General features: G+C 37.7%; 3 protein-coding genes and 1 pseudogene across 6 annotated transcripts in view; all 4 read right to left on the bottom strand.

The window, feature by feature from the left end:
- Window positions 1-965, bottom strand: part of LOC308503141 (caspase-12-like) — a 16,068-nt gene extending 15,103 nt beyond the window's left edge. For all 3 annotated transcript variants that reach the window (XR_013994153.1, XR_013994154.1, XM_081062183.1), the window contains exon 1: window positions 540-965. Coding sequence is in view for 1 of the 3 variants with exons in the window: in XM_081062183.1 (XP_080918309.1) it covers window positions 540-546 (7 nt within the window). In the remaining 2 variants the exon portion in view is untranslated. The remainder of the gene's footprint in view (window positions 1-539) is intronic.
- A 6,572-nt stretch (window positions 966-7,537) lies between these two features.
- On the bottom strand, window positions 7,538-10,976 carry LOC308503458 (heat shock cognate 71 kDa protein-like; annotated as a pseudogene). The gene is made up of 2 exons: window positions 10,913-10,976; window positions 7,538-8,936 (listed from the first exon to the last, which is right to left on the bottom strand). The product of its transcript is annotated as a heat shock cognate 71 kDa protein-like (transcript).
- A 9,189-nt stretch (window positions 10,977-20,165) lies between these two features.
- On the bottom strand, window positions 20,166-39,284 carry LOC308503710 (caspase-13-like; the record flags this gene model as incomplete). Its single annotated transcript, XM_081063320.1, has 9 exons — window positions 20,166-20,306; window positions 21,970-22,093; window positions 25,130-25,239; window positions 26,465-26,608; window positions 27,456-27,690; window positions 28,885-29,058; window positions 29,851-29,960; window positions 33,797-34,051; window positions 39,209-39,284. The coding sequence occupies 8 exons, from the start codon at window positions 39,282-39,284 to the stop codon at window positions 21,995-21,997; spliced, it is 1,203 nt and encodes a 400-aa protein (XP_080919446.1). The 3' UTR covers window positions 20,166-20,306; window positions 21,970-21,994.
- A 1,322-nt stretch (window positions 39,285-40,606) lies between these two features.
- CASP1 (caspase 1) lies at window positions 40,607-52,787 on the bottom strand. Its single transcript, XM_081063319.1, has 10 exons — window positions 52,735-52,787; window positions 51,834-52,100; window positions 49,325-49,378; window positions 46,064-46,179; window positions 45,237-45,410; window positions 44,605-44,839; window positions 44,035-44,181; window positions 41,627-41,736; window positions 41,062-41,165; window positions 40,607-40,691 (listed from the first exon to the last, which is right to left on the bottom strand). The coding sequence occupies exons 1-9, from the start codon at window positions 52,739-52,741 to the stop codon at window positions 41,067-41,069; spliced, it is 1,209 nt and encodes a 402-aa protein (XP_080919445.1). The 5' UTR covers window positions 52,742-52,787; the 3' UTR covers window positions 40,607-40,691; window positions 41,062-41,066.
- Between the last annotated feature and the right edge of the window lie 19,302 nt (window positions 52,788-72,089).

Consider the following 72,089-nt stretch of genomic DNA (forward strand, 5'->3'; position numbering starts at 1 on the left):
TAAAACATAAACATATTACACCTGTAAATTAATGCATTTTGTTTCCATGGGCAGGGCTGGCAGGCAGCTGTCTGTATGCAGAGACTGAAAGCCCAAACTACAGCTGGTTTGCTTGCTGTTGCAAATGAAAGGTCATACAGAGAGCAGAAATAGGGAGGAAACGAAAGTTACTCTGTTCAACAGCATGGCGTCTCAGCCAAACAAAAGAACACTTATAAAATGAGTGAGAATTCTGGGTCAGTATGAGTCCAAAGAAAAGCCTAAAATCACAGGAAAGTTTTAAGACCATAGGTCCAGATTTTTACATTTTCCTTTTTTTTTCCAAGAAGCTGTAACACATTAACTAAAATACCTTGTGTATTAGCATGCACATTACTGTGCCCTGAGCTCCCATCTCCAGAGAAAAATAGTTTTGTCTGATTTTTAGAAGCCCCTTTCTCGGCTTCTTCTTCTTTCTTATCCCCTCCTCCTGTGCTATAAATTCCACCCCCCACCCCCAAATACACTCATAAACAAGGGAAAAACTGGGGGTCACTCACCAGCCATTGCTGTTCTGGCTCCTTGGGCAGGAAATGCAGTGATAATGAAAGTAGACTTCGTTCTTTGCTCTCAGTGGACGGGTGTGTTGATACTGCCTAAATTGGAAACTGCAGATTCTCAAACTTGTTCTTTGCCAGGATAGATTTTGACTAATCTGATACGTAACTTCTTTCCTTTGGAAATCAGAGAGTAAAACTTATCTTTTCTTTTAGATACAACAATCAGCAGAATAGCAGAATGAAATACACACACACACACACACACACACACACACACACACACACACACACACACACAGGAAATGTCTGCTGTTTTTCAGTCTATTTTTAACACAGTTAAATCAAGTAGACACCTATTTGTCCTTATGAAACTGTTAGCCACTAAATGGCAGGGAGGCCTCACTTAACTAACACCTGCTCAACCCTGGCTGGAAGTGAAGTGTTAATGTATTATAGAATGCTAGAGGGGAGTGAGAAACTGACTCAGAACTGCTTAAGTGATAGTAGTACCACTGTTTTAATAACCCAAATGAGCAATCTCTTTTCATTACCTGCTTACTTGTCAATTCTGAGTATTGTTTATTTATGAATGCATGTGTTTATTTTTTATATGCTGAATGCAAAAGGGACTTCTTTATTTAATTTAAAAATAATAGATTTCCATTAAAATTAACTAATAGAAAATGTTTTTAAATGGAGTAATTTCAAACTACAAAGTAGCCACAATTATATGTTTAATTTGCATATTTGTGAATTTTTTCCTATGCTTTTTTTTTAAAAACAACACAAAATATGAAGGTTGCTCATTGCCCTCAATTCTATAATTCAGATCTGGGCTACCACCAAATCTGAAGTTTTGAAATAGGCTTCTAAGTGCTCTTTCTGCTTCTCCATTGGCCCTGTCATTGTCGTTCTCATCTTAACCCCGTGGCCAGAGTAATCCTGATAAAGTATAACTCTGATAATTTAATTCATTCTTCTGCTCAAAATCTTCTAGTAACTTTCTACCATAGAGTAAAAGACCTTACTATAAGGTCTTTCATAGTAATCATACCTTGTATGACCTGCACATTGGTTAGCTCTCTGATCTCATGTCCTAAATTTCCCCTATGCCTTTTGGTCCAGATTATAGCCAAACTTATTTCCTTGCTACTCCTCAAACACACAAAGAACATTCCCATCTCAGGCAATTTCTACTTGCTTTTCCTCTGCCTGGAATGTTCTTCCTTAACATATCTTATGGCTGACTCTCTCTTTTTCTTCAGGCTCCTTCTGCTGATAAATTTGTGTTTAATTTGTTTGTTATCTTTCTGTTCCCATTTGACTTCACATTTTTCTTAGGGCAAGGACTTTGTTTTCTACTTGATGGCCAATGCCTGACGTAGAGTCAGTTTTTATTATTTAAGGTCGCATCAATGAGTGGATCTTTTGTTGATTATGTGCATTGTAAAAAATATTTTCCCTGGTTTCTGCAGCTTGTATTTTTCCCCCACTACCTATAAATTCACTTTTATTTTTATATATTTTTTAAAGTTTTATTGAGGTAAAAGTCATATAGAAAACATTGTATTTATTTAATGTATACCTTTTGATGAGTTTGGACATATGTATACACTCATGATCTCTGTCATGCAGGCTGTTCTGTGGGGTCTCAGCTCCCGCTCCACACATAACAATGCAGGACATGGTGAGGCCAAAAAGGAACACCCATAGAGCCACATATAGGGAAGTCATACCACTAAATTCTCTCTGGTAGCCAGGTGAAACACACAAAGTAGGATCCACACCATCTGCAATCCCCGTTCACTTTTCCTGTCTGCCAACCAGCCAACCAATCAACACAGTCACAGCAGTTACATCAGCAGCCAATTGGCCAATTGGTTATAGCCAATGGCCAACCACCACCTGAGCCAGCACCCCCCAACGCAAGGCTGAGAGCCTAGAAACTGCTCTCTGGGACTCTCTCCCCACACTCCACCCCTCCAGGGTCTCGCCTCACAATCTACTCGACAAGCATCTTCCGTGAGGGGCCCTGTGTCAGGAACCCAGCTCACAAGAAAAAGTTTCAGCCCAGTTCAAGTAATGTCCCAGGGGGGTGTCTCTTGATGTCTACCTCCTTTTTGAGCACAGCCAGACTTCTTGGACACAGCCAGGGTTCCCATAGTCAGACCATCCATCAAATTGTGAATTGAAGTCACCGCAGCGTGCAAAGGTGATGTCACCTTATTTAACTCCCTATAGTCCACAGTCATTCGCCAGGTCCCATCTGGTTTCTTGACAGGCCATACTGGGGAGTTAAAGGGACTGTGCGTCAGCCTCACAATATGTGCCTTCTCCAATTCCAAAACTATGACCAATCTCCTCCTGTCCTCCAGGCAGGTGGTACTGTCGCGCTGTAACCACACGCCGGGGCTGGTGCAGCAACACTTGAGGAGGATGGTGAGCATGCCCACGTGTCACCGCTTTTACCTCCCAGATCCAGAGATGGAACTCTCCAACCAACGTCTGTAAACTGAGACCATGTAGCACGTCTACTCCTAGAATATATTCCGAAACGGGGGAGACATAGACCTTGTAGGTACGGGGGGAAGCCTTCCTACACCCAGTGGTAAGGAAACAGCCTTTACAGTCACAGTCTTTCCCTCAGAGCCATCAATGCAGATTGCTGGTCCAGGGAACAGTTCTGGGTTCCTATAAACAAGACTGCAGTCTGCGCCAGTGTCAACTAGGGCCAAAACCCTCTGCACATTAGAAGGGGACCAATGTATGGACAGTTCCATGTGGGGCCTCCTGTCCCTGCTTGTCCCTTCTGACCAGGTACCTTGGCCCCACCCCTAATCAAGCTGAAAGGAGTTGGCCTCAAGTGGCTGCATGAAGTCCTGAAAGTACACGAGTCACGTTTTTTCGGACTTCTCCTTTAGGTTTCGCCGGAATTGCTATTCCGGATACAACTGTTTCCAGAGTTCCAACAACAGTGCATTGGGTTGTCAGTCTATTTTTTCCCGATCAACCCCTGCTGCTACAAGATCATGCCACATCTGTGTGCATGTTACTCTCTGAGGCCCACGACCTCACCCCCTTACTTTTGACTTGGGCTTCCAGGTCTTAACTTCTCAGACCTCCTGTCTTCCTTTCCCGCCAGCTTTCAACATCACCTAGGGTAGTCATGGCAATGGTAACTTCATGGATCCGCCAGCCCACATAAGCTGTAAGAATGACAACCAAGGATCCAAAAGCACTTGCAGGGGAAGTATTCAAAACCAGATCTCTCATGCTGATTGTAAAATGCTCGTCATCTGGGCCCCACATATTAGGGTTGAACATAGCATGTTTCATATCCATTTCATGGATGATTTGAGTAAGTTCAGTATACGATTGCCATTTACTCAAAGTGTCAACCTCTCCCCATGCTGTGCATACCGCAGCAGTGAGCCACTCCATTAGAGTGTGGTAGCCCTGGTCTTGGGCCAACCTATGGCAATTCTGTAACCTTTGTCTCAGGGACTGATGCATTGTCATGAGGGCTAGCTTTTCCATCTCGCCTGGGGAGCAGAGAATGCTGTATGCCCCCTCATCCCATAAATGTAGTCGCCAAGCCAGACTGATTCTCCAGGGTGCTGTCAGTACCGCCTCCCCAGCTCCTGCAACTCAGTGGGAGTGTAAGGGGTTTACATCGTGAACTCAGTCACAGCTGGGTTACCGGTAGCAATGCCCCTGGGGCCCAACGGTTGCTCAGGCTTTACCTTTTGCTTCAAGATGGGCCAAGCTTGAGGGTTGGGAGCTACATTGTCTCCACTTGCATTGTCCACCTCTGCCTCAGAGTCTCCACTGTGGGGCTCCTCCTTTAACAGGTGAACCCAAGCTTCCAACGACTCCCACTGGGACACCAGGTACCCCACCTGGGTTATTCCAGCAAACGCTTCCTCCAAGTTATGATGCACCACGGTGAGAACCTCCTCCAACTGATGGTCCCGAGTTTCCAGTGCTTTTCCCTGGGGCTGCTGGTCCTGCACCTGAGCAATTTCATTAAGCGCATCTTCCATATTATGACACAACACGGTGAGGAACATCCATCCCACACGGCCGGCTGTACCTTTTGTCTCCTCCAGCAACCACTCAGCTGGAACCTGCCAGTCCTCTCCATGCTGGCCGGAGAGCCATCCATGTCCTCCCACCCCTCCTTCTGAGAACAGTGACTACCAGGTACCACACACTGTGTGGGGGCCACATTTCCTCCTGCCCAGAGTCAGATGCCATTTCTACCTGGCTGGAATCCTGCTCACCGTGCCAGGCATCTGATTGGGTAGACGCCTCGGTGCAAGATGTCCCCAACCCTCGGAGCCTACTATGGAGCCTACTTGGCCTTCTATGGCCAAGAGGGTGTTGTGCCATCTGGAGCCTGAGTTTCCCAGGCAAACCACCCTTCCTGTTCCCGGTGCAGCTCCTCACAGGCCTTCTGAAACTGAGCTTTCATACTTATAAACTGCTCCATTACCTTACGGAGATTATCGGCCGACAAAAAACCCTGCTTACTGTGCCATGTGTTATGCAGAGTGTCATGTGGGGAGTCAGCTCCCACTCCCCACATAAGAACACAGGACATGGTGAGGCCAAAAAGGAAAACCAATGGAGCCATAGATAGGGGGGTCATACCACTATATTCTCTCTGGCAGACTGGCGAGACACATGAAGTAGGATCCACATGATCTGCAATCCAACGTTCACTTTTCCTGCCTGTCAACCAGCCAACCAACAAGTGCAGTCAAGGCAGTTACATCAGCAGCCAATTGGCCAACTGGCTACAGCCAACGGCCTACCACCACCTGAGCCAGCACCCCACCACGCAAGGCTGAGAGCCTGGAAACTTCTCTCTGGGAGTCTGTACCCACAATCTCATAACCACAATCAAGGTCTACATGGTATACAGCACTCTTAAATTCTGTTAAATTTATTAATATTTCTCTCTATGAATAGTATTTCTGAATAGTATTGAAAAATCCCCCAATCTGAATCTCATAAAGATATTTTCCTATGTTTTTTCCTCCTAATAACTTCACTACATCTGGTATATTCTTTTGTATATGGCTTAAGGTAGAAAAGTGTGTGTGTGTGTGTGTGTGTGTGTGTGTGTGTGTTAGAAAAAGTGTGTGTGTTTTTTAAAATAATTTATTGAATCACTTATTATTTTACCTCTGCAACTTGCCACATTCTATATTGTTCATTTCTAGCTTTTGTATGCTTTTCTGTGTGTCTTATTTGTCTACCTATGTATCAACTGATAGAGTTTTATTTTATGTCAGGGTTTCATGATTTGTATTTAGGGAATCTCCCAATCCCTTTTATTTTTTTTTTTCTTAGCCATTTTTACTACTATACCTTCCAAACAAAGAGTATAAACAACCTGTCAAGTTCAAGAAAATACCCTGTTAGGTTTTCTTTGGTATTCTGCTGTGTTTATAGATTAATTTGCATAGAAATTTAAAATCTTTACATTTATTTGTCTTCTCATCAATGATGGTGGCATAGCCCTCATGCTAATTAAATATACTATGTCACTCATTAATTACTACAAAAAAGTTTTCCATGTATATTCTGTAAATATTTGTTTAGAATTTTATTTAAATATCTTATAATATTTTTTGCTATTGCAAAGAGAGGATTAATAAAACAAAAACATTTCCTACTCAGTTGTCTTTTGAATAGAAAATTCTATTAAATTTCGTATATTTATCTGAATTCTTGCAAATGTGGGAATTTTATTATTAATTCTAAGAGATTTTCAATGAATAAAATAATATTTTCTAGAATAAGTGATAATTTTGTTTCTCGTGCTTCAAACTTTTTTACTTTTTGTTTCATTTTGATAGAAATATTTTGACTTGTATTTTATTTGAAGATAACACTTTAATATTTCTGCACAAAAAAGCTATAGATTTTCTCATATTAAGTGTTTTTACTCTGTTTCTATTTTGCTGGTAGACTTTTATTAGATACACGTTGTTGGATTTAGTAATTGCTTTTCTTTCTGTTTTTTCTAATCACGAATGAATTCTTATAATTATTAAATGCCTTTCTAAACCTCTTTAAAATATCACAGTTTCTTCTTTAATCTCTTATTTTGAGAAATGTTACCATAAATATTTCTATTATTAAAACTCTGACTGGCTTCCCAGAGTAAATATCAGCTGGCTGAAAAATATTAATATCATATGTGGTTGGATTTGCTTTGCTAACATCTTATTTAGAATGCTTATATCAATGTTCCCAAGAAATCAGTCTGTATTTTTCTAACTTTGCCTCTAATCTAGTTTTGTATCAGTTTTGTTTAGCCTCATGAAACAATTTTAGGAGTTTGTTTCTCTTATTATCTGAAAGAGTTTAAAGAAAATTGAACTCATCAATTTCGTAAAAGTTTTGTAAGACATCTGTTTACAACCATTTGTGTCTGTTGACTTTTTTGCAGGTAGGTATGATAAAGAAAATTAACCTGTTTAATGCTTATTAATACATTTAGCTTTTTATTTCTTCATGTATTAATTTTGTTATTTTACTTTTCTAGTCTATTTCACGTCTGATAGTCTATCTTTCTTTTTTCTGTATTTACGTTTATTTGTATTTATGGTACCTTTTTATCTTCAGTATTGTCTTTGTGCTTATCCTAATTTTTCATACTCATTTTATTAAACATCTGCCATTTGATTAGTCCTTTTTTTTTGGTGCCAATTTTAAATAATTTCATTTAAGACATTGTACTGTGCACTTAACAATATAGTGCTTATAAAGTGAATTGTTATTTCGTTTCCCTGTGCACATATTCCATATAGCAGCTCAACTTTAAAACTGCCATAGAATTGCTACAGATTTGGGTTCTTCCACATTTTGTGTGGAAGAAGGCTAAATCTTTACTCAAGTTTGGTTCAATCCACCTCTTTGATGATGGGTGCAGAAGAGGCACCAAAAGAAGGAGGGTCTCTACAACCAGCGAAGCCTCCAGCCGTTCATCCTGGCATGCCTCCTGCACTCTGGTACAGCTTGGTAATGATGGGATTGCAGACTTTTTTCCAGCTCTTTCTGCTAATGTCCAAATTCTTCCTTCTCTGCAGTCTGATTCTTATCAAGCCAGATGATGATTTCATTGCATTATCAAGAATCTTCTGTTTGTCCTCATCATTGATCTTGCCTTGGAGTTTTTCATCTTCAACAGTTGCTTTCATGTTGAATGCATAGGTTTCAAGAGAATTCTTGGGAGACACCTTGTCTCTCTTCTTCTCATCTTCAGCTTTGTACCTCTCAGCTTCCTGGACCTCAATGTCTTCCTGCTGGGACCACTCTTGTCATTAGTGATGGTAATCTTTTACTCTTTTCCAGTAGAAACATTAAGGATGCCATTGGCATCAATATTAGGAGTGAATTTAATCTGAGGAATACCACGAGGTGCCTGTGACTTCAAACTTGCCAAGCAAATTGTTATCCTTGGTCATGTCCTGCTCACCTGATTGAGCACACCAGACTGGTGGTCAGAGTAGGGAGTGAAGGTCTGTGTCTGCTTGGTAAGAATGGTAGTATTGAGCTTGATGAGGATGCCAGTGCTCCACCAACAGTTTCATTGTCAAGGGAAAGAAGACTGACATCCAACAGCAACAAATCTTGAACATTTTCAAATTTGTCTCCAGATAGGATGTCTACCTGGACAGCAGCACCATAAGCAACAGCATCATCAGGGTGGATGCTCTTATTCAACTCTTTTCCACTGAAGAAGTCCTGTAGAAGTTTCTAAATCTTGAGGATATGGGTGGGACCACTCACCAGGACAATATCATGGATCTGGGACTTAGCATCCTGAAGGGTTTTCTCTACAGCGTCTAGGGTGCCACGGAAAAGGTCATCATTCAGTTCTTTGAATCAGGCTTGGGTGATAGAACTATAGAAGTTGATTCCTTCATAGAGTGAATCAATCTCAATACTGGCCTGGGTGCTGGAAGAGAGAGTATGCTTAGCATGTTCACAAGCAATACAGAGGCCATAGACAGCCCTCTTGTTCTCAATGATGTCTTTCTTACGCTTGCACTTGAATTCTGCAATACGGTGGTTGACCATTCGGTTGTCAAAATCTTCTCCACATAAATGGGTGTCTTTAGCTGCAGATTTGACCTCAGAGATATCATCTTCAATTGTGAGAATTGACACATCAAAAATGTCACCTCCCAAGTCAAAGATCAGCTCCAACCTTTTTTGCCTAAGCCACAAGCAGTAGCAGCAGCAGTTGGCTTATTGATGATTCTAAGCACATTGAGACAAGCAATAGTTCCAGGATCTTTGTAGTCTGATGCTGAGACTCACTGAGGTAAGCAGGTACTGTGACAATAACATTGGTAACAGTCTTGCCATGGCAGGCTTCTGCAATTTATTTTATCTTTGTCAAAACTATCGGTGACATTTCTTCTGGATACAATTTTTTTGACTCTCCTTTGTATTCTACTTGGACTTTGGGCCTGCCAGCATCATTCATCACCTGAAGGGCCAAGGCTTCATATCAGATTAAACAATAGCATCATCAAATCTATGTCAAATGAGGCATTTGACATTGAAAACTGTGTTAGTGGGGTTCACTGGAAATTGATTCTTTGTGGCATCATCCATCAATCATTTGGTATCAGTAAAGGTAACATAAATTGGCATGGTTCAATTTCCCTGATCATTGGCAATTATTTCCACTCTTCCATGCTGGAAGATACTCACACACAAATAGGTGGTGCCAAGACCAATGCCAACTGCAGTTCCCTTAGATATATTTACTTAAGTGGAGGCACACCTTGTGAAAAAGAGAGATCCTGACAGCTGCTCCTACATTCAACCGATTAGTCTTTTTAAAAAACCAGTTTTTGCTTTTAATGATCTATTTAATTTTTTATTATGATCTCACTAAGTTTTTCTTTTAATATTTATTACTTGCTTTCTTCTGTTTTCTTATTGATTTAGTAATTTTACCAACTGCTTAGAATGAATGCTTAGTTGATACTTTTATTTCTTTCTTGTTTTTACATATGAGTATGTGTATGCTTACATGTTTATGTGTGTGTGTGTGTGTGTGTGTGTGTGTGTGTGTATTTCCACCTATGTGGTGATGTGTGACAGTCTTTATATCATTACGATAATAATATCACAATAATTATATGATGGTTTCTATAGAGACCTAATGAGGTCTCTGTAGAGACCTCATTCTATTAAATGAGGTCTCTACAATATATATTTTTGGATCTTTGTGATGTGTCTCATGTTTCCATTTGGACAAGCTAAGTCCAGAAATATAAACATCACAAATTTTTGTAGTGTTAGTTAACACTTACAATTCACAATTCAGTTAAACCTAACAATTCGGAACCCTTACAGTTTCAGTCTCTTATTACTTTGAGAGGCTTACTTTGGGTTTCAGTCTCTTATTACTTTGGAGAGGCAATGCAGTACAGTGGTTAATAACTCAGATTCTAGATTAAATCAAATTGCATTCAAATCTTTGTGTGTCTACCTACTAACTGGATGATTTTGAGCAAGTTGTTTAAGCTCTATATTCTTTTGTTTATTACCTATAAAATAGGGATATTGGTAATAAGTACTTTACAGAACTCTTATGAATTTTAGTTACTTATATATAACAATTCTTTATAATAATCAAAATACTTACAATAATCCTTATATACAATTAATATACATAACTATTAACAATTATGGTTATATTTGACACTTAGAGCATCCTTTTATTTTATTTAATACAGTTCAGTTATGTACCAAAATATTTATTTGACGTTCTATATGTATGTAACAGAAGTGATACATCTTACTAAGTAGCTCAGATGGCCATGTTGCCAAAATTCCTCTACCAACATTCACCCTTCCAGAAATGTTAACATTTTTCTTCCATTGCTGACACTCCCCATTCTCTTGGCTGTCCTTGATTTGTTGACATTTCTGTTTCGATACAAATACACTAAGGTTATACTATCTTGAACCAAAAGCTTCATTTATTTTAGACAAGATCCAAGTACTTGTTAAAGAATAAAATTTTCCTGAAGTTTGGAAATATACATACATCTGGAAAGAAAATAGTCAATAAAAAAATGAAAAAGTTATAGTAGGAAAAAAGTAAAATCCATGGGAATAATTTGCTAAAACAATGGTTTACTGAAGAAAAAAATATATCTGAAACTATGATGTTGGTTAAGAAATAAATTAGAGAGAAGTAATCAAAATGGCGGCGTAAGGTGAGTGTCTGCAAATCTCCCCTGGAATTTGCAACTAATCGAACAACAACCACTCCACAAAAAACACCCTGCACAGCAGACAGGCAAAACAAAGAGGCCCACTACTAAATTCACCTAAAGGTGGGGGAATCACGTGAGCAGGGGAAGAAGGAAGACAGAAGTACGGAGAAGGAGCCATGCGGGATCAGGACGCAGACCTAGCTCAGTGCTCCGAGCTCGCTGCATCCCAGAACTACTGCAGCTGTGGGAGAGGGAAGAACTCGAACTACTAGGGCTCCACTTATGGCCCACAGGGCTGAGGGGACAGCATATAACACGGCAGAACCCAACGTTCATGGCAGAGACCTCAGAAAAAAGACTGAGGGAAGAAGGCTGAAAATGGTGATTTAAGCACTCTCTGCCGAGCAGAGAACGGCAGCCTTAGACACTGAGACTAGCTGCCCCCTCCCGACCATACCAGAGTTCACCCCGCCTCCACCTGCCCAGTGCTAGAAGCAGGACAGTAGTAGTGTCACATCAAAAGAATAGAATATTTGCTGTTCTGAGAACTGTGGGCCGCACACAATGATTCACAGCACGACTAGTTCCATCAAAGGGTAGGGAGCTGTGAAAGCAGGACTGTCTGTGGAGGTGGTCGCTGCCATTGCTCTGGGCCACCTCTCACTTACCCTGCCGCTGGTCCCACCTATCAGGGGGAATCCCTGCAGGAGTAAACAGAACTGCTGAAACATATGGGCTCTGAATCTGGTGCAGAAAGAGCTTTGGAACTTCAAAAGCTCTCCGCACACCCACACGGACACTGTGCCCTGTGACATAGGCAAACTATTAACAGAAGAGAAACCTGTCTCCCAGGGAATCCTCTTATTGTGTGAGAAGCTGGAATACTGCAGAGAAAACATAGCACTACTGTGTGAGAGAGAAAAACAAGGCTGCAGTCAGAGAGTAAATAAAACGTTCTACCAACAAGTACTGGAAAACAAAAGGAAGTCCTCTTCCTATCAACCTGTTGTAAAAGCCACTCCTGTAGCTGTCTAGGAAGAGAAATAATAATCAGTAATTGCCATGAATAACCAAGGCAACAAGACAGCTCAGAAACAAAGTGAAAAGTCTCTAGAAAAAGAACTTCAATGTGACTTAAATGACAGAGAATTGAAGATTGCAGTTCTGAAAAAACTCAACGAGATGCAAGAAAACACAGAAAGGCAGTTTAATGAACTCAGAAACACAATCAAAGAACAGCATGAGAATTTTATGAAAGACATTGAAATTTCAAAAAAGAACGAAATAGAATTTCTAGAGATTAAGAACTCAATAGAAGAAATTAATAATGAAATAACCAGCTTATGTACTAAAGTTGATGAGATGAAGGAAAGAATCAGTGACATCAAAGATAGAAACCTGGAAATTACACAGATGGAAGAAGAAAGAGACTTGAGACTTAAAAGAAATGAAAGAACTCTACAAGAACTTTCTGACTCTATCAGAAAGAGCAATATGAAAATAATGGGCATACCAGAAGGAGAAGAAAGAGAAAAGTGAACAGAGAATATATTCAAACAAACTGTTGATGAGAACTTCACAAACTTGTGGACAGAACTGGATCCTCGAATCCAAGAAGCAAATAGAACACCTAATTACCTCAATCCCAACAGGCCTTGTCCAAGGCACATTGTATTGAAGCTGTCTAAAATCAACGACAAGAAAGAATCCTCAAGGCAGCCAGGGAAAAGAAGATGGTAGCCTACAAAGAAAAGCCCATTAAAACATCATCAGATTTTTCAGCAAAAACTCTACAAGCCAAGAGGGAGTGGAACCAAATATTCAAACTATTGAAAGAGAGAAATTATGAGCCTAGAATAATATATCCAGCAAAAATGTCCTTTAGATATGAAGGAAGAATAAAGACCTTTCCAGACATACAGAAGCTGAGGGAATTTTCTAATACAAGACCTGCACTACAAGAAATACCAAAGGAGGCTATTCGACCACCTTCAACAGGGGCAATTTTTGGCAACTGAAACATAAAAAGGGGGAGAGTAAAGGACTGAACCGGAATATGGGAATGGAGAAAGTAAGCGTGCTGAAGAAAATGAAATAGTCTAAATATCAAACTTTTTTTTACATAAACTTAAGGGTAACCACTCAAAAAAATAAAAATCCAGAACTGAAATATATACTATAATAAAAGAAGAAACAGAGGGAAACATCATAGAATACCACCACACAGAAATAATAGACAACATCAAAAAGACATAGAAACAATGGAGACACAGCCTTACCAGAAAACTAAAGATAGAATGACAGGAAATCCTCATATATCAATAAACACCCTAAATGTAAATGGACTAAACTCACCAATAAAAAAGCACAGAGTATCAGATTGGATCAAAAAACTAAACCCAACCATATGTTATCTCCAAGAGACACATCTCAGCTACAAGGACAAGCATAGACTCAAAGTGAAAGGGTGGAAATTGACACTCCAAGCAAATGTTACCCAGAGAAAATCAGGTGTAGCCATAATGATATCAGATGAAGGAGACTTAGAGGTGAAAATGATAACAAGAGACAAAGATGGACATTTCATAATGGTAAAGGGAACCATACAACAAGAAGACATAATAGTCATCAATATTTATGCGCCCAGTCAAGGAGCGCCAAAATATACCAAGTAACTACTAACAGAACTAAAGGGAGAAATTGACCAAAACATAATTATACTAAGGGACTTAAATACATCATTGACAGCTATGGATAGATCATCCAAACAGAAAATAAATAACGAAATAGCAGCCCTAAATGACACATTAGATGAAATGGACATAATTGACATATATAGAGAACTTCATGCTACAAAATTAGACTATACATTTTTTTCTAGTGTACATGGAACATTCTCAAGGATAGACCATATATTGGGACATAAAATTAGCCTCAGCAAATTTAAGAATATTGAAATCATACCCAGCATATTCTCTGATCACAAGGCTTTGAGATCAGATATCAACTGCAAAAAGAACGCAGGAGAAAACATAAATACATGGAGATTAAACAACATATTTTTAAAGAACGACTAAGTCAAAGAAGAAATTAGAGGAGAGATCAAAAGATACATAGAAACAAATGACAATGAAAATACATCCTACCAAAATTTTTGGGATGCAGCAAAAGAAACTTTAGGAGAGAAATTTATATAATTTCAGGCTTATCTCAAGAAACAAGAAAAATCCTAAAAAATAACCTCACGTTATACCTTAAAGAACTAGAAAAAGAAGAACAAATGAAACCCACGGTCAGCAGAAGAAAGGAAATAATAAAAATCAGAGCAGAACTAAATAAAATAGAGAACAAAAAGACAATAGAAAACATTAATGTGACAAAGCTAGTTCTTTGAAAAGATTAACATAATTGACAAACCCTTGGCTAGACTCACTAAAATAAAAAGAGAGAAGACACTAATTAACAAAATCAGAAATGAAAAGGGGAAGTTATCATGGACACCACAAAAATACAAAGGATCATCGAAGAATACTATGAAGGACTATATGCCACCAAATTCAATGGCCTAGAAGAAATGGACCACTTCTTAGAAACATATAGCCTTCCAAGGCTGAACCATGAAAACTGCAAAATCTAAACAGACCGATCACCAGTAACAAAATTGAATCAGTCATCCAAAACCTTCCCAAAAGCAAAAGTCTGGGACCAGATGGCTTCACTGGTGAATTCTACCAAACCTTCAAAGAGGATCTAATACCAATCCTGCTCAAACTCTTCCAAAAAATTGAAGAAGAGTCAGTACTCCCTAACTCATTTTATGAGGCCAACATTACCCTGATTCCAAAACCTGGTAAGGCCAACACAAAAAAACACAGACCAATATCTCTGACGAATACAGATGCAAAAATCCTAAACAAAATTCTAGCAAATCAAATACAACAATGCATTAAAAAGATTATTCATCACGACCAAGTGGGGTTCATCCCCGGGACACAAAGATGGTTCAACATGCGCAAATCCATCAATGTGATACATCACATAAACAAAATAAAGGACAAAAATCATATGATTCTATCAATTGATGCAGAAAAAGCATTTGACAAGATACAACATCCATTTATGATTAAAACACTTAATCAAATATATATAGAAGGAAAATATCTTAACATAATAAAGGCCACATATGACAAACCCTCAGCTAATCTCATAATTAATGGTGAAACACTGAAGCCCTTTGCTCTACCTTTAGGAACACGACAGGGCTGTCCCCTATCACCTCTGCTTTTCGACATAGTGTTGGAAGTCCTTGCCAGAGCCATCAGGCAAGAGAAAGAAATAAAAGGCATCCAAATTGGGAATGAAGAAGTTAAATTGTCACTCTTTGCAGATGACATGATGCTATATATAAAAAACCCTAAAGACTCCACCAAAATCTATTAGAAACAATCAATGAATACAGTAAAGTTGCTGGCTACAAAATGAATGTACAAAAGTCCATAGCATTCCTACATACTAACAATGAAATCTCAGAGAAAGAAATACCAAAAAACAATTCCTTTTGCAATTGCAGCGAAAAGAATAAAATACCTAGGAATAAACTTAACCAAGGATGTGAGGATTTATATGCTGAAAACTATAAGACATTTTTGAAAGAAATTGAAGAAGACACAAAGAAATGGAAAGACATTTCGTGTTCATGGATAGGAAGAATCAACATAGTTAAAATGGCCGTATTACCCAAAGCAATATACAGATTTAATGCAATCCCCAACAAAATCCCAATGGCATTTTTAAAAGAAATAGAACAAAAAAATCATCAGATTTCTTTGGAATCACAAAAGACCCCAAATGGCCCAAGCAATCTTAAGAAAAAAGAACAATACTGGAAGTATCACACTTCCTGACTTTAGCTTGTACTACCGGGCTACAATAATTTAAACAGCATGGTATTGGCACAAAAACAGACACATAGATCAATGGAATAGAATTGAGAACCCAGAAATAAAACCACATAAATATGAACAGATAATTTTTGACAGATAAGCTGAAAACATACAATGGAGGAAAGACAGCCTCTTCAATAAATGGTGCTGGGAGAATTGGATAGCCACTTGCAAAAGAATGAAACTGGACTGCCACCAGTCACCATATACCAAATTAATTCAAAATGGATCAAATACTTAAGCATAAGACCTGACACAATAAACTGTATAGAAGAAAACATAGGTACTACACTTATGGAGATTGGGTTCAAAGAACATTTTATGAATTTGACTCCAAAGGCAAGGGAAGTAAAAGCTAAAATAAACGAATGGGACTATACAAAACTTAAAATCTTCTGCACAGCAAAAGAAACCATCGACAAAACCAAGAGGCAACCGACTGAATGGGAGAAGATTTTTGCAAACAGTGCCTCCCATAAGGGGCTAATATCCAAAATATACAAGGTACTCATGAAACTCAACATCAAAAATCAAGCAACCCAATTGAAAAATGGGCAGAGGACCTGAAGAGACATTTCTCCAAAGAGGACATACAAATGGCAAATAGACATATGAAAAAATGCTCAACATCACTAATCCTCAGAGAAATGCAAATAAAAGTGAGATATCACCTCACCACAATGAGATATCACCTCACCACAGTCAGAATGGCTATCATCAACAAGACAAATAATAACAAGTGTTGGAGAGGTTTTGGAGAAAAAGGAACACTCATACACTGTTGGTGGGAATGCAGACTGGTGCAGCCATTATGGAAGGCAGTGTGAAGGTTCCTCAAAAAATTAAGAATAGAATTACCATATGACCCAGCAATCCCTCTTCTGGGTATCTATCCAAAAAATCTAAAAACATTTATCCATAAAGACACGTGTGCTCCAATGTTCATTGAAGCTTTGTTTACGGTGGCCAAGACATGGAAACAACCAAAATGTCCTTCGATAGATGTAGTCACACAGCAACCTAGCAGTCTGTCCCCTCCAATCTTTCCTTAGGGAAAGGTGACCCTGTGGGATCGTCCCTCATTGGGGTTGAGTTTATGCTACTCTAAGTCTCCATGTTTGGTCCTTGTAAGCAGGGTCTGCAGTCAAAGACGGGTAAGTTTTCTCACGGGAGAAACAACCTAAGCCAGACGGGACCCCCCCTAGGACCCCCATGAGCTAATGTAAAGTTAGGAGGTAGCTGTGCCTCTCCTTCTGAGAAGCTGCTGACACATGCCTCAACTGTTGTCCTTTACCCTCAGGTGTAATAGACCCATTAGAACAATAGCATCTCGCCCCTCCTGTTTGGCTCATGGAATAATCTTATCTTGTGAGACTTGTTCCCCCAGGGATTGTATACACCACACCTTGGTCATTTGGGGGATGGTATGCATCTGTTGCTTTGGGACAATTATGGGATTTGGAATGAATGATTATTGTATGGTGTAAGAGTTTCACAGACCCTGCCCTTAATCATGTGATTTCTATCGTGAAAAATCAATAAATACCCAAGGTGACCCGATTCGGGGCTCCAGTCCCTTGAGGCTGTCAGTCCCTTGGTCCTCTGTGGTTTAACTATATTTGAGTCTCTGTCTCTTTATGATAGTTTAACCCTCGCCGCCTCCCTCGCCTTCCCACAGCTTGTGTTGTGCAGGACGCAACAGATAGATGAATGGATAAAGAAATTGTGGTATATATACACAATGGAATACTATTTGGCGGTAAGAATGGATGATATAGGAACATTTGTGACAGCATGGATGGATCTTAAGAGTATAATGCTAAGCGAAATAAGTCAGACAGAAAAAGCAGAGAACCATATGATTCCACTGATATGTGGTATATAAACCAAAAACAACAAAAGAACAAGACAAACAAATGAGAAACAAAAATTCATAGACACAGACAATAGTTTAGTGGTTACCAGAAGCTAAGGAGGGTCAGGAGAGGGAGATGAGGGTAAGGGGATCAAATATATGGTTATGGAAGGAGAGCCTACTCTGGGTGGTGAACACACAATGGGATTTATAGATGATATAGTAATACAGAATTGTACACCTAAAATCTATGTAATTTTACTAACAATTGTCACCCCAATAGATTTAAAAAAAGAAATAAAAAAGAAATTTAAAAAAAAGGAAATTATAAACGGGGCAAGCTGAATGGTCTGGCTTCAGGGCACAGACTGGAAGGGCGGATCTGCCTGAGCAGATGCCACTTTGTTCCTTTGTTAAGCCCTGCCCCCACCCAGCCTGCATACACAGGCACACGAGGGCACTAAGTCTGAGTCTCCATCAACCTGGCTAAAACTGTTTGACCCATCCGCATGATTCCCTGAGACCCCGTCGCACCTAACTTTTGGGCACGCTCTAGCCACTTCCAGCAGTTTTTCTACAGAAATGTCTTGTTTTGGCTCATGCTGCAGACTTTCCTAAAATCTCTCAAAGGTTCACAAACCTCACACAAGCAGTGGTAGGCCTCAACATGCTCCGTACCTCTTGTTAAGCAGCCCCAAGCCTGGCACTAGTGGCAGCCGGCTTCAGTTTGCAGCTTAGTATCTTCCATTTGTGTTCAAGCAAGTGGCTACCATCTGCAGATCACTTTGTAGTTCCTACCAGGTGTTCCTAAGCTAGGAACAGGCAGCAGCTGATCTTGGCCTGCACCACAGCCACTCCTAAGTGGCTCTAGTACCAACACACCAAGTGGCCAGCTACAGACTACAACAGAGTACCACCCAACCACCTCACCTCCACAAACAACATACCAAAGGGTGGATTTGGCAGGCACCAGAGCTCTGCTAAAGCAAATCCTGCACCATAGGGTCAGCCCCTGCACAACAGCTCCTCCACTGTAGTCATGGCCATTCCTCTTTGTTGGAAACAATAAAAGAATCTTAAAAGCATTAAGGAAAAGCAGTTACTTACCTATATGGGAGCCCCCATTAGACTTCCAGCTGATTTCTCAACGGAAACTTTGCAGGACAGAAAGGATTGGCAGAAAATATTCAGTGATGAAAAGAAAGGACGTATACCCAAGATTACTGTACCTACTAAAGCTGTCATTTAGAATTGAAGGACAGTAAAGAGCTTCCCAGACAAGAAGAAGCTAAAGCAGTTCATCACCACCAAACCAGTATTAAATGTTAAAGGAACATTTTTAAGAAGAATATGAGAAAAAAAATCAAAACTATAAATAATAAAATGACAATAAGTACATACCTATCAATAATTTAATGTAAATGGATGAAATGTTCCAATCAAAAGACAGGGTGGCTGAGTAGATAAGAAAACAAGATCCTTACATGTGTTGCCTACAAGAGACCCATTTCAGTTCAAAAGACACACACACACACTGAATATAAAATGATGGAAAAGGATATTTCACAAAAATGAAAATGAAGAAAGAAGCTGGAGTAACAATAATTATACCAGACAAAATTGACTTTAAAACAAAGGCTATAATGAGAGACAAAGAAGGATTCAGCATTTGCACATCTGAGTATTTATCCAAAGAAATCCAAAATGCTCATTTGCATATGCTCATTGCAGGATTATTTACAACAGCCAAGCTATGGAGGCAAGCTAAGTGTCCATAGATAGACCAATGGATAAAGAAGAGGTGGTACATATATAATATACAATAGAATATTAGTCAACCATAAAAAAGAATGAAATCTTACCACTTGTGACACTATAGATGGATCTAGAGTGTACTGTGCTAAGTGAAATAAGAAAGACAGAGCAAGACAAATACCATATGATTTCACTTATATGTGGAATTTTAAAAACGAAATAAATGAACAAACAAAACAGAAACATATTCATAGATACAGAGAACATCTTGATGGTTGCCATATGGGGGGACATTGGGGGATGGGTGAAAAGGGGAAGGGATTAAGAAGTAGAAATTGTCAGTTATAAAAACAGTCACAGGGATGTAAAGTACAGTACAGGAATACAGTCAATAATATTGTAATAACTATGTAAGGTGTCATTTGGGTACTAGTCTTATTAGGGTCATTACTTTGTAAGTTATGTAAATGTTGAATCACTATGTTGTACACTTTGAAACTAATATAATATTGTATGCCAACTAGAACTGAAATATATATATATATATTTAAATTAATTAATTAATTAATTAATTAATTAGAAAACATCTCTGGACCATTCTAGATGCTGGGTTTGATGAGTATACAACTGAGGAGCTGACCATATTACAGTTCTTGTCTTCCAGATAGGAACCATCTTCTTTCATCCTATTGCTGAGGGCAAATCATGGCCAGTTCTCATCATTTAGGGAAGTGTAGATATTATACGAGTCATAAAACAAGAACATCCAGTTAGCTGCCTCCCTTCATTTCCATTCACCCACTATTTGAATTCAAATTCTATTCTTTATTAGAGGACCCAAAAGACACTTTGTTTGTTTTTATTTTTATTCAGATACAAAAGGTTAAATATACATGCTGTACTGGTAAAGGTGGTTTTGGAAGTTGGTAAAGAAGGGCTGGATGCCTGTAATTTCCTGAAGGAGAGAAAAAGAACAGAAAGTCAAAATAGTAATTCCTAGAAGCCTTCAATCTATCCCTTGTCATGATTCTTTTTTCATTCTATTCCATGTGCTTTTGCCATGGCTTCTAGCTGTGACACTTGTAGTTTATTCATCAAAAAGTACTCAGGGCCATCTTTGTGAAATCTGAGTAGATTATGCCATTTCTCTGTTGAAAAGCACTAGAAGGATTTCCTACCTCAGTCAGGACAAAACTTTTAAAGCATTTACTATGTGATCACCGAGGCCCATGTGATGAGGCTTCTCACCACTTTTCTGAATTTGTCCCTGACATTTCCCCCACTCTCAGTCTCCAATCTACTGCCTTCCTGAAGTTCTTTAAACTCATTAAGCATATTTCTGCCTCAGGACAATTGTACTTGCTAGTCCTTGTGCTGGGGCACTTTGACTGCATAGAATCACAAGGTTCGTTGCCCCACTCTTTCCATTCTCCACTCTGATTTCATCACTTCTATGAAGACTTTCCTAAATAATCTATAACAGCTCAACAGCCATCTCTTTGAGTCTCTTTAGCCTCCTTTATTTTTCTTCTTAGCCCTCATCACTCTTGGATATATATTTTTTGTTTGTGTATTTAGTCTGTCTCCACTCACTAGAGTTTGAACTTTCGGGGAGACCAAGGGCTCCATTTATTTTGTTCACTGATATAGCCCAAGATTCTAGAACAGAACTTGGAACTTAGTAAGTGCTTGATAAATATTAGTCAAATAAATAGCTCAATCCCCAAATGTGGTTCTATTGGACCAGTAAAATAATAAAAGCTATTCTGATGAAGTATTTATGCAATTATGCAACCAGGGAGTCAGAAACCAGGGGTAGGAGATGGTGAGTGTATATTTAAAGTATGGACATAAATTTTAGTCTAAAATATAATTTTACTTATGCTTTTGAGAGGGAGATTAATGATATACTACAGTGTGCTATATAGCTGTTGTGAGTGAGTAAAGTAATTATTGGATGTAAACTCGAAGGGCCCATTCTAAAATATTTTGACCAAAAATTTGTGTAAGTGTTAACAGGGTTGCTGGAAGGTGGTTCTGAGCAGTAAATAAAGATCTGAGAGCAGACTGAGTGTTCTGTGATCTATGAGAATAGTCAGGAAACCAGAGTCTGCATCCACACAAACATTATAGTCCAGGATGTGCTTTATACTGTCTGGTAATGGGAGCTCAAGGGTCGTAATGTGATACCTACACTCAAAGGACCAATGCCCTGTTTTCCCCATAGTCAGCTCCTATGTTTTCTGTTTTATTTGAGGAGCTGAAGCACTGTTTGGTAACTCATTGTGTGTGGGGGGTAAGGAGGATAACTAACAAAGGAAGCATGAGGAGCCCATTTCTGTTTTATTAATTGTTTCCCTTCATTGTTTATTACTTCCAGTCTTGGTCAGTTTATCTCCTTGATTAACTGATTGATTGATTGATTGATTGATTGATTGTTGATTGTTGATTGATTTACTATGGAGATGGAGGGGGGGATCGAGATGCATATAAGTAGAGTGAAAAATAGCATCTAAGCACCAAACTACATCAACAAGGAACACAATCTGACCACCCAAACAATCGCTGTCATTGGTCATTGGCCTTCACCACTAATATTACTCTCCCATTTATTTCACCTGCCAACAATTCTTGGTACTATTTTCAATTTCCAGGAAAGAGGTAGAAATATCTTGTCATGGATTGTCGTTCAATGGTGGGCATCTGGGCTTTAACATCTGGTTTATCAAATGATCGTTGTACCTAAAAACAAAAAGAGGCTCTAAGTGAGACATAACTCTTATGCACTCTCAAAAACATTTTGTACAATGAGTCAGAAAATTCTGGGATTGAAAGGTTCTGCTCCCAGAGTTGATGGGACCAAGCTTACAGATATTCTAATTCGCTGCCACTGCCACCCTATCTCTTAGAAGTAACACCCCATATCAGAATATACTCTTTGTCTCAAAATAAACACCTCTTGCATAATCCAAAGCCTTTCAAACTGCATTTTCTCTATTTTCCATATCTGATCTACAGATCTGATGATCAATTTTCCCTTGGGGTCTGTTCATGAGAACTGGATCTCAAAGACCCTCCACCTTCAGCCTCCATTGAGCTGGCCCTTAAGTCAATTGAGGCCCCGAGCCAGGGTTTTGTCCTTAAGACCTGAACACTGAACAACTTTCACATCCTCACCACCAAGCTGACCTCTGAAGTTTTTTGCCATGGATTGATCAATGAAATCCTATTTCTAGACTTTTTCCTAGCAATGCCCTTAAAAGTATAGTATCTAATTCCTATTAATCCAACAAGACTTAACATTCTTTCCTTTTTCTTTCTTTCTTTCTTTTTTAACTAGGCAAATAACTTTATTAACCTTTGTTTCAGACTTTATTCCCTGGATTCTTCACCTTAATTAGCTGCAAAGAATGATTTGTGTATAAGCAAAAACTGAAAAGAGCTTCAGTGTCCAAGGGGCTTGAGCTTAAAAATATTAGAGATCGAGATTTTATCAGATCCATGAACAAAATTTAAAAAAAAAAAAGCACTCATAAAGTAAAATAGAGGCTTCCAGTAACTTTTTCAAGTTTTATCTTCTTCAGAAGCTGACTCAATTCAGTTTGCTTCATTCTTGGAAGCCTCATCAACATTCTCCACAAGATCTGAAGTTCAATATCATCATCCTCTCTGGTAGCAAGTGGTGCTTTTCTATCCCCAGCTGCTTTGGGCAGAGCTTCAGCCAGTCTCCTTGAACTACTCAGACTGTGTGCGCCACGCTGGTTTAAGATGCCATGCCGGGTCAGCTGCTTGGTCTCCACGTGGCCTGTGATGGTGAAAGTGTTCGTTGCCAGAGGCTTGAACTTCAGGGTTGTTAAAGTGGAGCACTTTAATGTTCCTTGATTTGTGAACATAGTCACCTCTTCAATACCAGGGATATTGTTTACCCCTAACTACTTTAAGGAGAACTGATTTTTTTATTATTATTGTTATTATTATTATTATCTGCTGTAGCTGTTCTGCGAACGACCTTCTTTCTGCAATCAGTTCCTTTCCTACCAATATGCACTGTGCCTGCAGTTTGGCAAGTTTCTCCTGGTTTATGATAGTTTCTTTCATCTTGTTGGAGAGGAAAAGGGGCCGCACAGGGAACTAGGGTTGGAGCTCAGGAACTCTTGGGCAGACCAGCTGAGAATAAACGCACACACATGGGGACACAAAATGACAGCTAGACGTGTCCCCATGTGTGTGCGTTTATTCTCAGCTGGTCTGCCCAAGAGTTCCTGAGCTCCAACCCTAGTTCCCTGTGCGGCCCCTTTTCCTCTCCAACAAGATGAAAGAAACTATCATAAACCAGGAGAAACTTGCCAAACTGCAGGCACAGTGCATATTGGTAGGAAAGGAACTGATTGCAGAAAGAAGGTCGTTCACAGAACAGCTACAGCAGATAATAATAATAATAATAATAATAATAATAATAATAAAAAAATCAGTTCTCTATAATGTTGTAAAGATTTTGTTGGGTATCCGATGGACATGCGTCCTATTTGGGAGACCACCTCAGGGATACTGTGGATACCTGATCATGGCATTGTACACCAGAAGCTAAACATTAATGAATGCCAACTATAATTTTATATATATAATGTAATGGCTTGGTGTGAGGTCGGAGGGATAGTGGATGGGGGGAGGGGGGTTCACAGTGTGAGGGATATAAATGATGAACGTCTAAGTATTACCTTGTTTTGTACACCTGAAACTAATAAATAAATTAATTAATTAAAAAAAAAAGTTAAAAAATAAAAAAATGACAGCTAGAGGCAGGACTTAACTTTCTAAGTTTCATTCACAGAGACCCTAATTCACCTTACAATGCAATCTTCTCCAACTTACTAAGTGTGTATCCCTCTTTCCCCACAGGAGTGCTACTATTCTCTACAGTTTTGAATTAAACACACACACACACACACACACACACACACACACTTTCCCATGTTTTTAATACCAATCCCTTTCTCCCTAAACAAGGAGACAAGAGGAGTATTTTTCATTCACTTGTGCATTTATTTATTGAATTAATATTAATTTATATGTGCCAGCATGTTGAGGTGTTGAACAAATCCCTGCCTTTATGATGTTGGCATTTGAGTGAGTAAATACAAGTAAAAAACAAACAAAATATATACTGAGTGATTAGAGTTAGGAACCATGGAGGAAAACAAATTAGGAAGGAGGGCAGAATGAGAAATAGCCTGAATTGGGGAAGGAATATCGACTCTTCTCTTCTGGACCACTCCATTCAAAGAATGTCTTCTTTCACGTGTCTTAGACCTTTTTCTTTATGGATCCTATCACTATCTGTAATCGTACATTTGTTTGTTAGCTTACTTGTTTAGTATCCATCTCTCTCACAAAAATGTAGGTCCTAGGTAGCCTATGTCACATGTGTCATCTACCCTAAGATAGAAACCATTACCAAGTAGACCACCCAATATACATTTATTTAATACATTAAGCAATGAAAATTAATTTAAAATACTTTCAACTCTTTGAATTGTAAGACCTTAAAGTCAATAACATGCAAGCTTATAGTTTATATTATTTTGTTCTATTTTAATCTCCTGCTGTGGTGCATCGACACCTTTTTCTAAAACAAATTTTAAACCACAGGATAACAGAAACTAGGTCCAGCTCTACTTTTGTTTTCCTGACAAAATCTGTCACTGTCACTTGAAAGAAGAATAATAGTAAAGTCTTCTTGAACAATTAAATGATTAAAAAAGGAAAAAAGAAGCTTACCATCCGAAATACTTCCTCTAGGTGATAGCGCCAAGAATATTTTTGGAAGCATGCGATGAGTTGTGTAATGAAAAGAGAACCCTTTGTGATATCTCTCCAGGACACATTATCTATGAAGACAGAGAGTGGTAAGTCTTGGGCTGTGGCCGTAGGTGTTTTTTTGTTTACTTTTTTGTTATTGTTATTTATGAATCACTTGGACATTAGCTTGACATGTTTGGGGGAAGCACTTATATCCCTACACTAACTCATTTTCCACAAAGAGGAAACAAACAAACAAAAAAATCTAGCAGAGGTTGAACTAAGTGGGTAGCTCACTAGAATTGACAGATTGCATAATGATTGCATTGCATTCTTGGGACTGACTTTCTACTATGTGTCTCATGTTCATCCGCTTGGCTTTGGAAAGAGGCTGAAGAGATAACTGGAATTATCCCATTTTACAGAAAAAAGAACAAAAAGTCAGAAAGATTAAAGGATTTTCCCATGTTCACACAGTAAGCAACAAAAATGGCCACCCGGTTCCAAGTTTGTTTACAGATTATATATCATACTGTCTTTCACGATGTAATAAAAGAGATGAACAGATACAAAGGAAACTTTTTGAGGGGAGGAACAGGTTTATGGCATAGATTATGGCAATCATTTCACAAGGGTGTACTTATATCCAAACTCATGTATATACATTAAATATACACAGCTTTTTGTATGTCACATATACCTCCATGAGGTGCTCAAAAAAAGGCTAAAAACAAAAATTTGCAAATTAGAAACATTCAAACTTAAGACTTATTAAGATGATTACCTAGAGGTCAAGGGCTAAACACTTCCCCTTATTAGGCCTAATAAGCCCCATAGTATCATTTTCTACCCCTTTTAAAAGGGCACACATATTCCTGCTGAGCTATGATTTGCGATGGCACTACTCGACATAGCCTCAGATGGGAATATGGAGAGTGGAGCTTGGAGCTGGTAATTTGAGAAAAGGCAGCCAGTACCAGGATCCACAAAAATCTCTATTTAAAATGTTAAATCAATTTAATAGGAAAGTGAATCATTTGTTTTTAAAGAGTGTATGGTGAAGGGGGTTCCTTGTAGTAGGTTGTTTTCATGTTTGGTATAACTTTGACTGTAAAGTGCAGCACTTATCATGTAATTACAATTTTAAAAAGTGGAAAAACTGAAGAATCTGTCTCCATAGAATAGATGAAACAAATGTAAAATATTTTGACAGCTTTCAAAATGTTTCAGATCGTTGCTGCATAAGGCCTATCTTAATTTTCTGGAATCATTCAGAGGTCCACAAATCCTTATCTGCAACTGAAAGACACATACGTGGGGTTGAGGAGCAGAAAGCAATGAAGTCCTTCTCCACGTGTGTCTTGTAAACGGCGTCCTCCTCCAGGTTCACGGATGGCTGTGAGGGGCTGTCTGCCGTGGCCTCTGGAGAGTCACTGACCCACAATTCCCCACGATTTGCTGTAGAGACATCAAATTTCTACACACTGTGTACCTCCATCAGCATGACTATCACAACTGCCCTTCTTTCTTTTTAAATGTTTATTCTCACTGGTTTCATAAGTGTGACTATGCACACCCGCACACACTCAACTCCTCCTCACCCACACACATAACACTTTGCCTTTCTTTAGTGTGTTTAAGCAATTTGCCAATTAAGTGACAGCACCTTGTTAATAAATAGTGACAGTTATGGTAAAACTAGAAGAAGCCATTTGCTAAGAAGAGCAAAGGAGTTCAAGCTTTATCTGCATAATTTCAGAGCATAGTTACCATTTTTTAGCTGTTATTTCTACTTTCCCCCACAAATACGGCTCCAAAAAGCTAAGAGGCAATTGGAAGTCAGAAAAGAAAGAAAGAAAATTTTGACTGCAATCCCATATAACCTCATCTCCCTACTCATTTCCCTTTCAATAATGTATGGGGGGGGAGGGTGCTGCTATTCCATAGCCCTACTTTCAAATGAAACTCTTCTCATGCCAGAGAATGTCAAAATGCCTGGAAAACATTTACAAGTAAAGCTGTCATTAAATGATTTCATTCCAAGGTTTAAATATTTTTGCTTAACTTGATTTAGGGATTCTGGCAATCTCCTTCACCACTTACCTTGGATTAAATTGAATAGATATTTCTTAGCTGAAAAGACAAATTCTCATCATACCATCCCCCTAACCGGCGTTTCCTAGTAATTCAATTCAATTTGTTTGCACTGAATGGGGTCTAAGATTGTTTCCCCTAAAAACAAAACATACATCACAATCCTTGGTGAACACCTCATGACCTTTCGATTTTCCCACTCAGAACTCACCACCTCTGCAGGCCTGGACAATGATGACCTTAGGTTTGTCCTTGAGACTGAGGCAGTTGCGGTTGTTGAATATCCGGAAGATAGTGTCATAAGGGAGCACATCTGGTGTTTCATTACTGTGCAGAGTCCCACAGATTCCATCCAGGATGCCATGAGACATGAACACTAAGAATGTGCTGTCTGAAGACCTGTGCTCTGGGCGGGCGGCAAAAGCCCACAGCACTGACTCCATATCCTGAAAAAGACCACAAAGTCTTACTTTTATAGGACAAGCATTAAAATTAATCTGACCTCCTATTTATCATGAGCGGTAGAAAAAACACCTGTAATGTTCCAGTCACACAGTGGTTGCTCAGTGATAGTTTTATTTTTCTTTCTATAATGGAAGAGTCGGTTCAACTTCCTGTTCCTACTGACATTATATAAACTGTCCTCTTGACCCACTTTATATTTGCTTGTTGTCACTTATATACTTTTTTCTTCCTATCTCTGTCTTTTTTCTTATTACTTAATAAGAGCCTTGTGTCATAAAGGCATCATACTACTTCCATTCTAAAACTCTTCTGACTGTACTTAGAATAAAATCAAACTTGTGACATACACATACTTCCTCCTACCACACTTCCTTCTCCTCTAGGCTCTAGTCATACTGGTCTTTCTGTCCTTCTCACATGTCCTTCTCATGTGCCAGTTTCATATTCAGTTCAGACTTTTCATTTGTAGTCATCTCTAGGAATATATTTCATTCACATCTTTGCAGAGCTGTCTTGTTCCTGGTAGTACTCTGTCACCTTCTTTATTGTCTCCTAACTGAGGCTTTTCTTGACTATTCCATCAAAACTGTTACTCCCCACTTACCAATTTGCTTTTATGTTTTCTTTTTCCATTTCATTTACTTTTAACTTTATTTCCACTCTTATAGAGATATATACATACACCAAATCCCTGAAATCTTCTGTTTTGTTTTTAGTTTGATTGCCCCCCAATAAGTGAACCAAAATCAATTCCAGCTGGGAACTTCCTGTCTCCTTCACAGACCTACCCCAGTACCGGGAATAGCCCCTGGGACAAAGTTGGGACTCACAATTTATATGGTGAATAAACTCCAGCTAAACTTTCATTACTTTAGAATTTTCTGGGAATATTGGGTCTGAATCCCAATCATCCCACTTTGGAATGAAGAATAGTGTGGGTACACATGCCAATCACTTTTTGTCCAGTTTTATGGAATTGAGGATATTTAGAGCTCAGAAGAGACAGAGATATAAATGTAATGATATATCTGATACTTTCATTTTATAAACACACATACACACAACTATGCAGTCCAAGGTTGTTACAGTATTTGGCTAACATTATAAAGTTATCTTGTTGATAGGAGAATGGGTATTGAATATATACATGTTTGGGATGGGTGAGGGGCATTTACCCCAGCAGTGAGTTTCTCTCTCACGTCCACACTGTAGCCAAGGCCTTCAAGCAGTCCCTTCATCCCTGTGATGTCAAGCTCAGCTCCTGTCCTGAGAGGAAGATGATTAAACTCTGTATTGCATATGATGAGAGCCAGACGAGTGCGGTCGTTTTTTTCTTTGATTGGATAGATCTGCAGGAAATGGATATGCAGTGACTTTGATTTACCCTAAACCTCTTTTAAACCCTAGTATATTATTCATTGTTACTTTGTCAAGGGCTCATAGAGCTGCCCTCTCCCCTCTCTGGTACCAGAAAACACTGCCTTCTTTCATTCTCTTTTGTAATGGATTGAGTTGACAATAGAAAGAAGTGAGTGATTCATTTCCCAAGAGCCCAGAATGGGACCCAAAACATATTTGGGATAGTTACTCAAAAATCTTGAGGAAACTAGAACAATTCATATGCTACCCTTCTATCTTCTCCACCTAGACTAATCTTTCCAAGTAGTCAAGGTTCAGATCAAATTTGATAAAAACCAAGAGATATTTGCTATTGGCTCCGGCCGAAAAAGAAAGATCCTTTGCCTTTAGTAATATCATTATTTTGGTACAATTTTTAACATATCAATTTATAATGCGTGTCAGGCATTATAGTATGCAAACAGTTAATATTCAGCTGTTATTGCATAAATATCATGCATATTTTGATTCTATGACTACAACTAAAATTATAATGTCTCAAACAGACATGAGAACAACTATATGACTAAAGTGAGAGATTTATATTTTATCATGGAGTTGAAAGAAAATTGGAATGTGTTTGAGTCTACATGATTTTCTCCTTGCTCAAAGCATTTATGTAAAAGATTACCACTGTCCACACCTCACTACTCTGCAATTAGTACTTTAAAAAATTGCATATTTAATGGAAGCAATGGTTTCTCTCTCTTTCTCTATTTCATGTATAGAGCACAGTAAAGTACCTCTTCAGCCCTTTCTTTACTCATTGTCAGGAATTCTTCATGAGGACAAAGCTTGAGGGTATCTGTAGATTCTGCAGACTCAGTTGGTCCAGCCGCTATTTTCGAAAGAGCTGCAGAATACATGACATGACATCATATGATATAATTTGTGATATCTGCCTCTATGACCTAATTATCACCTGAGAATACTGACAGAAAAGGGAAATTCTGAGAAGATTTTTTAACATTAGTTAATTTAGGAATTATAATTGTATCTAACTTCTAGTATAAAGAGATGCATTACTATTGGGAAAGAAGGGAGAAACCCTTGGTACAAAAAGATGTGCCCCCAAATAGATTCTGATTATTCGAGGAAAACACCTCCAGGATTTGGGGTCAAATTTAGCCTTTTTATATTTAGCAAAAACAGTTTGTTTTTTGCAAAGTTTTAACTCTGGGGTACTTATCTATGTGCATTTCTCTTTTCTCTGAACAAGAGCATATTGAGTAAATATTTATTAGAGTGCTGTTCATTAGAAATATTATTGAGATCACATATGCAATTTAAAATTTCCTAATATCCATATTAAAAAGGTAAAATAAATAGACAGAATTAATTTTAATAATATATTTTATTTAGCATAATATATCCAATATATTATAATTTCACATTTGTTATTAGCCACAATTCAAGCACTTAATAGTCACACGTGGCTGATAGCGATCATATCTCATGGTGTAACATCCCAAGTCCACTCCTAATTCACACAACACACAGACACATTCACACACCAAACACTTAATAGAATCCTGAATCCTGTACTATCCAAGTATTATTATTTCAGCAACCTCAGTCTGAATTCTGAACTTTTCCAGAGGGGATGAGCTTTAGTACTTCCTTACCAAGTTTCAAAGTCAGATATTTAAAGGAGAACCGGTATCTAGTAATGAAAGTGCTGTATCCAGGGTCAAAGGGACAATGTTTTGGTCAGAGATTCTAACATATTCTGAATGTCCTTGCCTCCAAAGTGCTGAACAACCAGCACTAAATTTTCAACCCATGTTTTAAAATGTGAGGAAACAACTTCTCCCTGTTGGGAAGTTTATTTCTGACTCATCCTTACCTAATCCCTAGAGAAATGTAATATTATCCCACACCATTTGGTCTATTTGACTGAGATTGTGCAAGAGTCTGGAAAAGTCCAAAGGCCTTCTGGAGAGGGAAGGAAGAGGAATTCATAAACAGAAATTAGAAGAGAGGTTTCCAAAGCAAGATCTAATGTAACAAGGTTTTTTATCCATAACAGAAATAAACCTTTATTTTTAGTTACATGAACCAAAACACTCTCTGATTTTATTTAATTTAAATGAAAAAAGCAATATCATCCTGTACAAAATTTTCAGTTCTTATATTTTATATATTTTTTTCTATTTCACTTATTTATTTCCATTTGTTCTTACATAATATTTTTTGATAAATGTCTTTCTAATAAATCTACTAAAAACCTAAGCTCTGGAGATACAGCAAATTGTAAGTCTTTAAGGAAACTAAACTTTCTGAATATTATTTTTATAAATTAAATAGTGACTCATGTTTTCCCTTTCCATTCCAGAAGATTCTGGCAAGGTAAAGACACTCAGGGCCCTGGGATATTCCCTTGTCAGAGGGTATGTTTCTCATCAAAAGTCTCCTCTGTTTCCAATTTACTTACAGGTTTGGTGAACTCTCTAATTTAAGAAAAGTTATCTCCTAATGACCATTATGTGTCTATATATAGATACACTGTTCACAGATAGAATTGGGAATTAGACAGTGTTTCTATCTGACATCTAATAATGAAGTTAGCATAAAAACAAATCCTTTCATTACAACATAATAAATATTAGAGTGCAGTCTGATGCTCAAAAGAAGTTTCTGTTAGCCTGGCAGTGCAGCACAAAAAAAAAAAAAGAGAGAGAGAGAGAGAGAGAGAGAGAGAGAGAGAGAGAGAGAGAGAGAGAGAGAGAGAGAGAGAAAATGAGGGGCTTAGATAAAACTTTTAATATCTGAGTCTTATCTGTTACCTAATGAAATACTCAGAAAACATCTTCAATTGATACTAAAAGGAAGAGACTGGTAGAAGATAAGACAAAACCATCTCTTTTGATGGGTAGGAATTTTGAGTACTTGTCTCTCTGGCTAAATAACAGTGCTTGGCATATATATGTATATGTGTGTGTATATATATATATACATATATATATATATATATATATATATATGTATATATATATACATATATATAAACATATATGAGTTTGTTAAATAAAATAAACTAACAAAAAGCTGGGGTTCTTCCCATCCCCGCATTCCATTCCTTCAGTGCTATGCTAGGCCCCCTCAGAATTACATACGTGTCCAAAAGGCCTGGCCAGGGCCTTTACGTACTCTAACAGCCCAGCTTACCCAGCTTCCTGGCCTGCTGGGCCAATGTATTGTAGGTGTCCTAGAATGACCCTAGAGGCTCCATGTGCAGATAGAACCCAGGGAACCACTGAACACATCATGACGGGTTCTATACCTGCCTCCTGACTGCCAGCCTCTGCTGATGCAATAGGTTATCTCAATTTAGTTTAATGCTCACTGTGATTCCTGGGTTGCTAAAATTATTTTGAAACTCCCAATACTTCAGTTTTGATTCTCATTTGCTGAATTATCTCTGACTTTTTAAAAAAAATCCAAATTGTTCCTTCCTCCTCCCAACCTTAAGAGAACATAATAAATCTGCATAGGACCAGTTTAAATATTAATGAGAACATAGCCTAGGCCAGAATTTTGGCCATCTATGTGATGAGCATATGCTTCCTGCTGGTGGGAATGTGCCTTCTCCCTAGAGAAGGGCTTATGGAAAAAGTATATTTTTATAGTGAGGACTATACAATTTATGTTGCCTTTTGTTTATTATTGCTTATTATTTTGATAAACTCTAAGTATTCAGGGCTGGGATTTCAGGTTAAACTCAGCAAATAGAGCCTGCCACTGATGAACTTGGGCCTATGAATATTTAGGCTTTAGTAATATTGAAAATTCAATCTAGGTCAAAAGTTTTGAAAGATTTTAATATATTAGGTATTTTAAAGGTGTTCTGATCATATTTTCTAACTTGCAGAAATGAGTAAGCACTGGAAAGTTCTAAATGTTACAAGCCAAATAATAATTATGGTAACTAATATTTTTTGTATACATGTTCTTCATTTGTCTTTTCATCCTATGTTTATCCTGTGCCTGCTTTGTGCCTGGCACTCTGCTAAAAGCTATTGCTCATTGGTGAAAAATCCAGTTGTACTCTGGCTTGAGCAGCTTGGTGAATTATAGCTTTGTCTGAGATAGAAAGGGGATAGAAGTGGAATAGATTCAATAAAGGGAATCAGGTGTTTAATATTAGGTATTTTAGTTTTGTGAAGCCTTGGAATATTCAAGTGAAATGCTGACTATGCAGTAGAGCTAAATATATCTGGAACTCAGAGGAGCGTGCTAGGAGAGAGCTAAAATCTTAGGAGTTGTCTGTCAGCATGTGCCGGCCATTATGTTCCTAGCTTTACAAGGACTATGATGTTACTGAAATTGACCCCATTTCACAGATGCTGAGACTGATGCCTAAGAAGGTTGAGAAAACTGAATAAAGTCAGATAGTGTCCAAAGTGAAAGAACCTGGTCAGGATCACATATCCCTAGCTGCAAAGTCCCTGCATTGGCTATTTCTATGAGTAACCTAAACACAAAGAATCAGCTTCTTAGCTAATTGGAAATCAAATCACCTGTCACCAAAGATAAGGTAGCCCCTAAAAGGACAATGATAAGTGTAGTGAAAAATGCTATGTTAGTACTTTAAGAATGGAGGGCATTATAGAGGACACTGGAGGGGCTTTGGAGCTAAACAGATACTGAAAATTTTGAGATATTAATTGTAGATGATTCCATTCTTACCTTCCACATTGGTGGAATTTTTGTTGATGTTAAGGAAGGTTTGCACAAGGACTTGACCTGCCTCATGGCGTTTCTGTCGTACAGAGTCCACCAAGATCCGGGCTTTGTCTTCAGGTTTGGCGTCATGAAATTTTTCCTTTTCAGTTTCTTCCAATTTCAGAACATTTTTTTCCACCAAGTTATCCAAAATGCCAGTCAAGAGTTCTTTACCGACAGATTCCAAAATCTTAAATGGGTTTTTGTTGCGCTTATCTTCTGTCAGAAAATACAAAGACTCTTTCAACTGAGGGCACAACGTGAAGAGTTTTGCTGTCTTTAGAGAGCTCCCTATCATGTGAAATACTATTTAAATGCCTTCTATTTCACCACATCTGCAATAAAGTACATACCTCTTTCATTATACCTGTGGAGTTCACTCAGCTTATCAAATTCATACTACGCTGTGTTTAATGATTCAGTGCCACTTAAGATTGTTTTGATGGCTTCTCATCTCCCTTCTAGCCATTGGGCCTAATGCCTTCCACTGTTCTTATACGGCCCTTTCTATTTTTCTCCTTCTCATAGTGATGATGATCCACCTGGAATGTATGAGGTCAGACAATTAAGTTCACAAACTCGTTCTAAAAAAAGTGCTACATACCTCATTGCTGAATATCACTACAGTCATCTTCGAAGCACTCCCCTTAGGAATCTGTGCACCGATGCCAGGGCCTAGTCTCCCTTCATAGCAATTTTGGAACTCTTTTTCTGGAATGGCCATCAGAGGTGTCATGGTATTACCCTTGATGTTCTGAATGTCATCAAAATGTCTTCCTTTCAATATTTCCTTTATGTTCGGGTAAAGAAAGAAGTCATTGGGGACCAGATCAAGTGAGTAGGGAGAGTGTTCCAATACATTTACTTGTTTACTGGCCAGAAACTCCCTCATAGACAGTGCCGTGTGAGCTGGTACATTGTCGTGATGCAAGGGCCATGAATTGGTGAAAATTTCAGGTCGTCTAACTTTTTCATGGAACCTTTTCAGCACTTCCAAATAGTAAACTTATTTAACTGTTTGCCCAGTTGGTACAAAAATAATAATAAATAGTCTCTCATATCAAAAAATGTTAGCAAATTGTAGCAACAAGTTCTTGAACTTAATTGTCAGACCTCGTATGCTCCAGAGAAAGTCCAGGCTCTTGTCTGGACTGTAAATTCCTCCCACTAGACCATAGGATCGTTTTTCTCCTCTGAATTTAGTTTTTTTGATGAAAGCACTGTGCTTTTAATCCACATTTTTCATACTCACATCCCCTACCCACATCTTTGTGCTTAAAATCTCAAAAGTATGTATATGCTTGCGGAATACATGAATTAATGAATAAGTAAATGAATGCATCCAGAGTCCTAATACATTAATATCTTGACTCAATCAAAATTCAGAGTCGAAAACAATCTGATGACTAATCTTTCACTATGGTAGATTAATTTGATACCAGGTTAATTTATTACTGTCTGTGATAATTTGAAATTTTATAAGGCAATATAGAAGTCAAAGTAATAAATCTTTTATTTTAATAGCACAGAAATAGTTTGGACATATATATGGGAAGACAGGATATCTCATCAATTCTGAATTAATTCTAAGGTAATTATCTAGTCCATCTAGATATAAGGATAGCCTTGACATAAAATGACATTTTCTAAAGAAAATGACACTTTCTAAAGGACATTGAACAAGAATTTCGGCCCAGAAGCACCAGCCGCATTTTCCATATTATCTTTAATTACCCTTTCTAAATGTTTATTGGGCAATGATTATGAAAAAGAAACATGGAAATTATAGATGTGAATTAAAAGTGACCTATATCGACTAACTTAATAACAGCTAACTTCTCTTGCCCACTTATTATGATTGAAAAAGAATACATATAGAACAACGTAAATCATCATTATCATTACTTATTTTTATTATTTACAAATCTGTGTACTAATAAAATATTAATATTCCATACTCACAATAATCCAATGAGATAGTCATCATTTTCTCTATTTTATACATACTTTGCCCCAACTCACACAAATTAGGATTCAAATTCTGTTCTTACAACACGGCTTCAGTAATAATGGTTAATATTCACTGATCCCCCACCTGTGCCGAGTGGTATACATGAATCTTCTCACTTAAATTTCACCCAAACTCCATATAACAGATATATTAATAACAAAAAGCCATCAGACACAGAGAGTGAAGTAACTGACCCAAATAGTATGTATAGTACACAACGTGTGTAGTAAGTTGGGAGAAGGGATTCAAATACATGGGTTCAGAGCCCCCACTCTTAAGTCATCAAACTATATTACACGATACTTGGCAAAGAGTTACTTAAAATAATACAAAGTATTGCAGGGACTCAAAGAAGACTGGGTTCATTTCTGCAGGTGAGGTCATACAGGCTTCTTAGAAGAGGCAGCAGAAACACTGGGATGCCACATAGTACACTAATGTTGGGACTGAGAGTTTTAAAAAATCACAAACAGCATATAGGTTAGTGTATGGAATATACAGTAAGCCTGAATTCTGAGTTTCTATTTTATTTACCTGTGTGCTCAGCAAGGTGGTATAGTGTTGACTGAATGAATGGTATTGGAGAAATATGGTAAACAATACAACCAAGAAGTTTGGCCTGAGGTCCCCTTCTCATCATCTACACATCCTCATGGCTTTATCATTAGCTTCAAATAATAAATAAATTACTCCCAAATTTATAGATTCAGCCCAGATGTATATACCAAAATTGAGACTCATATATCCATCTCTTTTCAATATCTCACAGATGCATTAAACTCATCTTTATAAAGCTGATCTGCTCATTTTTATTCACCTGCTTTGTTCCCTATATTAGTAAATGTTATCTAACCACCAAGTACACTCAGCCAGTAAAATATGGTGATAGTGAATCTCTTCTGCCTTCGTAATAACTTATTTTCCATCTCACATCAAGTTGTATTGATTTTATCTGCTAAATATTTGCAAGAATCTGACTACTTCTCTCATTTCTAATTGTTCATTATTCCATTTTAGATCAACATCCTTCCAATTTTAATTTCTCCAATAAATCTATTCTCGCCCTTCTAATCTGTTCTTCACTACAAAGCAGAGTAAGGGTTCTAAAATCTAGATTTGATAATGGAACCTCTCAGGTTAATTTAATCTAGGCTTTCTCATTCATCCTCCTCCTCTGCTGTTCTGCCCACCATGTTCATTACATTTTAAACACTCTGACCTCCTTTCGGTTTCTAGAAAACCCTTACTTAGGAATCTCTCTGTGGGCAGTTTCTTACCCCATTTCTTCCTGTTCCCCCACTGCTCTGTTTATCCTTTAAATCTCAGATTAGATGTCACTTCCTTCAGGGACTTCTCTCTGATCTTTCCAGACCAGAACAAGTGTCAGATGCATAAACTCTTAGGATTCCTTGTTTCTCCCTAAGCTAGTAATTTCTTCCCATATGGTTGCTACTTAGTTAACAATGGCCAACCAAACTTAGTTCTTTGAGTTTATTGGGCAACTTTACTTATTTTATTTATTTATTTATTTATTTATTTATTTATTTATTTATTTATTTATTTATTGGCTAGTGCCTTTCAGTTTGTCACATCTATTATCTAATGATGCCTTGATTCCAATCCAATAGCTAATGACCCCATTCTACCTGGCCACAGAAGCAGCCATGAGTGTGAATTTAACTTACTACTTCCTAGCCAAACCCTGTATTAGTGTCATGAAAAACACAAGAAACAATCAGTTCCTGCATTTTAGGAACTTAAGTTAAATGTCATGAGAAAAGACATAAATTCTGGAAAGAATTATACCACAGAGAGAATCAAAGAAATAAAACATCACAAAAACAAGGAAGTATGAGTAGGGTGCATACCGTAAATAAATTTTGGGGGAATGAGAATGAGGTCATATTTTAGAAGAATTAATGGAAAACATGAGTAAATATATTTTGAAAGGTAGGAAAACCTATCTGAAAAGTTCAGACAGTTTTAAAAAGGCAATAGGGAGCCACTGTATGTTCCCGAGTAACAAAATTACATTAATAGATACCTCAAAAGTGAGAACTGAAAGATAACTAACTGATCATTTCTCCTAATGATTCTAATCTGCAGACAAACCTATCCCAGGTCAGCTATGTAAGGATTATCTATATATCTTTAAAAAATTATAAATGCTTACTGTCTATTTAAGATTGAGCAATTCAGGCCAGTTTCCTTCCCAGCTGTAGCCTCTGCTACTCAGGCTCCTCCTCCCTCTCCCCATCCCCCCAGCCTGCCATGTCCTGGTACAACTGTGTTATCCCAACACGGGAGCCATGGATCCCGTGCGCTCCCAGGACAGCCATGGTGCAGGGCAGTAGCCAGGGCAATGACGACTGAACACTCTGTGCAGGCTGCTGCTAAAAGTGGTGGCACTCAGGATGAACCCCAGCTCCACCCAGCCCTGTATGCTGGAAGCTTTCCAGGTAATTGGACTCTGGTGCCCTGCACCTACCCCAAGACCGTCTCCCAACACAGCCATCCTGGTGCAGTACATAAAATTAATAATAATAAAAAAAAGTTTGATCAAATCAGGATCAAGATAACTGAATAATCTGAATTTTGAAAAATGACGGATTATTAAGATTTGTTATAAAGTTTAGAAACTACTGATCTTCTTAAAACACTTCCCTTTCAAATGAGAATGAAACCAAGAAAGTTATTTACTAGCTGTATAAATAGCGAATCTCTTAAGCTTTTTCAGCTTCTGAGTGTAAGAAATATGACCTGAAAGTAGGGTGCAGGATGGATTGGAGGCTTAAATCCTGGAGAGAGGGAGACCAGTTAAAAAACTGTGACAACAATCCAAGGAAAACTACTCCGGAGTCCTTAGCACCGAGACTAGAGAGAAAAGGGGGAAAAATGGAGTCACCTTAAAAAGACCAACAGTATAATTCAATATAGAGGATGGCAAAGGGGGCGGGAATTCACAGGCTCCCTTATGTGATTCTGGGAACAAAGCTTATGAATCACATGACGAATATCGAATGAACAGGAAGCTGAGAAGATTTCAGAGTGCACTTTGAAACCAAGAGTTTTCTCACACACAAATAACTTACTGTATTTGTCTTTACCCTCTCTTTCATCACCAGAAGCTGACAGAAAGGAATTAACTTTTCCTGGGTCTAAGATATCTGGAGACCATACTATCCTGCAGCCTCTGGAAGGCAATGTCCCCTGATTGAACATACACAGAGCTAATAAGGGGAAGACTTGCATTTGCACATTGTTGGCTTGTGTCTGTTTCATTTCTGCTTGTCACAGAGCAATGAATAAAGGGTTTCCTAAAACCCAAGTCCCTGACCCCTAGTCAGAAAAGTACCCCTACTCACCAGCCATAGGTAGCCTCAGTCCCTTCCTGCTGCCTTGAAGAGAGTCACTGGCTTGAAAATGAAAGTAACAGTGCATTTCCTTAGTGCAGAGGGTGGGACATGTAATCATAGATTGGGAAACTGCTGCTTAGGAATTGGAACTTCTGGGTTCACTGTCGGGAAATCCCCTATAGTCAATAAATGGATTTCCCAGTTTTGAGAAAAAAAAAAAATTCTTCGTTTGGCAAGAAAAAAGTGGAAATGCTAAAACATTATCCCATGAGTTGGCACTCATGACTGCTTTTTCCCTCCTTTTCCCTCTTCTCACTTCATTGCCCCCCACAACTCCTTCTCTCTGTCTTTCTCCTTCTGATCTCTCAGTATTTCTTCTCTGCTTTCTTAAAAATTATGAAGGAATTAAAACTAACAGGTAAGTCTCCTTTCATTTCTGAATAAGAATTACTCATAAGAGCCTCTTTCAACTGTGCTGGTATCATCCCCTACCTGTCTCCCTGTCATTTTAATCTTTTATGGAAGGTAAGTTCTGCAGGAACCCTCATCTCTACTCCCCTTCTGCTTTTCTGCCTTCATGTTTAATTTTTATAGAGGATGACTTCTCACTTCTCTTTCTTGATGTTCTCTGAACAATGAGTGATCATAGAAGCAGTCACAGGTTTAAGATTTTAAGAACAAATTCATGGTAGTACAAAAGACATGTCCAGAGGAACAATTAGTTGGGGGGGGCGGCGGGACTGTAATATGTTCAACTTTGAAGATCTTCAAAGAGTCAGAAATTCACCATCACTTCTAATGGGTTAGGATTAGAAAGTGCTCATACTTGGAAGTGAATGGTAGTACTTCCAGTCCTTCCTACGTCTTACCATTGCTGAGTGGAAGATTCCACCCCAAATTCATTAGCATTGCTCCACACAGGACATTACATTATGTATGATAATTCCTAGCACTTATTCACAGGGTGTCATGTATTGTCAGTTAATTGTTTCATGTTTATTGACAATCTTGTCTTCTCAATAAGACTGTAAACTACTAGTTGCCTGGGGTTAAATCAAAATTGACTTTGCATCCCTGAAATACCTTAAGGAATGATGGAAATATGTAATTTCTGGCCAAGGCTTTGTTCGTAGTAAACTCTGGGATGTTGGATAAGTCATATATCTTTTCTGCATCTCTCCTGCTGAGTTTCAAATTCTTTGAAGTCAGGTACCTACTGTGATTTGCATCTATATCCCTAAAGCAGAAAGCCCAGCAAAAGTTCTCTAGAAAGAAAGACTGGTGCTATTAGGCAGTTCAGCTTTCATGGATCAAGTCTAAAGATTCTAAATCCATTGCCCACTCCAAATTCCACTCCCTGTCTTCTCAGAGTGGAAAAACACTTATGACAACCTTTCATTTTTATTTCAGATTTATTCGAATGGTTCAAGAAATGTGTGTCCTGCAGACATGGTTCCAAAAACAGGTGCAGAACGACAAAACTCCTGGTTTCCTACAGGAAAAGGAAATACAACAAATATAAAACAGAGTTCTGCCAAAAGAAATGCAAGTTAAAAAATTACTCTATTATGGGGACATAGTCATAAAAAGAAAAAGCCCATGCTATGTCTAAATATTACCCTGCTGAGTGAAAGGGAAGACCATCTAAAACCAGACTTTCATCAGCTTATGGCCACATCTCAATCTGTATCAGCTGACCCTGAAAAAGGGCCGTCTAACTCTGCTGAACTTTGAGAGAAGAGCAATGTGCTCTGCACTGAACCAGCACAAAGGCGTCCTTTTAGTACCCCTGTTTATTATACTAGACTTGAAACCTTGACCCGGATGAAGTTTCAGCATTCTTGCCCACACACACAACTTACTGATTTTAATGTCCTGGAAAGAGGTAGAAACATCTTGTTAATGTCACTCTTTCAGCGGTGGGCATCTGTACCTTACCATCTGGTAGGTCAAATGAAAATCGGACCTAAATAGAAAAGAAAGCCTGTATTTTTTTTTCTGAGTGGAAGAATCTTCACTTAAGCTGGAAAATTCCCCCCAAAAAGTACAGCAAAATATAACATAAACATAAAAGGGTTATGCATTTGTAAGAATCATAGCAAAATGCATATCTAAGTATGGAATAACCACACTTTTAAAATCTGATGCTGGATCTAATAGCTATGGACACAAGCATATCCACTTGCTTGTCTCCTTAGGGATGTAGGGGAGTTAAAATAAATTGCAATTTACTTGGGGTTGATTTCTAGAATTTAGCAGGTTGGATCTGGCTTTCAGGTTTGCTGACTCGCCAAAGAACCTCAAAGATCATTTGGAAAGAAGGGCATTTCTAGAAGGTAAGCATGACCAGAGCTGCTCCCTAGGTTTCCAACTGGAATAGTCAAATATCCAGGGGAAGTAGAGTGTGAGAAACATTTAGTGCTCTACCTTTCGGAAAATGTCCTCCAGGTCACAACACCAGGCGTATTCTTGCACTTTTTCGATGAGTTTCATAATAAAAAGAGAGCCCTGTGTGGGATGTCTCCAAGAAACATTATCTGTGAATAAAGCACACTCAAATCTCATGCAAAACTTTTGCCTGTCCAGAGAGATTGAGTGCTAGGATTTCCACTCCGACTGAGGAAGCTTGTTGAGTTTATACTGTTTTCTATACACTGTATGCCATTATTTAGTGAATATAGTCAACACTCAGTGAGTATATTTTTACTGATACTTAACAATTGTTAATTTCATATGAAGGATACCACAAATATGGGGTAGAAGTTAGGGTGGCATCATCTCTGAGTCCAAGAAGCTGCAAATCTAATAGAGAGGGAGGATAAGGCAGAGTGGTGTAGAGGGCAGGGATTGGGCCTTGGGAAAGAAATATCTGAGTGTAGATCCCAAGAGTGCTCTTTACTGATGGTGATTTAAGTTAATTATAAACTCTGAAATGCAATGGCTTTGACTAGAAAGGGTGGAGTAATAATTTCCGCCATAAAAAGATATTTGAAGACTAGATATAACATTATAAGTGTCTGGGAGAATATAGGCTATGTAATACCCAGGCTACACAGGGCAATCCTGTCAATAACATTTCCAATATCTACTTTATAAATAATGTAACTAAAATCAAATAATATTGATCATAAGGTCTTTGGACAAAGAAAACTAAATATGAAAATGGCACCAATATAAATAAAATACAAACCTAGGTTTAGGTTTAAGAGAGAAAGATCATATTCTACTGGAGGACAAAATAGTCTTACAGAAGATAATTACTGAAGAATTATATTAATTATATAAAATAGTAGGGACATAGAAATCATGAAGCCATTTTAAAATAAGGTGAAGAAACATACAAAAGTGGTGTGTAACTATGTATATAACCACAGACACATGCTTCAACCAAACCTGTTAGTCGGTAATAATGGTAATAAAATATATAATATAAATAGATTAAAGTTCTATTTAAGACCACAGCTGTTTTATGAGGCTGGTTCCAGTTAAAGAAAGGGGATGGGAGAGAGGGTGGACACAGGTATCTCTGAAAGGTCTTTGTGAATTTAAGTGAGTGAATGGACATGTGTTTTCAGGAGAACACTACAAGGTAGTTAGAATTAATCCCAGAGAATGTGGAGCTAGGTTTAGTGAAAGATAACTAGCTAAAGATAATTGAATTGGAATTTTTGAGTCATCTGAAAAGGAGGGGTGAGGAAAGTGAAAAAAAGGAGAAAGAAATCAGCAAGATGGATGTTGAGAAGCTAGGGGACTATAAAGGACTATATAGCCAGTGCTAAATCTCTTGTGGAATGCTGGGATCCAAGGATTTTAAAGAATAGTGATGTCTACTACTAAAGTCTACTAAATACCTTTAAGCTGTAAGTGTGTGTGTGTGTGTGTGTGTGTGTGTGTGTGTGTGTCTGTTCTATTGCCTAGAGAAAAAAAAACATTGACTTCTACATTAAGACATGGTCAACATAATGCAGAACCAAACTATCTCCTTAGAGATGATACTTCATTATAGAAAATAATCTAATCTGTAAATTGAACTATTTGAGTAGAGGCAAGGCCTTAAGGCCATAAGTAATCATAAGAACGTAAATGCCCAATAAATTTTAAAACATAATTAATAAAAGAATTGAAATGACTTTTATTTAAACCTTAAGAAAGAACGACACTTAAGGTAAAACCTGAGTTAAGTTACAAATAGAAACCTGTTTAATAATAACAGTTATTTAATGTGTGCTTTACTCTGTGCCATGCTCAATATTTCATGCATATTATCTTATTTAATCCTACAAACAATGATATTTGTATTCATGTATGTTAGTGAAGAATTCAAAGAAAACTCAGAGAGGCTGAATAACTGGAACTAGTTTACAATGCACTAAATGCCAGAGTCATAATATAATTGGCAGTATTCTTAATCCATAGCCTAGATTTAGAAATCATTAAAGTTTCTTCCTTTTTATCCATGCCATACTTCTAGTTGAAACCAACGTAACTTAGAGACTCAATATGCTTCGTCTGCTTTTCTGCCTCTCCCTACCCCTTTTCTATGTGGAATCAGTTTCTAATTTACTTCAGCATAGATACACTTCTCTTCATCCCTCACAGTAACAGGAAAATATTTTGCACCACAGAAGTTCACTAATTACTAATTTAGTGAAAACATATGCATATTTGCTCTCTGTGGATGAGGGGAATTGAAGGTGTAACTGGGAGGAATGCATGAGTTGTTCTTCAGAAGTCTCATGGAAAGTTCAACACATATCCATCCTCTAGTGGATGTGTGTGTGTGAATTTCTGCATTGGTGATGCCCACAAAGTTGTCCTACACAGGCACTCATTACCTGGTGTTGAAGAACAGAAAGCAATAAAATCCTTCTCTAAATGGGCTTTCTTAATGGCATCACACTCAAAATCTTCTTCTGGAGTCTGTGAGCCACAGTCTTCAAAAGCTTTTACTGAATCTTTTAACCACACAACCCCTTGGTTCTCTGAAAAGACAAGATTCGATTTCTTGTTACTACCTACAGGCAAGAGAACTGCTTTCTCCCCTAAAGCTCTGTTTAACCATAGTTACTCATTTATTTGTTGCTATTTTTCATTCACATGCATATACACACATCCATCCAAGGAACTATCTTTTTAACAACTCTTAACTCTACTGACCTTCAGATGAATTCGAACAGCATCAAAATATCAGTCTTAAGACTAAAAATGGAATTCCTTTAGTTGAAAACGGAACAAATATCTACCAATCATTCATGCAGCTCACAGAAACTAAAATCTTGTTTGGTGACAGTATGTGACCATTGACATTAAGGAGCAGACACACAAAAAATGAAAAATACTGAATGCATATAAATGATGAGGCCAATGTGTATATGTCATGTGTTCTAACAGACATTAACACTCACCACCACGGCAGGCCTGGATAACGATCACCTTGGGTTTGTCCTTCAAACTTGGACAGTTCAAGGTGTTCAAAGTTTGAAAGATGGTGTTGATGTGTAATACACCTGAGCCATTCTCAGAGTATTCCGTCCCACATATGGCATCCCGAATACCATGAGACATGAACACCACAAAAGTACTGTCAGAAGTCTTGTGCTCCTTGTGGGCAGCAAATGCCTTCAGCTCTTCAAGCATTTCCTGGAAGAGACCATACCATTGATTTTGGATTATGAGAATCATTATTATGTCACCTTGGGAATTCAATAAAGGAACAATTGGAATCCCTGGGTGGGTACAAAAGAAAATTTAAGTTTCAATTCAAAGAAAGTTTATATAGGGTAATAGGATGCCATTCAGGGACTTCTAGTAGGGAGAAAATGGCATTACTGAGCTAATAGAACTCTTCCCAAAAAATTTGCACCAGATTCTTGCTAAAAGACTCTATGTTTGAAGGGATTGTTTTAGCATTAAGCACTCTCCAAGGGAAAATTTAAATTTTAGACTACCAAGAGATAAAGTTTCTGGTGCTACAAACAAACATTCTTTAGGAATATGAAGGGCATGACTGTTATCTCTACACTGTGATAGACCTTACCAGAGAAGTGAGATTTTCTTTTACAATCACAGTGTATCCCAGACCTTCTAATAGCATCTTCATGCCTCTGACATCAGCATCAGCTCCATCTCTCCTGGAAATACTGTCAAATTCTGTGTTGCAGATAATGAGGGCAAGACGTGTGCGAGTTGATCTTTCCATTATTGGGTAAATCTGTAGGAAATGCAGATTGGATAAACAGTCTTGTTCTCTTTAATTAAATATTCATCTTGAGGGTATACAACCCCTTCTCCTCCCTTAATCCTATTCAGAAACCAAATCTCATGAACCATAGATATAAACAGGGAGGATGAATGCATCTTACTATGGGAGTTGGAATAGAGTTTGCAAATGCCTAGATGATAACTGCACCCTTGATTGATTTATTTTTGAAAGGTAGGATTGTGGGAGATGAACATTCTTTGAAGCCAGACTGACAGAATTTTAAAACTGAATCCTCAACTTTGTCAAAATATTTAACAATCCATGCCTCAATTTCCTGATCTCTAAAATTGGTTATTTTGAAGGTTCAAGGTGTTCTTATACATAATATACTTAGAATAGTATCTGATTCATATTAAGCATTCAATGGATGCCATTATTGTTTTTATCATAGTTATTTACTCAGGGAAGTGTACCAAACTTTGAACTCTATACCTAAGCTGGGATTCTAATAGATAGGAAATTCTTTATGTAAGAGAAGTAGCAGGATGATTTTCCAAACCTTCTCAACGAAATTGGTTATAAGCAAGTGCCAGCACACTTGAGAATCTACATTGGTCTACATTGTATCTTTCACCCAGATCTTTGTGTTTTGAGCACAACACCTCTGCTGATTTTTCTTTCCATATCCTCTGGGCTGTTTCCGGGGGGCAAAGCTTGAGGATCCCTTCCGGTCCTCGGAATTCAGGCTTAGCTGGGTTATTTTGCATTGCTTGAAGAGCTGAAACAGACAAGAAACATTATGAATAATGAGTGACATCCCTGAGTGTCATCTCACTTGGTACTTCTCACAGTGTCATCTTTGTATGAATCCATGAAGAAGGAAATGAATCCTTAGGAGAAAAACCCTGGGCTAGTTAACACTGTTGAGTGAATCATTGCGATTGGAACACATCCCAAAACAGAGGAGATTTCCAGTGGTGTGATACAAGGATCCACCGTTATCTTTTAGGATCAGCATTTTTACAAATACTTTAGCTTAAAAAACAGAAGGAAAATTTTTCAAGACCATGCATGATGGAACTCTCAGTAAACAATCAATATATTAGGTAAGATAATTAAGATATAAATTTATTTCAAATGATTTAAAGCTGAGGATAAAATTTAATGGAGGAAGGTTGTAATTACTCTATATCAATTGTTTAAATATATATATATATACATATATATTAAGTAAATATATATACATATATAATACATATACATATATACATATACATATACATAATATATATACATATATATTTACTTAATAGGCATGATAGTAGGTCTAGAGATGGAAGGAAGGAAGGAAGGAAGGAAGGAAGGAAGGAAGGAAGGAAGGAAGAAAGGGAGGGAGGAAGGAAAGAAGGGAGGGCTTTTGTCCTGTTCTTCAGGATCTCTCTACTATGTGTACATATGGGGAAGAGGATGAGGAATATTCAGTATATTGACTAGAATGAAAATGAAATAGAATGATAAATGCTAAAATCAAGATGTACACTTGAAGAATTCATAGCACTAAACATTGATTGCACAGATGTATGAGGAAGAATTGTCACAGTTGTTTATGTGAGTAAAACCTTTAGAGTTTATGTGATTACAAATTTGACACCATCCAATAGTGTGATTTACTTGCTAGAGAAATAATCTATGTTTCAAAATATAAATTTTTCTCAATATTTGGAAGATCTTTTAGAAACTAAACTATTCAAACATGAAAGTTATATTTAATTCTGAGGGGAATGTTGAAGAAATTATAGTATATTCAGTTAGGTAAACCAAGGCAAAATGTTTAGTGTGAGTAAAGTAAGCAATAGAATGGATATGTTGGAGAAAACTATAGAAATCATTAGGTGGAAGAAATGTTCTATTTCTTCATACAGAAGTCTGGAGAACAATAGAAAAAGTTAAAGAGAAATAGTTGGATTACATTAGAGCAATTTTTTTTTTATTTTTATTTTTTTAGTAAAGGAATAGGGAACTTGGTTATATATTGAGTGTCCTATCCCATGAAATATCTAAGAAAACATGAATAGGATAACCACCCTTAATAGATTCACTACAGTAATTTCTGAACTCGGTAAAATATTTGGTTCCATGGCCTCTAAATTTTTTCCAAATGTAAAATATTTTTTATTTTAAGAGAAAAAAAATCACTTTGGAATGAAATAATTCTAGAATTGTGGGTACAATACTATTTCAGGACAAATAAAACACTGGTTATGTAGTAAGCAAGAGGCTACAAAATAATACAAAATCATACAAAAATAAGATTTGCTATAAAGGAACCTAGTACACATTGGCCTGGTCAAAACTCAATAAAGCTAAGACCATTTTTTCAGAGCAGAGGACAAAAACATTTTTAAGATTTTCTTTCTCATCTGAGATCTAGGACTTCCCTGTGCTATCTCCAATACTGTATGGAATGAAAAGTTTTGCATTAAAATTTTTGTAGCAGAAATGGGTTAGCTATTTAAAAGACACTGTTTTGTTCCTGGGCATGCAGTCTGTGTTGCCAACCAGTCGAGCAGTTAGATGGGGCCATGTAATTGAATTCTAGACCATTTAATGCAAGTAGAAGTGCAGTGTGACACGTCCAGGCCAAGGCTAGCAAAATTTCTCACAAAGGATGCTCCATATTTCTTCCAGTGCAGTTAATGGTTGTTTTGTTAGCACAGTTGTTTTGTTAGCTGCTTGTATATTGCAGCTATCAGAGCCGCAGAATGGAAGAGGCCTAGATATCTGTGTTAGTACTTGAAGGAGAGCTGTCTGCTGATGAAGCATGCCCATTTATGAATAAAATATAAGTTTCTATCATATCAGATCCATTAAAAATGTTTGATTGTGTTGCTGCATTCCATATTATCTCAACTAATATAGGTGTGTATAGTGTGATATCCACCCCTACATTTTTGGCCAACTTTAATTTGTTGGTGGGGATTCTTAAATACCTACTCTTCCATAATTTGTGTATTCATATAATCAATAAAAGCGAGAACCTTGTTTGTTTTGTTTATTACTCTCTAAATCATCCATAGAAGGTTTGTTAACACAGTTGGAATGTGCTAAATATTTTTCTAATGGCATAGCAAATAGTAGATATTTTGATGAGATTATTGAGTAAAATAGTATTTTAACAAATGTTTATTGCATGCACACTATGTGTCAACTACACTTAGATGGGTTCATGCCTATGAATAAGTCTGACATGGCCTATTTCCTCATAAAGCTTAAATCCAGTGGCAGAAAATGACGAATTTATTTTGAAAAATACAAGAAAAATATAGTGAGAGTTAGGGCTGAGGCATCATAGAGCACTATAGGAATAAGAGTTCTGAAATATAGTAATAAAAAGAAGTGTCACTCCAGTAAACTTTAAATAAAAATTTAAAAAGTGGAGAGAGAGATCTGGATGTGAGATAGAAACTAATAAAGCTTGGCCACTGCTTGGAAGTGAGGGAGAAGAAAGAGCTAAAGATAATTTCAGGTTTCTGGTTTGAATAACTGAGTGATGTTGGTATCATGAACCAAGATAGAGAAAACTGGAGGAGAAGCAAGGTAGGGAGAAGAATGGATGGAAAGGTCAGCTCTGGATAGTATAAAAGTGTCTGAGAGCTGTGAGTGCATATGTTCAGTACGCACTAGAATAGTGAAGTGTAGCATGCAAATTGGTAGTCAGGATTTGAACACAGATTAGAATTTGTTAGTATAAACATGGTAGTGAAGCTACAAGAATGGCTCCTCCTAAGGCAGAATAGATTAAAAAAGAAAAAGGCATAGGATCAATCCATGAGAATTACCCATAGCTTCTTAATCCCAGGTTTATCCCATGAATCTGCAGTTAATGTCAAGGAAGATGGGGTTCAAAAATGTTCAAACATTACCTAGGAAGGAAGGAATCACTGTTTGGGTGTCTGGAATATTTTCAGATTGTAGACCTGAAGAAAGATAAAGAATATTAAACAGTCACTTATCATCTCTGAAGAATCTTGCCAATATGTCAAACACTTCCTATTGAAAATAACTTACACAGGCCTTGATCATGTTCAAAATGTGATTTACCTGGAACCACACTCATCACTGGGAAACAAAAGCCTCTACACGTGAATTACTACTAGACTTTAACATTTGAGGAAAAACAAAAGAATGCCTGGAAGTAACTGCCTTGATTTCTGCTTTCTATGATGAAAGTAGAATTGAGACAACATCAGCTATAGAATCAAGAATTGTAATATGTATGTTTTGATGTGGTTTCTGAGGTGGCCACTACTGCATAACAGGTGTATGTAGAGTGAGGTTGTCTAACTCAGAGCTGACCTGGACTTTGGAGAAAACTAAGAAGGAACGGCCTTATAAGCTTGGGCACTTAACCTTACCAAGATTTATCGCAGCAGAAAATGATGATGGGTGACCCCTGGAATCCCTTAACCAGTTTGTTAAGTAAATTTCCTCAATGCCATAGAATAGGAAAATGGTGCATCTAGGTATGAACACAAATTTATCTTGACAATTAGTTCTGGGCTTAATCACTAAGTGAATAATTCTTAATCACTAAACTACTCTGCCTGCCCATGAAGGATCCTATACAAGTATGCATGTGGCAGAAGCCAGGCCACAATCTCTGCAATCTACACTGGCCCTACTCACTGGCACACTCTGACAGAAAACAAAAACAAAAACAAACACTGGAAAGTCTCAGTTACACTGCTAGGTTGCATAAAATGACTCAAACCTATTACATATACTCTGAGGTCACTATTCATTTTGATTATCAATTTCAAGGACAAAAACTGAACTTAAATTTATTGAAGATTTTATAAGGATCTTATATAACAATAATAACTTGACAAGCTTGTTCTGGAGACTTTAAGAATGGCCGTGAGATAACAAATGTGAAATACTCTGAATCTTCATACCACAGCACCTGCTGAAGAGAAGATTTCCATACACAAAATATGGTCTATTCGCTGCTCTGAATGAAGGAGAGCCAGAGGCTGCCCCACAAAATGTCAAGCCCAACACTACATGCTTCAGCTTGTTCCATTCTTCCCATCTGGACTGCTGGACTAAATTAACCATCAGTAAATTCAAAAACACTTTCTGGAGGAAGCCTTGTTATGGTAGTAGTGTACATGCCAACTTTTCTAAAGATGTCTCCCATGAGAGTCATTCAAATATTACATCTAATTACCATACTCTGTGGCCCTGAACAGAAACTGTCAAGTAGAAGAGGGAGAGACAAAGGCATAACGACACTGATTGAGGAGGCATCACATGCCATGTAGAGAGGCAGACTCCAGGCGTTAGAGGTATCATAGTAGATTGTACAAGCACCTCTAGGATTCAAGGACTATGGATTGAAAGGAATGCAGCAACAAGAAGAAACTTTGGCTATTACACAGTGATTCTGGACCCTGATTGTTATTTATTGATGATCTTTATGATTTTTTGGGGGGCGTGTTAAATGCAAAAGAGGTATTCAAAGAAAAACAAGAAATTTATTACCCATAGAGAGCATTTGCTATGTCACTCAGACAGGTGTAGGCTTCCTCAAACCCTGTGAAAAAGGCTTCTTGCTTTTGAAGAACAACTTCTCCTTAATGGCTTTAAGTAGCATAAAAGAGACCAGTGCCTGGGAGTTCATCAGAGCTCCCATCTTTGCTGTGTGGAGGGACTTAGGGACCATGAAAGACACAGGTCAGATTCCTAAGCCCTGTATCAGGCCCTCAGGAGGACAGGAGTTGGGGGGAGGGGGCTTACAGAATGACCCATAGCCCAGTTCCATGCTAGTGGACACTTGCTCAAAATAAAATGCAAGGGGACAACTAGAAGAGTCTCCTTGCTTTTCTGTAAGCATTGAATTTATTCTCTGAATGCTTAACCATCACTGAAATATATTTTCTTCCTTCTGGAGAACAAAATTTGAGAGAGAAGTTATAAAAAGATTTGATTACAACTTTAAGTCTTTATGTCAGAAACTACATAAGTTCCTAGGCAGCCCTAGATTTAACTAACTAACTAACTAACTAACTAACTAACTAGCTAAGTAACTAACTGACTTACTAATACTAAATCATGTGCTTTGCCAGAAGGACTACAGAATACGAATACAGAATATAGAATATGAAGCTTTTCAGATTGTTTTCATGAACTTCAACAAATGAGCTACCTCATCTCAGGATTGGAGATGAGTTTTAATCAAGAGAAGGCTACTGAGGCCAAAAAACCAGGAAGAAAAGACACAAGCAATGGAACCACTGACATAGAAGTGGGGTCTTGATACGAAGGGCAAGGAAGTTGTCTGCAAACTAAAATAACCAATGAAGATATAAGATGTGGTCACAAAGACACAGGGCCTCATGAACTTGATTGAGTCTGAGTTGTTGATCTTACCTGAGGAGAGACCCAGCATCTTTGCAAGGTGAGAGTCGTCTTCACAAATTTGACTGACAAGTATTTGGCTTGCCTCGGGCCCTTTCCGAATGACAGAGTCAATCAAAACTCGAGCCTTATCCATAACTGTAGCATTTCCATCTCTTACTCTCTCCATCTCCTCCTGGTTCAGCACTTTCTTCTCTAATAGTTCATCCAGCAAGCCATTTATTGTGCCCACGCCCACTGAACGGACAAACTGCTTCCTCTTCTCCTTCAGGACCTTGTCTGTTTGAAGCACAAGGATCCCTCAAGTCATGAAAACAGCCTCATTTCCCTCCCAGCAACATGAGAGGAAATAGCCTCCTGTAGATTTAATCCATAAAATGTCCCTCTCCACACAGTTCAGTCATCCTGAACTATATCTCTTATCTTCCCTCAGTATTACCCGCGTATGTTCACTGACTGGTCTGAAGCCTGAGATTTACGGTACGTTATATGTCTGAAAACCAGGAGTGATTCTGACAGTAGCCCATGTTTATTCAACTCTGCATAATAAAATAACAAGAGAAATAACCCATTTCCTCTGGGAACAACAGTTGCTGATAGCCATCTCATGCCAATTCTGCACCCTGTGACATAGTGACATTTAAGAATTCAGTTAAGATTGCAAAATGATAGCAGAATACCACTAAAACCCCAGTTCCTTTCCAGCCCTTGCCATCCTGTCTGAAAGCAGTGAAAGTCTTCTGGACCCCTTCTCTTCTTCCCTCCTTCTCTTCTTACTCCCTGGGTTCTGCTCACACAAAAACTCACAGAACCTAATTATGGTTTCTGAGAAAGCCAGACCGAAAATTTCTTCCCCAAGACATGCCCTTTTACAGTGAAGGAAAAAAATAAAAATAAAAAAATAAAAGCTTACCGGCCATGGCTTTTCACTCTTGGTCTTTGTGTATGATAAGAAACTGAAAGCATGTTCCACCTTCCTTTTCAGCAGGGCATGTATATTGAGAAACACCCACTGCTCATGCATATGCATGCTTTTATGTTTTTTGTTAACATATGTAATAACCTTGATGAAACGTTACACTTATATAAGTGAAAGAAGCCAATTATATGAAGTTCTAGAATAGGAAAAACTAATGTGTTCTGATAGAAATCAGATCACTAATTGCCTGAGGAGGAGGTGGAGACAAATTGAGTGCAAAGGGCATAAGAGGATTTTCTGGGGTGATGGAAATGTTCTGCATCATTATGGTGTTAATTCTACATCATAGATTTCCCAGAAATAATCAGATTGCATCCTTTAAAAGGATGCACTTTATGCTATGTAAATTATATCACAATAACATTGAATTTCAAAAACTAAATTAAATTATTGTAATGATATACTGGATTGGAGAGGATTTTCTTTTCTTGTTTTTCTGGACATACTCAACAAATGAATTGAAATTGTGGTTAGAGAAAGAGCTTCCTGTAGTGTGTGAAATAGAATAACTTACAGATGGTGGAGATTTGTAAACAAAATGGAAATAAATTATAGAAATGATCAGTTTACCAAATAACAGATGTATCTAGAAAACAATATCACATAGATAGACTATTACATAAAAAAAATCATCATAAAATAAATTATTGGAGTATTCCAAAGTAGTGTTTTAAAGGAAGCATACTCATTTAAAAATCCTCCTGTCACAATTGCCCGTGATAGCTTGTCTGTGCAACGATCCCATTTTTAATAACAGTAGGTAGTATGAAAAGCTCTTACATAGAAGGCAGAAGATTCCATGTTTGTGTTATGGTTGTGCTATTTTCAACTCTTAGAAAGCTACTTACCCTCTCAGCTTATTTTTCTCTTAAGCTTCTTTATAATTTTAGGGCTGTTAGAACATGGTGATAATACACGTTACTGAGAGCGTTAACCAAATATAGCATGTTATTTTATTTTTCCTTTGTCTAAAACCTTTTCTTCTCTACAGTTTATCAGCATGGACTTTGAGCTCCAGTAGCCCTGAGATAAGATTCCATTCATTATTTGTACGTCTTAGACAGTGTATTTAGCTTCTCAAAGCTTTTTTTCCTCAATCAGTGTGTGTGTAGGGGTGGGTAGGGGGTCAAAATCAGACTTACTTTCTAGGATGGAATGGTATGAGCAAAGACCAGGCCCCACTGCTTTCTATCATGAGCTGTATTCCAGAAGCAAGGCAGTGTAATAATATAATTCTTTGTAAAGTGCTTCTGAAATTTTATTGTACTGTATTTCACGGCCTATCACGACAAGTATGTAAGTTAAACAGGGTAAGTAAAAATTGATCCCATTTTATGAGTAAGAATACCAGGTAAATGGTTGATTCAGAGACTTGGCAAACACACAGTGCAGACCTTACATAAGAAGCCAGCTCTCCTCCACATTCATGTGCCTCATAATGACATTTATCTCAACGATGGGTCACATAGATGACAGTGGTTCCATAAGATTTTAATGGAGATGAATTTCCTGTAAAAATGGAAGTCTGTGTGGTACAGGAGGAATTTTGTTTTCTCTGACAGAAGCCATATCGCTGGAACTTGGCAGTGGAATCCTTCCCACTCACAGCACCTGAATTTTGGGTGCACAGATTACATCCTAGTCAGTCAGTCACTGACCTGTTTCCACACGGAGAAGCCCTTTCCCCAGTCACTACACGTTCAGGTCCTCAATGTACACCTCTGGTAAGGACCTAAGATCATGCACAAAGACCCAAATCCGCAGGAGCTACCTTTCCAGATATTAAGTGTCATTGTCACTTTAATAAAAGCATATGTGGTGGTGTGGAGCCAGCCTGTCCCTGAACTTTGGAAGTATTTTCAGGTTGTAATGATGTAAAGCAGAGATAAGTTTTATTTCTTTCATCAATTCAATGCCAGAGAGAGCCCTTTGAGCCAAATAGGGTCTGTGAAACCAAATCAACTTTCCAACATCAAAATACTGAGTCCCCACTTCTAAACCTCTCCATGTTAAATATCTTTTTTTTCTTTTTCATTTTCTTTTTTTTTTTTTATTTTATGAGTACCACCAATTTGCTTAATCTAACCACTGTTCCAAAATGCAGTAGCCAAAACCAACCACCATGACAATCCCCTCGATGTCTTATTCCTACTGATTCTCAGCCCACCTTTTACTTCCTCCTGACAGTCACTGCTATGGTGATCTGTGCCTTACCCAGTCAGTTTTCCCTCCATATTTCCAATTAATCCAGTCCACATTTCTGTTCATGGAGCACCACTGAGAGCTTTAATGATCTATGTCTGACCCTGTTGAAAGGAATCAGGGGGAGGGCATGATAGACAGTGTGTATAAAGCTTACAATAGTGTACAGTAATATCCTTGGCCTTCATATAAAATGGGAAGTTCTAAGATATAGCTGACTTAAATTTCGGAAAGATAATTGAGAAAGGAGGACAGAACAGTATTAAAGAAAATTACCCAAAACTTGGAAAAACATGAGTCCACTGAATTAAGAAATACCTGTACTTCAAACAAGATAAATCAAAAAAATAACTGCTTTAAAACAGCCCTGTGAGTGAGGCATTGTTATGAGTTGAATTGTGTTACACAACATATATATGTTGAAGTCTTAACTGACAATAACTCAGAATGTGCCCTTATTTGGAAAAGAGGTCCCTGCAAATGTAATTAGTTAAGATGCGGTTATATGGGAGTAGGGGACCCTTCTCCCACTGTGACTAATGTTCTAATAAAAAGAAAAGATGCTCTGGAACAGAGACAGACAGAGAGTATAACATAGAAGGCATAGATACACAGAGAGAAGGCAGCAATTTGATGATGAAAGCAAAGATTGGAGGTATGCAAGTGTAAACTGAGGAATGTCATGGAAAGCCAAGAACAACCAGAAGCTGGCAGAGAGAGCATAGCCCTGCTGACACCTTGATGTCAAACTTCTAAACTCCAGAAATGCAGAAGAATACATTTCTGTTTCGAGCCTCCCAGTTTGTGATATTTTAGTACAGCAGCCCTAGAAAGCATTTTGGGTTTAATTTTGCAGATTAGAGCACAGTCACAAAGAGATGAACTACTCCGTCAAGAAAATGAGGGGCAGTCTCAGTCTCCTGGATTTATAATCAAATGGTAGGACAGAAACCATATGGGTTAGAACAAAAGTCAAAAATCGGTGACATGCAGACTCCATCATGTGTTTCCTTTGACCCTCACAGTTATAATTTCTTTTGGCATTGATTGTTTTTCAGAAGTTAAAAATTGTCATATTTCAAATGAAATTTTTGATCACAGGTCTCTCTTGACTCAATTTCCATTAGATAATAATTACCTGAGTCCATAATTCTACGTTCATGCGTTCATAAGCTCTCCCATTTTCCCTGTCCCCACATAACCTGATTAACTTATGTTTTTTGTCAAGCCTATATGGTATTTGCATTTTTAACCTTTGCTGTGGAGATTAAAAGCCAGACTTTGAACTCAGTCATTCTTAATAATATCAGCACTTTACACTGATGTAATTATTGATGTGAGAGGTATCTGACTGAACGGTCAATTTCCCTATCTTTAAACCACCTGCCTTGGAGAAGTTGTTGGATCAAATTTAATGCTTGAAACCGGTATCACCTGTTGAACAGTCGACATCCAGTAATGTTAATAATTACCTTAACATAATTATTCAAGTAACTACGATACTAGGAGAATATGAGCCATGTCATAAGAGAAAGATTTCGTAAGAGAAAAACAGCATATTTCCTCAAGGAGTTTAAAAGAGTGAACCATTACATCCATTTCAAGGGTGGAGGGATAGTGGAGCGACATGCAGAATATACTGATTCAAAATGAAAAGTGATTTAAGGCATAAATAAGTTTAATAAGAAATGTAGTGTGAGACGATAATTTGCACTATGAATCTGAGAACTCATTATCATCACGTGCCACAGCCCTAGCCCACCTGATTTAAATGCTGCCATGGTGGAGCGTTTCCTGCATGTGGCCAGTGTCTCACCTCAAGCCATTGCCTCTCAAGTTCTTTCTGCTTTGCTGCCTGGAGATGTTCACCACAGTACTGAGGGCTGCTTAGCTGTGAGCGTACACATGCAGAAATTTGGGCACAGGTAAGGGGCTGCCCCAGGGGGCAAGCTTTAACCAATGAAGGGCAGGAGTCAGTTGATAAGTGCTCCTCAATTCCCCATCTCACATACCCATCTCATAGGTAGATTCTATGTGATCTCAGAGGATCCCTCAGGAAGATTGAAATCCGGTTGCTAAGAACAAGAATGAATTCATTATTGAAATTTGGGGGAGTGATTTCATCCCTTTCAGTTCCCTTTCCAACTCCCTCACTACTGCTTCCTGGGAATCTCTTCCAAATAAGCTACCTGCATGCAAGTCCAAGACTTTTTCTCTACTTTCAGGAGCATCTGCATTGAGACAATTGAGATTATCATCATGATCACCACCATTATCTTTTTTGAGCACTCTGTTTGTAGAAAGCACTATTAATTCCCTACATATATCATCTCATACAATGCTTATTGCACAATAAGATTGGTAGTATTGACTCTCCTAACAGATAAAAATCTGCAGCTAAGATTAATTGCATATATAATCACACATCTAATAAAAAGGATGAGGCAAAAATTGATCTGAATACATATCCAGTAAGCTTAATTACCAAAGTCAAAACTCATACTAGAATACTAGAATACAGAATACTAGATCCATTTCTTTTATTTATTTATTTATTTAGTTAGTTAGTTAGTTAGTTTTACGTGTACAAAACAATGAAATAGTTGGACATTTGTACCCCTCACAAAATGATAACGCTCCTCCCCCAAGCTACTACCCATCTGACATCTCATACAGCCATTATATTTCCACTGTCTCTATTCCTTATACTGTACACCACTTCTTGTGACTATGTATATTAAATTATAGTTGACATTCATTATTATTCAGCTTCAGCTTCAGCTGTACAGCTCAGTGATCAGGCATCTAAACAGTCCCTGAAGTGGTCTCCCTAATAAAACAAGTGTCCATCTCATACCCTACAAAATCTTCACAACATTATTCATGATATTCCCCAAAATTCTTCAGTGTCCCCGTGGCAATCCGCTTATTTTTAATAGCCCATGCATCTCAGTACAACCTTTTCACTTAGTTTTTGAAGCTGAAACTATGTTCCTAATAGATCTCATCAGTCTTATCCCCCATTGCTCTCCACAATATTTGGTTGCTAACTTCAGGCTAACCAACCTGCTAAATAATCCCTAAAGTAGTTGTGTAGTCTGACCATGAGATTTTTGTTGTTTGCATTATGTCTTGTTTTTGTCTGAGGTATCTCCACATATTTCTCTGTCATTCTTCTACTACTACTTGAAGAGATCATTAAATGACAGATAAACTGTCTATGGTAGGCTTATTTTCTGTAGATAAATAGAATCTGATATAGCACAGAGTGGAATACATAAAATGATATGCAAAAATCACTGTAAAAACTAAGACACGCATTTCAGATATCTAAATTTCTTTATTTAGGTCTACATATTGCATGGCCTCTTGCTACTTCTATTTTGGGATTTTTTGAAATCCAGATTTGGTGATATCACCTCATAAAAATTTTTCTAGAAAATTGTTTTCATGAGACTAAAAGAAAGAGGGAAAGAAAGAAAGAAAGAAAGAAAGAAAGAAAGAAAGAGAGAGAGAGAGAGAGAGAGAGAGAGAGAGAGAGAGAGAGAGAGAGAGAAAGAAAGAAAGAAAGAAAGAAAGAAAGAAAGATAGAAAGAAAGAAAGAAAGAAAGACAGAAAGAAAGAAAGAAAGAAAGAAAGAAAGAAAGAAAGAAAGAAAGAAAGAAAGAAAGAAAGAAAGAAAGAAAGAAAGAAAGAAAGAAAGAAAGAAAGTTCCACCCATGGGCTTTGTTAATGAAATCATCTGAACCACATAAAAAAGTAATCCCAGGTTTTCTAGAGACTTCTTCATCCACACGTTTTCTCACAGAACAGATTTTTTTTATTGTTTACTAGCCACTGAAAAGAATCAGTTGATTTTTTCTCTGTCCCTCATAGTCTCCTTTCTTCTCCATTATTATCCCCCTACTCTTTCTACCACCTTCCATATTCTCTCTCTCTCTCTCTCTCTCTCTCTCTCTCTCTCTCTCTCTCTCTCTCTCTCTCTCAGGGGATGATCAGGGTCTGATAATTCTCATTGATAACAGTGTTGTGTGGTTTAGTCACATAGGTAGGTATGAATAAATAACTATTTGCAAATATTGCCCTTTCCATTACAGAAAATATCCTTGCTTTATTTTTTTAACTGATATCAGGAGAACACACACAAAAAAAGAGCATTTACATGCGTCGTCACCATATTACTAGAAAATGTCTTGAGACAAAGGGAAGTGAAATTACAACGTACTAAAACTTCTTGGATACAGTAAAAGCAGAACTAAGAGAGAAGTGCATAACAGTAAATACCTACATGGGCTGTAGCTGCAAAGAAGGCAGACATGTTTATTGTCCTCAATTGAACTTAAGAGTCTAGTGAAGGAGAAGAATGGATTTAAAAATAAAACTGAATGGCAGAGGAAATGCATGATACTGTAGGAACGTGGAGTCTAAAATAGGGTGATAGTAGGGAGGATGGAAAAGATGGGATAATGTGATTAAAGAATCAAAAAACTGCCACTGCTTGCATGCAAGGAATGCGGTAGAAAGGAAAATCCAGGGTGAATCTAAAGTTTCTATTTGAAAGGCTCCTGCATTTGTAGATAGGATAAATTGCAAAAGGAACAGCTTTGATGGAAGATAATGAGTTTAGCTTTGGGCATGTTTAGCTCAAGCTGATTAAAGATGTCTAGTTAAAGAGAGATGTTGGGAAATTAGAAATGTGGACTGAGTTTGAAAATTTGACGTAAGAAAAGGTAGTATATTGATGAAAACTTAAACCACGGAAATGGATGAGATAGTTCAGAAAGACAACCTCAGAGGAAGGCTTAGAATCAATACCTGAAAAATCTCCATTGTCTTCTCACCATGGATTAACTTCATGGATCAATGGTTAATACAAAGGGAGATGAGCTTCAAAAGATGCAATTGCTTTGGAAACACTACTTACTGCTGGCAAGGGAGGACCACTGCTGGAGACCCTTTATATTATGGTCACCTCCAGAATGGGAGTCTGAGGAAAGATGAAAGCCATTTACATAGTCACTTGTCAATTCTGAAGATTATTTTCCCAAATAATCTGGATATTCCTCGCTGATAATTCTTTTCATAGGTTGGCTAATAATACATTTCAGGGTATGACTATCTGGAAATAATGGGACTTGTTGATGTCTTAAAATAAGATTAATCTCTTCAAATGGATATTTCTTGGTGTCTCCAGAAATGACCACCAATGCATGACAATTATCTTCAACATGAAGCTGTCCAGCTCAGAGATGATTAGGCTATGGGAAAGAAATATGAATAAAAGTCATCTTCACTGGGAACCCAGCCTTACAAAGATTTATTGCAGAAGCACTTAGTTAAGTGATCCTTTTGCCTTTACCCAATTGTAGGGTACAAAGCTCAACACCAAGACTGAGATCAATGTGTGAAATTACTCAAAGGAACCTATTTAAAAATTAGGTAGATCAGGAATTATAGAAATGGTGCAACTCAGAAAGTCTTTTACTTTGCTTTTGGGTAGAGATGTTTAAGAAAAATACCTCTTTCATTCCAGAATCACAAATATTTGTGCAAATCAATAAAATTTACCACAAAGATGTAAAAAATCATTCAAACATTTTTTCAGTAATTATTTACTAAAGTGTCTATGATATACCAGATACTGTGCTTGTCAATGAATTTAAAATAGTGAATACAAATGGACATAGTGTCCAATTTGCCCCCTAAACTACCATGTTTCCCTGAAAAGAAGACCTAGCCGGACAATCAGCTCTAATGTGTCTTTTGAAGCAAAATTTAATATAAGACCCAGTCTTATTTTACTATATAATATAAGATCAGGTCTTATCTAACATAATATGATATAAGACTGGGTCTTATATTAATTTTTTCCTTCAAAAGATGCATTATAGGTGATTGTCCGGCTAGGTCTCATTTTTGGGGAAACACAGTATATGTATAGTTTAGGAGGGAAATATACAAATAATCACATTAATTTTTTAAAAACTTTATCTAACCTAAATAAGTATTATGATAATGAGGTAAATGGTATAATTTAGATCGTGTACGTGTGCTTAAACAGTGGAAAGTTCACGAACTTAATTGTCCGACCATTCGTATTGCTGGGTTTGAGAACACAGGCATTAGAGTCTCTTCTTTCTCACTTATTAACCTTGTGGGAGTGGACTAGTTTCTTCTCAAAATGGGATAATAATTGTAGTAACTTTTTAAGGTTTATGTGAAGATTGAATGAGAGGATCTTTAATTCTGGGACATATTAAGCCAACTTTTTGCTCTGCAGGTTGGTGGGCCATGCTGTGCCATCAGGCTATGGTGACTCCATAAATCCTCATTCCTCGAGCAGCAAGCCAAGTCTTGTTTCCCCTTATCCATTTGGACTTGAAAGGCTATATATACTATCAGTACTTTCATGAACATTTTTTGAGGAAGTTTGGTTTCTGGCAATGGAATATCTGCCCATGGGCTTTCTCTAGTGTTCTCCCGGTGAGGAAGTTTCGTTTATACACGTACATTGGGTAACTGTCATAGATCTGGCGCTGAAAAACTAGCAGAAAGCAGAGTGCATTACAAAGAAGCAATGCTACTGAAGACTCTGACTGAGGCTGTCATTTGTTTCCCAGCAGAGCAGGAACCAAGTGTCAAAGCACCAATGTGGGCTGTATGTATGTCTTCACAAGGATTGCAAGGAAACTGAACAAACAGTAAAGGGAGGAGGAGGGACATTCTCAATTAGATTGTAATCATCCCTGGCCTTCACTGCTATTCATAAGTTATCTTGGTTGAAATGGGATAGGGAGAGAATAAGTAACAAGCGTTGTAACAGTGTAGGAGATTTATTAAAAATAGGTGACCAACAAAGGGATCAAGTATATGGTGATGGAAGGAGAAGTGACTCTGGGTGGTGAACACACAATGGGATTTATAGATGATGTATTACAGAATTGTACACCTGATATCTACATAACTTTACTAACAATTGTCACCCCAATAAACATTAATTAAAAGAAAAATACATGATCACTGGAGACATTAATCAGCTTCAACAACAGCAGATTTTTTTCTCCCACAATAACTAACATCTTGTCCTTCTGAAGTGGCTTTAGGAAGTGCAAGTATTTTAGACTGGTAGTCCTCCAGAGATCCCATCTTCACACTGTAGAGGGAGCAAAGGGTTATAAGAATGGACATGCACAGATACTAGAACCTGCAACGTGTTCTTCTGGGGACTGGTGGTGAAGATGGTAGCCCTCAGAGTACCGTCTGTGGACTGGCACATGCAAGAGAACATTGTTACACAAAATGAGAACAAAGGAGTTGACTAGAAAACATAATTCATGTGAAATTTGATGCAAATACAATAGTTCTGGACACTTTAAGATTGACATGAGCTAACAAATGTGAAATACTCTGAATCTTCATACCATAGCACCTGCTGAAGAGATTTCCATAGATAAAATATGGTCTATTTACTGCTCTGAATGGAGGAGAGCCAGAGGCTGCCCCACAAAATATCAAGCCCAACACTACATGCTTCAGCATGTTCCATTCTTCCCATCTGGACTGCTGGACTAAATTAACCATCAGTAAATTCAAAAACACTTTCTGGAGGAAGCCTTGTTATGGTAGTAGTGTACATGCCAACTTTTCTAAAGATGTCTCCCATGAGAGTCATTCAAATATTACATCTAATTACCATACTCTGTGGCCCTGAACAGAAACTGTCAAGTAGAAGAGGGAGAGACAAAGGCATAACGACACTGATTGAGGAGGCATCACATGCCATGTAGAGAGGCAGACTCCAGGTGTTAGAGTTATCATAGTAGATTGTACAAGCACCTCTAGGATTCAAGGACTATGGATTGAAAGGAATGCAGCAACAAGAAGAAACTTTGGCTATTACACAGTGATTCTGGACCCTGATTGTTATTTATTGATGATCTTTATGATTTTTGGGGGGCGTGTTAAATGCAAAAGAGGTATTCAAAGAAAAACAAGAAATTTATTACCCATAGAGAGCATTTGCTATGTCACTCAGACAGGTGTAGGCTTCCTCAAACCCTGTGAAAAAGGCTTCTTGCTTTTGAAGAACAACTTCTCCTTAATGGCTTTAAGTAGCATAAAAGAGACCAGTGCCTGGGAGTTCATCAGAGCTCCCATCTTTGCTGTGTGGAGGGACTTAGGGACCATGAAAGACACAGGTCAGATTCCTAAGCCCTGTATCAGGCCCTCAGGAGGACAGGAGTTGGAGGGAGGGGGCTTACAGAATGACCCATAGCCTAGTTCCATGCTAGTGGACACTTGCTCAAAATAAAATGCAAGGGGACAACTAGAAGAGTCTCCTTGCTTTTCTGTAAGCATTGAATTTATTCTCTGAATGCTTAACCATCATTGAAATATATTTTCTTCCTTCTGGAGAACAAAATTTGAGAGAGAAGTTATAAAAAGTTTTTGATTACAACTTTAAGTCTTTATGTCAGAAACTACATAAGTTCCTAGGCAGCCCTAGATTTAACTAACTAACTAACTAACTAACTAACTAACTAAGTAACTAAGTAACTAAGTAACTAACTGACTTACTAATACTAAATCATGTGCTTTGCCAGAAGGACTACAGAATACACTATGAAGCTTTTCAGATTGTTCTCATGAACTTCAACAAATGAGCTACCTCATCTCAGGATTGGAGATGAGTTTTAATCAAGAGAAGGCTACTGAGGCCAAAAAACCAGGAAGAAAAGACACAAGCAATGGAACCACTGACATAGAAGTGGGGTCCTGATACCAGGGGCAAGGAAGTTGTCTGCAAACTAAAATAACCAATGAAGATATAAAATGTGGTCACAAAGACATAGGGCCTCGTGAACTTGATTGAGTCTGAGTTGTTGATCTTACCTGAGGAGAGACCCAGCATCTTTGCAAGGTGAGAGTCGTCTTCACAAATTTGACTGACAAGTATTTGGCTTGCCTCGGGCCCTTTCCGAATGACAGAGTCAATCAAAACTCGAGCCTTATCCATAACTGTAGCATTTCCATCTCTTACTCTCTCCATCTCCTCCTGGTTCAGCACTTTCTTCTCTAATAGTTCATCCAGCAAGCCATTTATTGTGCCCACGCCCACTGAACGGACAAACTGCTTCCTCTTCTCCTTCAGGACCTTGTCTGTTTGAAGCACAAGGATCCCTCAAGTCATGAAAACAGCCTCATTTCCCTCCCAGCAACATGAGAGGAAATAGCCTCCTGTAGATTTAATCCATAAAATGTCCCTCTCCACACAGTTCAGTCATCCTGAACTATATCTCTTATCTTCCCTCAGTATTACCCGCGTATGTTCACTGACTGGTCTGAAGCCTGAGATTTACGGTACGTTATATGTCTGAAAACCAGGAGTGATTCTGACAGTAGCCCATGTTTATTCACTCTACATAATAAAATAACAAGAGAAATAACCCATTTCCTCTGGGAACAACAGTTGCTAATAGCCATCTCATGCCAATTCTGCACCCTGTCACATAGTGACATTTAAGAATTCAGTTAAGATTGCAAAATGACAGCAGAATACCACTAAAACCCCAGTTCCTTTCCAGCCCTTGCCATCCTGTCTGAAAGCAGTGAAAGTCTTCTGGACCCCTTCTCTTCTTCCCTCCTTTTCTTCTCACTCCCTGGGTTCTGCTCACTCAAACACTCACAGAACCTAATTATAGTTTCTGAGAAAGCCAGACCCACCCAAAATTTCTTCCCCAAGACATGCCCTTTTACAATGAAGGAAAAAAGAAAAATAAAAAAAATAAAAGCTTACCGGCCATGGCTTTTCATTCTTGGTCTTGGTGTGTGATATGTAACTGAAAACATGTTCCACCTTCCTTTTCAGCAGGATATGTATAGTGAGAAATACCCACTGCTCATGCATATGCATGCCTTTTTTTTCCAAAAAAAAAAAGCATATGCATGTTTTTTTCCAAAGATATAATCAGATTGCTTAAACTTGGACTGCATCAGGAAATAAAGCCTTGGGAAATTTCCTTCACTAGCACTTGGATCAAGTCAGACTAGGAAGGGAGTGAGGCTTAGACAAAAAGAACGAATGAAAAAGTATGTATACTATTAAATTCACACAATAATGAATCTTCCATTCCTTAGGAAGTGTGATCTGGAAAAGTAATTCAATTTTTGGTGTCTTAAATTTTTCAGGGCGATATAACAAAATAACATAGGCTGAGTGGCTTATAAACAAGAGACATTTATTTCTCACTGTTCTGCATGCTGGAAGTCCAAGATCAGGGTTCCAGCATGGTTGCATTGTGGTGAAGGCCATTTTCGGGGTCACAGCCTGCCAACTTCTCACCATGTCCTCTCATGGCGGAAAGGGTGAAGTACCTCTCTGGGGTCTCTGTTATAAGGGCACCAGTCCTATTCATGACGGTCCTCCCTTCATGATCAATTCAACTCCCAAAGGCCCACCTTCTAATACTATCACCTTGGCCATTAGGTTTTCCACATATGAATTTTGGAGAAACACAGACATTCGATCTATTGCATGTGGAGAAGTTGAACAACTGTGACACATGCCCCCCATTACACAGCTCTGGACTGTGTTCCCGTGAACACAGTCAGTGTGTTCCGCTGTTAGGAATGGAAACATTTTTCACCAGAATCAAATATTTTCTTATCTAACACTCTTTCCTTTTAGATGGCTCTGTTTTGAGGGACACTGTAGAGATTAACAGCTCCCGCTCTGGATACAGAATGGCTGACTTAGCATTTTAACTTTCTATTCTTGGGCAGATTAACTTTCCCATACTTTGGTTCCTCTATTTGTAAAATAATCTCATCAGTAGCACATACCTACACATCTTTGAGAATTAAGTGAGTGAAAATGTGGAAAATTCATATAACATTGCCTGGCAAGACGTAAGCACACAATGTTATACTTTGTTATTATTATTTCTTTTAATATAAATATTTCACACTAAAAAATAGCCAAGTTTAATTACTTGCAGGTTATCTAGTTAAATTTATATTTTTGTGAAACCTCATTCATTTCATTCATTCACTTAGGAAATATATATGGATGACCTACTCCATGTCAGACACTATTCTGGGTGCCAGGGGTTCAGTCAAATCAGACAATGGTTCCTTGCCCTCATGGTCTCACATGCAAAAGAGGAGACAAACATGACACCTAATAGTTAACTGGAATATTAGAATGTTAGAGTGTGGTAAGTGCTAAGGAGAATAAATCAATTAGGAAAATGAGTTGTGAAATATTGGAGGACGTTAAAACTGAAGACAGAGGAGCCCACGAAGGCCTAAAAATTCACTGCTTTTCGTAAGCACATGATCAATTGCTTGTCCCAGAAAAAAACTCAACATAGCCAATTATTTTATAGACATGGTTGATGGAAAAGTACTAATAACAAAATGTCTATTAGTCTTTTAAAGATATTGATATGTTTACTGAAAATACTCTTGGGATTATTACCTTAGTTTTTTAAGAGAATAAGTACCCAAAGTTACTAAAACATTCAGTGCATGCACATGCACGAAGCGTATGCACAGGATTACATGCATGAAATATCTCAATTAAATATTAGTAGATGTGTTACTATTATTTTGAAACTCTATACAATTAAAAACAAACTTGTATTTTGACATGTGGGACACCAGTTTGCTGCTTGTGCTCTAGCTAAATGTTAAATTTATTTTTTAATTAGAATAAAATTCACAGTATAGATTTTAATCTAAAGTTTTCCTCAAGGTACTTATATCTTTCCTTGACTACTTACCTAATTCAGTTTGCAGCACAATCTTATGCTGCATGCCACAGAGAGTCTTGTTTCAGGAAAGAAAGCAGATATTGCATGTGTATGGCTTCCCATACACATTTATACTTATTCATTTATTTCTGAATGCCTTAAGGATTTCCCATGAGGGTTTCTCTGTCAGGTAGGGCCACACACCACTGAGCTGAAGCATGCTGAGGTGGCATTTAAGCCAACGAAAGAATGGCCAGGCAGCATATTTGGAGACATAGAACCATAAGCATTGATCCTGGGAAACTAAGTAGAGAGCCACCACATAGCAAGGGCCCACTGTCCTCAAAAATGAAGATGCAAAAAACTGGAAACATTCCAAATGTCTATAATTTGGAAACATTTCAAATTATAGATGTATGCAAGAATAAACAAATTGTGCTGCATGCATACACTTGTGTACTACTCAGCAATAAAAGAATGAACGTTTTATTAACATATGTAATAACCTTGATGAAACATTACACTTATATAAGTGAAAGAAGCCGTATATTATAGAATACATATGATTCCAATTATATGAAGTTCTAGAATAGGAAAAACTAATGTGTCCTGATAGAAATCAGATCACTAATTGCCTGAAGAGGAGGTAGAGACAAATTGAGTGCAAAGGGCATAAGAGGACTTTCTGGGGTGATGGAAAAGTTCTGCATCATGATAGTGTTAATTCTATATCACACATTTGTCAGAAATAATCAGATTACATCCTTTAAAGGGATGTACTTTATGCTATGTAAATTATATTACAATCACATTGAATGTCAAAAACTAAATTCAGTAGTTGTAATGATACACTGGATTGGAGAGGATTTTCTTTTGTTTCCTTCTTTTTTTTTTTTTTTTTTTTTTTCTCTTTGAGATTCTGCCTTTATTTCTTGTGGATATATAACCAGAAATGGGATTGTTATAGCATGGGTTAATTCTATTTTTATTCTTTCAAGGCACCACAATACTGTTTTCTATAGTGGCTGCACCATTTTAGATTCCCACCCACTTTGTCCAAAGGTGTTAGTTTCTATACATCCTAGACAACACATATTATTTTTTTATAATAGCCATCCTAACAATTATGAGGTGATATCTCAATGTGGTTTTGATTTTCATTTACCTTATTAGTGTTGTTATTTTTTCATGTACCATCTTTACATGTTGGCCATTTGCATGTCTTCTTTTGAGAAATGTTTATTCAGGTCCTTTGTTAATTTTTTAAATAAGTATTATTTATTATTATTATTATTATTATTATTAATTGCTACTAAGTTTTAGGAATTGCTTATGTTTTAGATATTAATCCATCATCAGAAGTACAGTTTGCAAATATTTTCTCCCATTCTGTAGATGACTTTTCTTTCTGTTGAATGAAAAGTCATTCAACTTTTTTCTTCACTGTGCAGAAGCTTTTTAGTTTGATGTATTCCCACTTGCATATTTTTTTTCTTTTGTTACTTGTGCTTTTGATTCCATATCCAAGAAATAATTTCCAAGTTCAATGTTATAAAGCTTTGCCCCTACATTTTATTTTAGGAGATTTATAGTTTCAGATCTTATGTTTAAATCTTTAATCAATTTTGTGTATAGTGTAAAATGAAGGTCCACTTTCATTCTTTTGTTTGTGGATATCCAGTTTTCTCAAGTATCCATTTATATAAAGTATCTAAAATAGTCAAATTCATAGAAACAGAGACTAAAATAGAGGTTGCCAGGAGTTGTGGGGAAGGTAAAACAAGGATTTGCTGTTCAAAAGATATAAAGTTTAGCTATACGAGATGAGTAAATTCTAGAGATCTGCTGTACAAGTGTGCCTAGAGTTAACAATATTTTATTTTGTATTTAAAATGTGTTAAGAGAATCGATCTCATGTTGTGTTCTTACAACATTAAAAATAAAAATAATTAAATTAGTTTCTACATAGTCAAAGGTGAGAATTTAAGTAATCTATTATCTTAATTTTATTTATTTTCATTTATTTTTTATTTTTATTAGTTTCAGGTGCACAAGACAAGGTAATACTTAGACGTTCATCATTTATATCCCTCACACTGTGGACCCCCTCCCCCCACCCCCTCATCCACTATCCCTCCGACATCGCACTGAGCCATCACATCATATATATAAAATTATACTTGGCATTCATTATTGTTCAGCTTCAGGTGTACAGTACATTGATCAAGCATCTACATCTTCCCTGAGGTGGTCTCCCAAATGGGACACGTGTCCATCAGATACCCTACAAAATCTTTACAACATTATTGATTATGTTCTCCAAATTATTTTTCAAAAACCCTGAGGTCATTTTGTGGTTACCGACTGTTTTCTAATCCCCTCACCTTTCCCCTTATCCCCACCCCTGCCCATCTAACAACCCTCACTTTTTGCTCTTTGTCCCCAAAACTGTTTCTGATTAGTTCATTCACTTATTCTTTTCTTTAGATTTTGCATATAAGTGAGATCATATGGTACTTGTCATTCTCTTTCTGACTTATTTCGCTTAACATAATGTTCTCTAGATCCATCCATGTTGTTGCAAATGGTAAGATTTCTTTTTTTTCTTTATGGCTGCGTAATACTCCATTGCATAAATGTACCACAGCTTCTTAATCCAGTCATCTACCGATGGGCATTTCGGTTGTTTCCATATCTTGGCTATTGTGTATAGTGGTGCAATAAACATAGGAGTGCATACAGATTTTTGAATTGGAATTTTGGATTTCTCCGGATAGATGCCTAGGAGTGGAATTACTGGATCATAGGGTAGTTCCATTTTCAGATTTCTGAGATACCTCCATACTGTTTTCCATAGTGGCTGCACCAATCTGCAATCCCACCAACAGTGCACAAGCGTTCCCTTTTCTCCACATCCGCACCAGCACTTGTTGTTTGTTGATTTATTGACGATAGCCATTTTGACTGGGGTGAGGTGGTATCTCATTGTGGGTTTTTGTAGTCACACAGCAACCTAGCAGTCTGTCCCCTAAAATCTTTCCTTAGGGAAAGATGACCTTGCGGGATTGTCCCTTATTGGGGTTGAGTTTATGCTACTCTAAGTCTCCATTTTTGGTCCTAGTAAGCAGGGTCTGCAGTCAAAGACGGGTAAGATTTCTCACGGGAGAAACAACCTAAGCCAGTCGGGACCCCCCTAGGACCCCCATGAGCTAATGTAAAGTTAGGAGGTAGCTGTGCCCCTCCTCTTCTGAGAAGCTGCTGACGCATGCCTCAACTGTTGTCCTTTACCCTCAGGTGTAATGGACCCATTAAAATAATAACATCTCGACCCTCCTGTTTGGCTCATGGGATAATCTTATCTTGTAAGACTTGTTCCCCCAGGGATTGTATGCACCACACCATAGTCATTTGGGGGGTGGTGTGCATTGGTTGCTTTGGGATGATTATGGGATTTGGAATGAATGATTATTGTATGATGTAAGAGTTTCACAGACCCTGCCCCTAAGCATGTGATTTCTATTGTGAAAAATCAATAAATACCTATGGTGACCCGATTCCGGACTCCAGTCTTTTGAGGCTGTGAGTCCCTTGGTCCTCTGTGATTTAACTATATTTGAGTCTCTGTCTCTTTATGATAGTTTAACCCTAGGCGCCTCCGTCGCCTTCCCATGGCTTGTGTTGTGCAGGACGCAACAGGTTTTATTTGCATTTCTCTGAAGGTTAGTGAGGTTGAGCATTTCTTCATATGTCTGTTTGCAATCTGTATGTCCTTTTTAAAAATATGTCTCTTCATGTCCTCTGCACATTTTTTAATACTCAACAAATCAATTGAAACTCTGGTTAGAGAAAGAGCTTCCTGTAGTGACTGAAATAGAATAACCCACAGTTGGTGGAGATTTGTAAACAAAATGGAAATAAATTATAGAAATGATCAGTTTATCAAATAACAGATGTATCTAGAAAATAATATCACATTGATAGACTACTACATAGAAAAAATCATCATAAACTAAACTATCAGAGCAGTCTAAAGTAGTGTTTTAAAGAAAGCATACACATTTAAAAATCCTCCTGTCACTATTGCCCGTGATAGCTTGTCTGTGCAACAATCCCATTTTTAATAACAGTAGGTAGTATGAAAAGCTCTTACATAGAAGGCAGAAGATTCCATGCTTGTGTTATGGTTGTGCTATTTCCAACTCTTAGAAACCCACTTACCTCTCAGTTTATTTTTCTCTTAAGCTTCTTTATAAGATTAGGGCTATTAGAATATGGTGATAATACATATTACTGAGAGTGTTAACCAGATATAGCATGTTATTTTATTTTTCCTTTGTCTAAAACCTTTTCTTCTCTACAGTTTATCAGCATGGACTTTGAGCTCCAGTAGCCCTGGGATAAGATTCCATTCATTATTTGTACGTCTTAGACAGTGTATTTAGCTTCTCAAAGCTTTTTTTCCTCAATCAGTGTGTGTATGGGGTGGGAGGGGGATCAAAATCGGACTTACTTTCTAGGATGGAATGGTATGAGCAAAGACCAGGCCCCACTGCTTTCTATCATGAGCTGTATTCCAGAAGCAAGGCAGTGTAATATAATTCTTTGTAAAGCGCTTCTGAAATTTTATTATACTGTATTTCACAGCCTGTCATGACAAGTATGTAAGTTAAACAGGGTAAGTAAACATTGATCCCATTTTATGAGTAAGAATACCAGGTAAATGGTTGATTCAGAGACTTGGCAAACACACAGTGCAGACCTTACATAAGAAGCCAGCTCTCCTCCACATTCATGTGCCACATAATGACATTTACATCGATAGGTCACATAGATGACAGTGGTTCCATAAGATTTTAAGGAGTTGAATTACCTATAAAAATGGAAGTCTGTGTGGTACAGGAGGAACGTTGTTTTCTCTGACAGAAGCCATATCGCTGGAACTTGGCAGTGGAATCCTTCTCACTCACAGCACCTGAATTTTGGGTACACAGATTACATCCTAGTCAGTCAGTCACTGACCTGTTTCCGCACGGAGAAGCCCTTTCTCCAGTCACTACACGTTCAGGTCCTCAATGTACACCTCTGGTAAGGACCTAAGATCATGCACAAGGACACAAAACTATAGGAGCTACCTTTCCAGACATTAAGTGTCACTGCCAATTTAATAAAAGCATATGTGGTGGTGTGGAGCCAGCCTGTCCCTGAACTTTGGAAGTATTTTCAGGTTGTAATGATGTAAAGCAGAGATAAGTTTTATTTCTTTCATCAATTCAATGACAGAGGGAGCTCTTTGAGCCAAATAGGGTCCCTGAAACCAAATCAAATTTCTAAAGT

The sequence above is a fragment of the Rhinolophus hipposideros genome (assembly GCF_964194185.1).
Source record: "Rhinolophus hipposideros genome assembly, chromosome: 10".
NCBI lineage: Eukaryota > Metazoa > Chordata > Mammalia > Chiroptera > Rhinolophidae > Rhinolophus > Rhinolophus hipposideros.

What these genes read in the sequence shown, in the direction of transcription:
- CASP1 (XM_081063319.1), bottom strand. An exon ending in AAGAAAATCTCACTTCTCTG is followed by an intron (nt 44,840 to 45,236) that starts GTAAGGTCTATC and finishes GGTCTCTTCCAG; the next exon opens with GAAATGCTTGAAGAGCTGAA. An exon ending in TGGAGGACATTTTCCGAAAG is followed by an intron (nt 41,166 to 41,626) that starts GTAGAGCACTAA and finishes TTTTCTATTTAG; the next exon opens with GTCCGATTTTCATTTGACCT.